Source organism: Somniosus microcephalus, chromosome 8 (genome assembly GCF_052327205.1).
Source record: "Somniosus microcephalus isolate GS21.2 chromosome 8, FLI_Smic_1.0, whole genome shotgun sequence".
NCBI lineage: Eukaryota > Metazoa > Chordata > Chondrichthyes > Squaliformes > Somniosidae > Somniosus > Somniosus microcephalus.
This window is the reverse complement of record NC_140994.1, coordinates 168,148,281-168,220,369: the sequence shown is the minus strand read 5'-3', so window position 1 is coordinate 168,220,369 and position 72,089 is coordinate 168,148,281.

Below are 72,089 nucleotides of genomic sequence, written 5' to 3'. Positions count from 1 at the left end.
ATTGGAGTATAATTTTTAATAGCTTGGAGCTTATTAAGAAGTACCAGAGTTGGTATTAATGAACAGTAATCCAGGGAGCTCAGTCTGTCTTGAGTTCTGTTGCTGTAGATATTGTGAAAGGCAACATGTACATGGAAGCTTGCATTCTATTAAAATGTTAGTCTGTGTAATGGTGAATCAAGCCAAATACATGGAAACCATAACCTACTAATGATTATGCAATTTAACCATTTCTGACAAATGGATATAGGGAAATTAAATGTTGTGTGTGATTTTCTCATATAAAATAATTATAATCTCCTATAATTTGGACAAGTCTTTCTCGACTGAAAATAATTGTGTCACTCTGGCCTCTGTGTCAGCAGGTTGCGGGATCAAGCCCCATTCTAAAGACTTGCACATATCATCTAGTTTGATGCTTTAGCACAGTGCTGAGAGAGTGCTGTAATGTTGGAGGCTCCGTCTTTCAAATGTGATGATAAACCAAGGCCCTGATTGCCCTCTCGGGTGGATGTAAAAGATCCCACGGCAACATTCAAAGAAGAGCAGCGCAGCTCTCCCGGTGTCCTGGCTAACATTTATCCCTCAGTCAACATCACTAAAACAGATTATCTGCTCAGTTGTTCCATTGCTCTGTGTGGGACGTTACTGTGCACTAATTGGCTGCCATGTTTCCCTACATTACAACAGCGACTACACTTCAAAAATAATCCATTAATTATGAAGCACTTTAGGGCATCCTGAGGTCATGAAAGGTGCTATATAAATGCAAGTTAGTTCTTTCTGTTTAAATAGAGGTTGCAGCAAGTTTGTGAATGGAACACAGAAAACATGTTTGACAATCAGCGGGATACAATCAGGGGTTGCTAGGATATCGGTGTTAATACTATAGCAAGACATCACTCCAGGCTGGGATAAAGATTATAATGTTTTGATTTTTGATGTATGTAAACAGTTACTAGCATATTGTCAGATATCAACCTAGAAAATGAGTAAAAACTCACCAATAGTTTGAAAATAAATTGACACAGACCCAAAAGCTGACAAACTAGAGATGCCCTGATTATAAGCCGATACTGTATAACATGTAAACACGTAGTTACTGGATTTTGTAACTTAAGTTGTAAGTAGAAGCAACATTCCTTAATTTGTATTGGAGGAAAATCTATTTCATGAAAGCCTGAAGGGGTGAAATACAATTGTTGAATGTTTAAAGTTGGGTGCTCCATTTCTAGGGGGATCCAGAGGCATGTTGCCCTAGAAAATTTAAAATGTTCATATTAAAGGTTATGGATTCCAGTTCATTTTAAGCACTTTATAACATCACTATTGATGGCTTTTTAATCTTAAAAAAAGGAAAAAACAAAATGACATTTGGATTTTCAATAAACCATCACTTTCGCAAAGGTTACGTCAACGGCCACTCTCTCACAGCAACCAGTCCCCCACTCTAGTTCAGAGAGACACTGTACTCCATCCAACTCCTCATCTTTTCTCATAGACCCTTCTCCTCCTTCAATCCTCCTAGTTCATACTGCCAATCTTCTTCTCCCCACTCACTTCCACCTGGCATTCTCCTACAACCTGACAGCTCTTGTAGTACATTGTAGATCAGGCCAAGATCACACAGGAACTCTCAGCTTGTAAAGCAGACAACCATTCCCTCCTACTTACTTCTTTCATGCGCCTTCTTAATTGTCTCCTTTTAAGATTGCCATGTTATGTTCACTGAGAGGCAGGGTAGGGACAGTGCTACAGTGGCAATTTTAGAAGTAACTGTACATTTTAGGGGCATGCTCCCCCAGCAAAGTTTTCAGTTTTGAATCTACATTTGATGCATTTTGCAGTAGAAGTCACGACATTCTTTAGTGGCAATTTTAGATGTTGATATGCAGTACATTTAGGGAGTTTGAGAGGGGCGGGGTGGGGCGGGACATGTTTCCCCCAAGGTATTTTCATTTGGTGTATTTTACAGAACTTTGCAGTAGAATTTATTCTTCATACAAAATAATACAACCCACTGAGCTGAACAGAAAGCAATAACAGTGACTGCAATTGCAGCACAATACATATTACTTTCTTAACTCTTGTTTTAAGTTGGTTCTTGCTGTAACATGATTTTCTTTTTGGTTTCAGAATGGAACAGGGAACAACTGCTCCCTCATCCATTCTGTGAACCAAACTATATTGCTAAACAAATTTACCCTGTTCTTTTCTGTAAATAACTTATCTATCTTATTTACTGCCAAAATCGGGTTGCGCAAAAAATAACACATGGACAGTGCCACGGTATCTATGATATTCATCCATCATAAAATGGCCACTCACCTTCAAGTTTAGAAATATAATATTAGTTGTTTTTGAGACCAACAATGCTGGTCAGAGAACTGTTACAATATGAGGCTGAAACCTCTGTCACATTTCACTGTGCTGCACAAAAGGATTTTGAAGCAGATCAGGAAAGATTTCAAGTCAGTGGAGTCACTCTGTAGGTTCACCATTAAAGCTTCTATTCTGTTACCACCCCACGACGCCCGACTTACTTGACATCTGGTCCACGATTGCTTTCCCGCCTGACAGACAGCCAGCCTGTCAATCTTGCAGGCTTTCGGGTGGGAAACATGTTGAAAAAATATAAAAGACGTCCTGTGGTTAATCTCTGCTGGATGTGCGGGAAACCCATACTTCTGGGTTTCCAGTCCGGAAATCTTTCCCAACCTGCCACCCGCCCCACTCTCTTCCTGACCTCGAGTAAATATCAGGGCATTAGTTCCCAATTTGGATTGAGCAAAACAAAGCTAACTTCCCCTAAGACTTTGGCTTTCAAAACCTCCTCAACCTTTTTACTGGTGCTCTGCATAGGGCAAAGTCTTGGAACAGGTCGGAAGTTCCAGGACTGCTCCTATACATCTTCTCTTCTTAGGCAGTCTCTCGGAACCGAGGATGACTTGCTTCCACATTAAAAATGAGTTCTCAGGTGACTGATGAGTCCAATGCGGGACCTACAGTCCCTGTCACAGGTGGGGCAGATGGTGGTTGAAGGGGCGGGTGGGTGGGGTGCTTGGGTTGATGTGCGTTCCTTGTGTTCCTTCCGCTTGGCTTCCACTTGCTCCCGGTGAAGAGACTCGAGGTGTTTGGCGCCTTCCCGGGTGCTTCTTCTCCACTTTGTGCGGTCTTGGGCCAGGGATTCCCAGGTGTCGGTGGGGATGTTGCACTTTTCAAGGAGGCTTTGAGGGTGTCCTTGTAGCATTTTCTCTGCCCACCTGGGCTGTCTTGCCGTGTCGGAGCTCCAAGTAGAGCGCTTGTTTTGGGAGCCTCGTATTGGGCATGCGGACGATGTGACACGTCCATCGAAGCTGATCGAGCGTGGTCAAAGCTTCGATGCTGGGGATGTTGGCCTGAGTGAGAACACTGATGTTGGTGTGCCTATCCTGTCAATGGATTTGCAGGATCTTGTGGAGGCAGCGTTAGTGGTACCTCTCCAGTGCCTTGAGGTGCCTGCTGTACATGGTCCATGTCTCTGAGACATACAGGAGGGCGGGTATCACTACTACTCTGTAGACCATGAGCTTGGTGCCGGGTTTGAGGTCCTGGTCTTCAAACACTCTCTTCCTCAGGTGACCGAAGGCTCCACTGGCACACTGAAGGTGGTGTTGGACTTTGTCACCGATGTCTGCCCTTGTTGACAGTAGACTCCTGAGGTATGGAAAGTGGTCCACGTTGTCCAAGGCCTTGTTGTCGATTTTGATAATTGGGAGGCAGTACTGTGGTGCGGGGGCAGGTTGGTAGAGGACCTTTGTCTTATGGATGTTTAGTGCAAGGTCCATGCTCTTGTATGCTTTGGTGAAGGTGTTGACGATGGTTTGGAGTTCGACCTTCGAGTGTACGCAGACGCAAGCATCGTCTGCATACTGTAATTTGACGACAGAGGATGGGACGACCTTGGATCTGGACTGGAGGCGACGAAGGTTGAACAGTTTCCCATTTGTTCTGTAAATTAGCTCCATTTCAGCATGGAGCTTACTGAGGGTGAGATGGAGCATTGCAACAAGGAAGATCGAGAAGAGCATTGGTGCGATGACACAACCTTGCTTGACCCCGGTCCGTACGTGAATTGGGTCTGTGGTGGAACCATTGGTCAGGATCACGACTTGCATGTTGTCATGAAGCAGGCAGAGGATGGTGACAAACTTTTGAGGGCAGATGAATTTGAGGAGGACACTCCATAATCCCTCACAGTTGACAGTGTTGAAGGCCTTTGTGAGGTCAAAGAAGGCCATGTACAGTGGTTGGTGCTGTTCCCTGCGTTTCTCTTGTAGTTGACGTGCGGTGAAGATTATGTACATTGTGCCCCTTAGTGGGCAGAATCCGCATTGCGGCTCTGGGAGGAGCTCTTCAGCCACTGGGAGAAGGCAATTGAGGAGGATTCTTGCGATGCCTTCCCCTGTGTGTGCTATGACGTTCCAAGTGCTCATCTAAATGCTTCTTGAATATTGTGAGGGTTCCTGCCTCTACCATCTTTTCGTCATTGTCTGCTGCATGCTGCACAATTTGACTATCATGAGTGCCTAGCCATTGCCACCAGGCATAGCGGGACCACCTCAGGAGGAGGAATGGGGAGAAGAGGAAGTCAAGGAGGAGGAGGAGGAAGGGGAGGAGGAACAGGAGCGAGGGAGGAGGCAGCCATTCAATCAAACTTTCAGAAGGGCAGTCCGTGACCGCTTCATCAGACTGCGGTTCCAATAAATTATATCCCACATCCCAGTTGCCCACCACATCCCCATCATTCCATCCATTTAGCATGCCATATCACAGCGCAAAGCTGAAATGAGAGAGAGCACAAGTTCTGCAAAATTCTATTAATAAATTTATCAACATTCAGTAAAAACATATATACAACAATGATATTCACTAATCACCCTTGTGGAAACCCTTACTTCCCCTCTTTAACAATGCCTTTTCCTACTCTACTGCTCCTTTGTAGTTTGTCTCCAGTGGCTGCAGCATGGCTGGTGGAAGGCTGCTGAGTGTCGGTGCCAAAGACGACAGATGGCCTTGCAGGACGCCCTCGACCAGCTCTGAGCCTGGAAGGACCAGCTGTAGATTTCACCACTTCAGGATGGGCGGCAGCAGTCTGGCCTCGCTGGATGACAGGCAGCGACAAGGGCAGTGGCGGAGTGGCAGTGATGGGAGCAGGAATGCTGTCATCCCGAGAGAGGACAGCAGGTTCTTGCTCCACTGACCCACTGTCACTTCCCCGGTGTAAAGTCTGTGGGTTATATGGTGAATTAATACACAGACTACAAGAGTAACTTTAACAGGACTTTACTATTCGAAGGTCAGGGCGAATCTGCCCAATAAATCCTTACACAGCACTTATATACCGGTGTGGTCACCACCGGTATTACAGTATACAGTAGCCAAGATAAAGTAGTGCAACCCTTAAAATAGTTCTCTTAAAGGTGGAACGTTACATACACTACAATCCTCCCTTTTTAGGTTAACAATATATACATATTCCCATTAATATAACATCTTAACATATATACAACTTTATGTGAACCAGTTCACAGATTCAGTCTCTCTGGAGGCTTCCGGACTCTGTCCGGATAACGCCTCGGTGGTGTAGTCGTTTTCGGTGGTGTAGTAGGTTCTTCTGGCAAGGTCGATTCGGCTTGAAGGACCGTTTCAGGTTCATCGGATTCCAGTATTACCGGATCGGAGATAGATGCTCTGGGTATCTCTGCTTCAACATTAGACGTATAGAGTTGTGGAGTAGGTTGGGCCTTTGTGGATGATTCTATGATCTGGTCAACATGGCGCCTTATTATGCTTTCACCAATGTCCACGGTATACATCAACGGTCCTAGCCTTTTCCCAATAGTTCCCGGCTGCCATTTCTCGGTACGGTAGTCCCGGGCCAAAACTTGTTGACCTATCTGAAAGGATCTAGTTGGCCTTTCATTCATGCCTTGAAATTGCCGGTTCTCTACGTCCCTTCTGACGTTTGGCTTAATCAAATCCAGCCGGCATCTTATTCTTCTATTGAAAAACATCATGGCGGGAGTTTGGTTTGTGACCGCATGTGTTGCATTCCTGTACGCCAACAAGAAGTTATCTACCTTATGTTGTAGATTTATGTCTTCATTACCCATGGCCTTTATGGCCTTCTTGAAGGTCTGGACAAGCCTTTCAGCTAATCCATTGGTGGCGGGATGGTATGGGGCGGACGTATAGTGCTTGACCCCATTGCTTTTTAAGAACTTCCTGAATTCTTCGGACACAAATTGCGGTCCATTATCAGAACAGATCTGTTCCGGCAGCCCATTCCTGGCAAATATGGTCCTTAATACTGTGATGGTTTTTTCCGTGGTGGTGGAGGACATTTTTATTACCTCCGGCCACTTGGAGTGTGCATCCACCGCGATTAAAAATATTGAGTCCATAAATGGACCAGCAAAGTCGATATGTACCCTTTGCCATGGAGATGAGGGCCACTCCCATGGATGCAGAGGAGCTTGTGGTGGCGCATTTTGGACCTTCTGGCATCCTAGACAGCTCTTGGTTATTTCTTCGATGTCTCCATCAATACCTGGCCACCACACAAACGCTCTGGCTAGGTTCTTCATTTTCACTCCACCCAGATGCCCCTCGTGAAGCTCCTTTAGTACTTTCTGCTGGAGTTTGGGTGGAATCACCACTCTAGATCCACACATCAAGGTTCCTCGGCACACTGACAGCTGTTCTCTTCTGTGCGAAAATGCTGGCAGCATTGGTTCGCCATGTACTGGCCATCCCTCCACCGTTAAATCGTAGACTCGTGAGAGAGTCGGGTCATTTCTTGTTTCCTTTTCGATCATGGAATTTGTTACTGGTAGACATTCCATTATGGTTGAGTGGAACATCTCCACTGGGTCCACTGTAGTCGCCTCTTCTTCCACTGGCAACGGTAGGCGCGATAACCCATCAGCATTTCCATGCTGTTTGGACCTTTTGTATTCGATGTCATATTGGTGTGCCCCTAGTAGAACGGACCACCTCTGTAGCCTTTATGCTGTCATAGTGGAAACGGCCTTGTTAGGGTTGAATATGGACACCAACGGCTGGTGGTCTGTCAGCAATGTAAACTTCTTGCCCTGCAGGTAATGATTGAATTTCTTTACTCCCCACACAAGGCTGAGAGCCTCCCTATCTATCTGAGCATAATTTCGCTCAGCGGAGGTCAATGATCGGGACGCAAATGCGACTGGCCTTTCCGAGCCATTTGGTAACTTGTGTGAGAGTACAGCTCCAATACCATAAGTGGAAGCATCACAAGCTAGACGAAGAGGTAGCGTTGGGTTGAAGTGAGCCAACACTTCCTCAGAGGTAATCAACGCCTTGCTTCTGCGAAAGGCCTTCTTACAGTCCTCGCTCCACTTCCATGGTACTTCTTTCCGCAACAGAGCATTCAGCGGATGCAGCACCGTGGATAGATTTGGCAGAAACTTATGGTAATAATTAATCAACCCCAGAAACGACCTCAACTGTGATACATTTTCCGGAGCGGGGGCCTTCACGACCGCTTCGATCTTGTCAGGTGACTTGTGCAGCCCCTCTTGGTCAATGACATGACCGCAGTACGAGATCCGTTTCTGGAAGAACTCACATTTCTGGCGATTAACTCGAAGGCCATATTCCTTCAACCTGGTGAGCACCAGTTTCAAATTTGTGAGGTGTTCCTCCTCGTCTTCTCCCGTAATCAGGATATCGTCCAAGTAACACTGAGTGCTTGGAATACCCTGTAAGACCTGCTCCATGGCCCTCTGCCAAATTGCTGGAGCCGAAGCTACTCCAAAAACCAGTCTATTATATCGATACAAGCCTCTGTGCGTGTTGATTGTGAGATACTGGCGTGACTCTTCCTGGACCTCCATCTGTAAATATGCTTGTGCCAGGTCTATCTTGGTGAAGTGTTTCCCGCCAGACAATGAAGCAAAGATATCCTCAATCCGCGGAAGCGGGTATTGTACCGTGTGAAGCACCGGATTAACTGTGATCTTGAAGTCTCCACAGATGCGGACCTTCCCCGGTCCCCCTGGCTTGATACTTGATGAAGACTTCATGACGGGAACAATGGGCGTGGCCCACTCACTCCAGTCCACCTTCGACAGTACCCCTGCACGTTCAAGCTCTTCCAGTTCTGCCTCCACAGCAGGTCGTATCGCGTAAGGTACCGATCTGGCTTTGAAAAATTTTGGGCTTGCATGTTCTGCAATCTTGATTTTTGCCTTAATTCCTCTCAGTGTTCCCAGTCCCTGCTGGAATACCTCTTTAGCCTCGTCCAATATTCTGGACAACCGTTCAGGTTTGACATCTTTCTTTCCAAAATCTACCGTCATTGTGTTTAGTGAGTGCCAGTCTATCTTTATTTTCCTGATCCACTCCCGTCCCAGAAGTGGTGGACCTCCCTCGGGTAGTACATATAAGTCCATTCCTTGGTGATCTTTGCCCTTGTGTCTCACCTTGACTTTTATCTTTCCGATGGGGTATACTTTATGCCCCGTGTATGTCTGCAATACTATCTCCGTATCCCGTAGGGGAATATGTTTGAATAACTTTTTGTAATCTTGTTTATTCATGACCGTCAACGCCGATCCGGTGTCCACTTCCATCTTCACTTGGACTTTTGCAATCTGCAGTGTGACCCAGATAGTTTGTCGGTCAGCTTCTTTACTCACATTGTGAATCCTCAGACTACCCAGTTCCTTGCTGTTGGGGTCTGAATCCGAATTCAGTTCATCTGGACTCTTCACAGTCACCTTATGTACCTTTCTGTACTTCTTCTGCGGTGACTTATTGTTGCTGGTCTTCTTTCCTGACCGGCATACTTTAGCTATGTGACCAAGTTTGCCACATTTTCTACATTCCTGGTTTTTAAACCAGCATTGGTTCTGGTCATGTGTTGTCTTCCCACAACGGTAACATTTCGTTGTACCCGAAGTCATTTGATCCACACTGAGTACCGCTGTCTTCAGCTGCATTTCCGCCGTGCCTCTCGCTGCGGCTTCATGCATTGCTGCAATAAGGACAGCCTTATCAAGTGTAAGATCGTTCTCTTCGAGCAGTCGCTTTTGTGTTCCTTCCTTCGACATCCCGCACACGAACTTGTCTCTCAGTGCCTCTGTCAGATTTACCCCAAACTGACAGTATTTTGCTAGCCTACGCAGTTCAGCCAGGTACTCCGCGTTGCTTTCCTCCTTTAGTTGCGTTCTCCCATAAAATTTAGCTCATTCCACTAACATCAGCGGTGTGGGGTTCACATGATGCTTCAGGACAGCAACAATATTAGCGAAAGACTGATCCGCCGGTTTAGCTGGTGATAGAAGATGCTTCAATAACCCGTATGTCTTCGCACCCATTGAGTTTAGTAAGGTTAGAGCTTTATCATAATTTGCTATCTTATTGACCTTACAATATATCTCGATGCGTTCTACATACGTGGTCCAATCTTCCACATCAGAATCGAATTCGTTGATGTTGCCACGCTTAGGCATCTTCACAATCTTCCTGAGAAACAACAACGAAATTTTTCTTTAACTTTTTTTTCCAAAAATGGCGGTTTCCCGCGCTTGTCTTCTTCCCCGCCCACTTTCAAAATGGCGGTTTCCCGCTCCTGTCTTCTTCTCCGCCTACTGGCGGGAGGGGTAAGCTTTTCCCTCGGGCGACGACCGCTGGCTTTCGGGGTTCGCAGCCTGCGCGCCGGCTTCAGTGCGTTCTTTGTTCCCTTTTCTCGGCAGGGCAACCGGCGCTGGGGACAACCCGTTGACGGCGAACAGTTCCAGCCGCTGGCTGAATCTCCTCGGTCTCCCTCGCTCAGCTCTGTCTCTCCCGCTTGCTCGGGCTCTGTCTCTCCCTCAGCGGCTTCCAATCGCGCCTCCCAGCCCTCTCGCAGTCCGGTCCTTTCCTCCCCCGGCTGCGGCTGAGTTCTCCGCGGTTTCTTATTTTTATTTCTTCCCGCGCCTTATGATCCCGGTCGCAGCGCCTCGCGGCCTCGGTAGCTGCCCGGCCTTTCGCCGGTCGCGATCGAGCTGTCTCACGACGCTGTTGCGTCTCCCAGCCCGCTTGTAGCCCGGTCTCTCACACCGGCTGCGTTCCCGCTGGTAGCCCGGTCTCTCACACCGGCTGCATTCCCGCTTGCACCGCGGCTTCCGTGCCCCACGCTGCCCCAGTCTCAGCGCCTCTGGGCCCGACTTCTGTCCGGCTCCTTTCCCCCCCGACCGTGGTCGAGTTCACCGCCCTTCCTCCGTTCTTTTTTTTAATTTTCCCCCTACTCACAGTCAACGTGGCCGACTTGCTTCTCGTGGCTGATCGGCTCACTCACCACCGTGGCAGAAGGGACGATCACTGCCTGTTGCTGATGGAAGGCTTCATGTCTGAATTCTTCCTTCTTCCTTGCTCTGCAGACTCGAGTCTTCTCTCAGCAGAATGACGAGGGCGGGTGCCTCCTCTCGACGCTCGTTAACTGCTTTGGATGTATCGCTGCCGCAGGGTAAGATCGAACTCGTCGCCACTGTAAAATCTGTGGGTTATATGGTGAATTAATACACAGACTACAAGAGTAACTTTAACAGGACTTTACTATTCGAAGGTCAGGGCGAATCTGCCCAATAAATCCTTACACAGCACTTATATACCGGTGTGGTCACCACCGGTATTACAGTATACAGTAGCCAAGATAAAGTAGTGCAACCCTTAAAATAGTTCTCTTAAAGGTGGAACATTACATACACTACACCCGGGGCAGCACCTCAGCATTCCTACCAGTCTGCTGGATCACAGTTTGCTGGCCTGCTGTAACACCGTAAGATCCCCGGTGGACTATGGTGGACCCAGCGATGATGGCAGCATGAGAGCAGTCTGAAACTCGATGGCAGCAACCATTGACTGCATTACAGCACTAAGACGTTGCGTGGCTTCCGACTGTGCTGCAGTGTATGCTGCCACATCGCCCATGACACGCGGTCTCTCAGGGAGACCACCATCCTTTGCAGACTGCCAACGATGGGCTCCATGGTGTGCGCAGAGCTCTGTGCAATATTGGAGGCGGATTCCTCCACGTTCCTTACCATTGCCGACAGGCTCTCGGGGACCTTTGACATTGCACCTATCATCTCGGTGTGCATGCCCAGCACCCTTCTTGTGAACGCCTCCCCATCAAGGTCCTCATCTGAGTCCTGTGCAGCAGAAATTGCATGTGAACTCGCCCTCCGGGGAGCTGGCTCCCGAGCTACCCATTCTCCCGGCCATGCTGCTGTCCGCTCAACCCCGGTACATCACCCAGTGCAGATCCCTCTACTAAACTTGCCTCGCGTAGTCCCAGTATCTGAGGTTGTGTCGGCAGGTGAGACATGCAGTGACGCGATGCTTTTTTCCTCCTACTCTTCTCCCAACTCACTCTCACTGGGAGGCTCAGGGATAGGCTGGTCAGCTGGTTGCTGATTACCTGAAAGCATAAAGGCATAAGACTCACGTTAAGGTGAGGGCAGGGGGGCAGGAAGGGAGCAGGGAATGTAGACAGCATAATGAGCTGGAAAGTGGGAAAGGCTTGTGGTGTGAGGGGGAAGTGGGATTAGAAAAGGAGAGGGGATGAACATACCGTTGTTGCTCCCAAGGGGGTCGATGTCGCCGACGGCCACGGTGCCCACCACCTAGCACCCAATGACTCTCAGCACTTGCTTCTCCAGGTCTGTAAGTTGTTGGATGTCCACTTCACCCCCGCCTGTTCGTTCCTGCTCCCTCCTATTGTGGCCCAGCTTGGCCTGCAAGAGAAAGGATAGTGTGTGACTGAGTGTGCAGCTATGTGTTTGGGAGATGTGCCTGCCATAGTTGAATAGTTGTGATTGCAGGCAAGGCATGGGATGTGGATGTGAGTTTAGTAGGTGGAGATGCTTGGTGGGTGAGTGGTGGGTGTGTGGTGGTTTGTGCAGTATGTACAGACTGAGGTTCAGATGCTGGTATGTAGGACTTGTTGAAGCATGTACTCACCCTGACCACCCGAGTGAGGTCGTTGAATTTTTTGTGGAGCTGTCTGAGGGTCCTGAGGACCACACTGCTGGCTGAGATCTCCTGGGCCACTTCCCTCCACATTGCCCTGAAGACCTGGGGCAATGGCCTCCTGCCAGTGGCCGGGAACAGCACTGCCCTCCTTCCTTCGACTGCCGTGCCCAATGCCTCCAATGCCTGGTCACTGAAATGGTGAGCTCTCTCCCTGGGACTGGGATCAGCCATGAGGATAAGTGGTGCAGCTGTTGAGTTGCTTGGAGGTCATCTTCAGAGCCAGCAATGTTGAGAATAAGGTTGTGCAGAATGATTGAACCTCCCTTTTAAGAACTAGAAGGAGCCAGTGTGAATGATGAGTCCCGATTATCGTGCACCTGAAATTGGTTATCGCTCTGCAGGTAGCGCCTCGCTTTCTGTGTGTAGTGCCCTAAGTTAGGTGTTTAGTGCTTGATTTAGTGCTCCAGTTCTTTCTTGGAACGCTACCAATCAATTTAGCAGGAGGTCAGAAGGATTAGCGCCTGGCGCGTATTTTCCAACTTTTTAAAATTTAGCGCCTCAACCGGGCGATACCGAATTTCTAGCCCTTGATATTCTAACTTATGCTTCCTGGTTCAGACTCTATGCTCTGCATTAATGATTCTTCAATCTGACTGATTAAGGAGATACATAGTTGCTTTCTCTGTTCGCTCAGGTTCCAAATTCCCTGTGGAGAGCGCCACACTAAAACGGCTTTCTAATCACAGCAATTTCCAGTGCCAAATCCCATAGAAAGTCTGTGGGCAAGTTTAATGGTAATGAACGGTGAGTTCATTCGCCGCTGACCGCAAAATCCGGCTCAATATCTTTCGTATAGTGTGGAACCCAATATTGCACACAGTACTCTAATTAAGGTTTTATTAACAATTGATATAGACACATCACCTACATAAGAACATAAGAAATAGGAGCAGGAGTAGGCCAATCGGCCCCTCGAGCCTGCTCCATCATTCAGTAAGATCATGGCTGATCCAATCTTGTCCTCAACACCACTTTCCCGCTCTCTCCCCATACACCTTGACTCTCTTGTAGTTCAAATGTCTGTCAATCTCTGCCTTGAATATATTCAATGACTCAGCCTCCACAGCTCTGTGGGGTAGAGAATTCCAAAGATTCACGACTCTCTGAGAAAAGAAATTCCTTCTCATCTCCGTCTTAAATGGACGACCCCTTATTCTGAAACTCTGCCCCCTAGTTCTGGATACCCCCACTAGGGGAAACATCCTCTCGGCATCCACCCTGTCTATCCCCCTCAGAATCTTATATGTTTCAATAAGTGCAAGGGGTTTTAGACCACAGAGGTTTCTCTCTCTAGAGGCCTCTCTCTCTTGCACAGTAAAACCTTGAGTGGTTCGACCCACTCGCCCCTTAGATTCTGTACTCTGGACTTTGGGGCAGGAACTACAATGTAGAGAAAACTCTTGTAGACCAAGTTTGATGAAACAAAATGAAATTTTATTGCATATGGAAAAATAAATCAAATGCAAGCAGATAAGAAAGTACATGGGAGGGAAAAACACAAACAAATCATAACGACACAATACTAACTAAGACAAATACAGGCATCTTATACTCTACAAAAATCATCATGAAATAAGGAAACACACGGAACATCGAGGGACAACAACTCATGTTACTTGTACCCTTAAATCCACCCCCTTATTAAACCTATCTAGATCTGATTGTGAAGGGCCAGAAACATGCTCACCAATCCAACTAGGAAGTACCAGGTTTTGAAAGCAAGTCTGTGTTTGATCCTTTCAGACGTTCCGTCTCCACGTGGATCGTGGAGCCCCAGCGAGCTGCGCCACACCTCTCTCCTGAGGTGGGGGTTGGGGGCGGCTGGACACTGGCTGGTTCTGGCTGTCGGCGGGGTCGGGGATCGTTGGCTCGACCCCGGTCAGAGGAGCCTTGGGCTGGCTCTCATCGTTTCTTCAGTTTGTTTTTGTCTCTTCTCCCGAGTTGGGTCGATGGCCTCTCGTTTTGGCAATGGCCCGGGGATGGTCGATGATCTCCCGATGTTTGTCCCCGGGGTGGGACGCCGGCTCGAGCAGTCTTCTTGATGTTGGCTTAATTCTTCTTCCTCCTCCGATGGTGGAGAGAAGTTTGCTGATCTTCTCCCGAAGCGACTCCTTTTCACCCACTGCCACTCGGTCGCGTGTCTCTCTCCAAGTGTGTGTCCCCAACTGTCTCCGCAACTGCAACTCTGGTGTGTGTCCTTTGTACAACTCCAACTCCTCCAGTTATACCTTTCTTCAGGAGCCTCCACTTCCCGCCCAAAATCAGGTTAGTCTTTGTTTAACTTTTGGCAGGCTGGGAACACAGCGGGGTAGTTATTATATTTTAAAATGTTTTGGATGGCCGGTAAAGGCCCATCTCTGGTCTGGAATGACCTTCATTGTTTTTAATGTCCTGCTGATCTTGTTATCTAGTCCTTGGTGCTGTTCTCATGAATATGAAATTGTCCCCTTTTGTCTGGGTCAACATTTAGATGGCCTCTGTCTCCAGGCCGATCTTGACTGGATCTGCATCTAATCCATATGTATATGTGGGGGTCTGGTTTCGTTCTCTCAGAAACGGCTTCCAGAACTTACTGTGGGTTGAATCCACAAAGCTGTCTGAGGATTCGCAGGAACCATTTAAAAATGTCCCAATAAGCCGCTCACATGGTATGGTGGCCATTTTGTATGCCCCTTTTTCTGGGCTTCTTTTAAAACAGTCTGTAAAATCATGGCCTCTTCTGCCATTTGACCGTTATTAATGTAAAGTCCAATTTTGCGAATCCTACATAAGATCACCTCTCATTCTTCTAAACTCCAATGAGTATAGGTCCAACCTGCTCAACCTTTCATCATACGTCAACCCCTTCATCCCAGGAATCAACCTAGTGAGCCTTCTCTGTACTGCCTCCAATGAAAGTATATCCTTCCTTAAATATGGAGACCACAACTGTATGCAGTACTCCAGGTGTGGTCTCACCAGTACCCTGTAAAGTTGCATCAAAACTTCCCAACTTTTATACCCCATATCCCTTGCAATAAAGGCCAACATTCCATTAGCCTTCCTAATTACTTGCTGTACCTGCATGCTAAGTTTTTGTGTTTCATGTACAAGGACCCCCAGATTACTTTGTACCACAGCATTTTTTGGCCTCACTCCATTTAAATAATAATTTGCTTTTTCATTCTTCTTCCAAAGTGGATAACCTCACATTTTCCCACATTGTACTCAATCTGCCAAATTTTTGCCCACTCACTTAACCTATCTATATCCCTTTGCAGACTCTTTGGGCTGGATTTTGATACTGGAGGCGTGAGGAGGCAGGACTACAACTTTTGGGGTTGTAGACCCGCCTCCATCGAGTTGTGGCCAACCCACGCGATTTTCACTTGATTGACCTTGTTGAGCCTACCCAGCGGGCTCAGCAGGCCAATTAAGTGCCACCTGGCAACAGGTGACGTCACAGATTGACATTTCATCTGTCAAGAGCTTTTGACAGATGAAATATCAGCATTTCACAGCTCTTTGAAGCTGTCAAACACTGACAATCTGTACACTAAGTTAATTCCTTCCTCTCAGGCTGATTTACAGATCTCTCCAGAAGAGAAAGCTGAATGCTGCAACTTTTGACAGTTCGCGGCCATTCTGCTTTCTGTACCGGTGAGATGAGGGACTCCCGAGACCTGAAGGAAGGAAGGCTGTAAAGGTAAGTAAAGGTAAGTAAAACTTCTTTAAACACTTTACACACACCAAACACACTTACCTCTGCACTCATGCACCCATCACTCACCTGAACACCGGACATCTCAAACCCTCCAAGCCCTTCAGCCCGACGGTCCGCCTCGCTAACTTGGCGTGGTTTGGAGCCGTCGGGAATGCCACACTTCAGGGATAAAAATAGGGATTGGGCTAAAAACTGCCTGTTAACTACCTGTTAACAGGCAGTTAATTGGCACTAATCCCCTTCCCGCCTTGGGGAGGCGGGTCCCAGCTCAGGTCGGGTATCTGCCTCCTTTGAAGCTGGCATGGAGGCGGGTTGGGGGCCGGATGGGTTTGTGCCCCCCAATTTCGCAATTTTAAACCCCCACACGCCTCCAATCCCGCCTCCACGGCCCAATGAAAATCCTGCCCTCTGTGTCCTCCTCACAACTTGCTAACCCTCCTACCTTTGTATCATCAGCAAATTTGGCTACAGTACACTCGGTCCCTTCATCCAAGTCATTAATATAGATTGTAAATAGTTGAGGCCCAAGCACTGATCCCTGTGGCACCCCACCAGTTATTGGTTGCCAACCGGAAAAAGACCCATTTATCCCAGCTCTCTGTTTTCTGTTAGTTAGTCAATCCCTTATCCATGCCAAAATATTACCCCCAACCCCATGCGCTCTTATCTTGTGCAGTAACCTTTTATGTGGCACCTTATTGAATGCCTTCTGGAAATCCAAATACACCACATCCACTGGTTCCCCTTTATCCACCCTGTTTGTTACATACTCAAAGAACTCTAGCAAATTTGGCAAACCTCTTGGCTTTTTATGTTCTATACCTGTTGCAGTAAAATTCTATTAGCCTTTTTTACAGCCGTATCAACCAGAGTTGCAGCCTTTAATCTCCTCTCAACATGTACCACCAAATCTCTCTGATCTGCTACAGCACCAAGTTGACTTCCATTCCAAGTGTAATTACTGCTATCATTTTTTGACTGAAATGCAATACCTCACACTTATGGACATTGAATTCTATCTGCCGCTTTTTAGCCCATTCTACCATCTTATCCATATCCCTTTCCAGCTTCCATTGGTCTTATAAAGACCATATACCTCCTATTTTGGTATCATCTGCAAATTACTGTCACAAAATCACGTACTTGGAATTTTATCAGAATTGTACTCGTTAGCTATTGTCTGTTTTTGAACACACAGACCGAACGTGTAGGTTAGCAGAACTATTCTGCAATGTTGCGGTTTGTTTCCTTTCCCTGAATACAACTGCAATGCTACAGTTTGGAACTGAGGAACATTCTACACTGTGGATAGGACCTGCAAAATGTGGTTTAAAATTTAGGGTCTTCTTAAAGTTTAATCAATAATAAATAATTTTTAACATGGCATTGTAAAAAGACAACGGGGTGCACATGGTTGATATGATTCCATTTCAAAATATCTTAACCATCAAAACCTGCATACCAAGCTTGGTGAAAATATGACCAATATTCCATTCATAGGCTAAACAGATGGCAACACTTATTACTCCTATCCCCTTTGCAAATAAACAGATTGCAGAATGATGCTACCAGTTTTTAAATAGCAATTAGTGCAGCAGGGTTGAAAGACTATTCTCTGATGGTTGCTAAGTAACCTAAGTGAAATTAGTTTGTGTCATTTCAACCCAGCTCCCAGTGGATGTAAATCCCTAGCACTAAACTGCCTGTAATTCAGCTGTAATTGGGACCAATTTGTTGGACTGAAGCAGCTCGGCCATAAGGATGGCTGACTCTTTTTCATGCTGGCAATTGCCGATTTAAAAGTCAACCATGTGCCCCCTTTTTAAAGGGGTACAAACAATAAGGACTGTAACTTAACAAAAAAAGTTCAAAGGAAACTTAACAAATCAAATTAAAATTCCATTTCCAGTGGAGATGATGCACTCCAGTCCCTCTGGTGCCCATAAGGATGGCTGATGTGAAAATGGAATCACACTGATTTAGTTTGGGTTAAAACATATTGAACTTAATTTTCTCCTCCTATGGCATAAACACCATGCTTAGTGAAAAGTCTACAATATTTCCACTGAATTTACATTATGGCACAACATTGTAATTTTCCACCTTGAGTTTGGCACTAATAATTGGTTTTGAGATGCTATTTAACCAGCAAATATGCAAGTCCTGCCTTTGTAAAATAGATATATACTACAGCTGCATCTTATCTTAATGGTCTATTTTGGTTTGCCCTAAAGGGAACACACCAAAATAGCAAGAAAATGTAAGAGAAACAGTGCAAACAAGGTTTTTGTGATCCTGAAGTATACTTGCCAATGAAGAAACCCAACAGCATGAAAAAATGTCCAGGACTGCTTACAATGCACCAGTTCTCAAGGAAAGAAATAAGGCCTGGGAGCTCATTGTCAGTAATCACATAGCAACCTGACTTGCCCAAACGTATTACATAGAATTTACAGCACAGAAACAGGCCATTCAGCCCAACTGGTCTATGCTGGTGTTTATGCTCCAAACGAGACTCCACCCACCATATTTTGTCTCACCCTATCAGCATACCCTTCTATTCCTTTCTCCTTTATGTACATATACATAGCTTCGCCTCAACTTCCACATTCCAACCATTCTCGGGTAAAGAAGTTTCTCCTGAATTCCTTACTGGATTTTATTAGTGACTATCTTAAATTCATGATACCTAGTTTTGGATTCCCCCACAAGCGGAAACATTTTCTCTACATCTACCCTATCAAATCACTTCATAATTTTAAAGACATTACTTAAGGCTGGGTTTCAAAACAATGCTTCTCCAATTAGCCAAAACACGACAACAACTAACCAGTTGAAGATGCAAAAGAGGTGCATACAGCAATATACAGTATGGAGAGGAAGGTCAAAAATCAAATGACATCTACAGGCAGATGAAAAAAGAAGCTGCTATTAAACATCTCATGAAAGTGACTCAAAGAGGATTTTACACTGCAAAATGATTAGCCCCAGCAGAGAGAAGCTCCTAAATGTTAACCTCAGAGTATGTGAAAAGAGCTGAGTGGAAATTCTGAGAGCAATATACAGGTAAATAACAAACAGAAGGAAAATCTGCTTGGAACCGATATCAATTTGGTGGTAGTTTCCATTTTGGGTTGGATCATATGAAACTGTTAATGTATTGAAATTATTTGTCTGTGTGAGATGGAATAGATCATGTTTATTTCATAAGATTCTGATTTGGTTTTAAAATCCACAATGAAACTATTCCACACTATAATATTTGCTAGAAACAGATTGACCTTAAGTATTCATAAAAGCAAACTAAGTATGTAATCAAATCTCTGAATAAGCATTAGGAATGAACTTTTACAGTAAAGGAGGCCATTCAGCCCATCACACCTGTGAAAGAGTTAGCCATTTAGACACCACCCAAGCCCTTTAAAATGAAAATTGTCACAAATGGGGAAAAGAGGTGTTACACATTTCTTTACACAGAGAATTGTTAGAGCATGGAATATAGCTGAGGCGGAGACCATTGGATGCTTTAAAGAAAGACTAGATCATTTGAACCAGAGGAAAATGCAGGGTGATTTACAGAAAGCAGGACAGTAGCATTGGTTTTGGATTTTGTAGAAATTAAAGGGTGGGTATATAACTGGGGTTATTGGCCTAGAAATTGGGTTTTGGCTCAGCCAGGGCTTTAGCGCCGGAAATTAGTGCCGGCGCTAAGTCCCCTGCGCGCGCCAAAAATTCAGTGGCGCCGCGCCCAAACGGCTGCCGGCGCTACTGAAGGGTCTTAGCGCCTGGAAAAGGGCGCTAACTGCCGTTTCGCGCCGCAATTCCGGCGCTGCGGCACCCGATGCGGTGCGGCAGGCTGGGGAAGTGCAGGCCTCCTCCTTCCGTTAAGGAGGAGCTGCCTGCACCCGGCCGCGGCCCGCGCAAATCTGCTTAAAAATGAGCCCGGCACCTCGGACAAGTGCCGGGCTTGCATCTGTTCCGGGGGGGGTGGGGGGAGAGAAGTCCGGGGAGGGAGCTGCGGGCAGGCGGCCGGCGGGAAAGCGGCCGGCTGCCGCGGGGCCTTTAATGCGCCGGCGCTAACTGCAGTAAGGCACCTCTGACAAAACGCTGGTTGCGGCTGCCACGGGCGAGGCGGCCGCAACTCAATTTCGGAGTTCGGGCGGGTTACCACGGCAACCGGGACACTGCGCACAGCGATGACGTCATCGGTGCCGGCGCAGCGCTACCGGAGCAACGCCGATTTAGGGCCCCAGGGAATTTCACTACTGGCCATAACTCCGGCGCAAGGCCCTCTAGCGCCTCAAATGAGGCGCTAAGGCTACTGAATTTTCAGCCGATTGTCTCTGGCCAGTCAGAAGTATCTGAGCTGCTCCAGAGCCCCGTGCGGTTTTGAATCGCTCCCCTTTTCTGGTTCTGACCACCGGACTTATTCAGCAGCGATGTAAACAAAACGAGACACGTGGCTGGGTGCAAAGAAGACCAGTATTTATTGAAATAAAAGGAAATAAATTGAAAATAATCAATACAGCACACCTATGCTTAATAAGGCACTTTTACTTAATACAGTACACTTATGCTTACCACAGCACTCTTTTGCTTAATACAACACTCTTTTACTTAATACAGCACTTTAACCTAGTGCAGCACACTTATGCTTAATACTGCAGACTTTTCTCAGTACAGCACTTTTACTTAATAGGGGAGAGGAAATGGATACATCGAGGGAAAATTAATTAAAATTACAATTTAAACAAAATTCCCCTTAATTCCTGTTGTGTCCGTCAGTAGTAAGACACAAGACTGCAGGAGAACGGTACAACAGGTGTTTACTCAACGTGGCTCACTCTGGAACTGAACTGTACAGATTACTACTCAGTGCTATATACAGGTGTGGTCACTGCCAGTACTATAGTATACATGAGCTGTTATGTGTTGCGTCCGTGTATAATAAGACACAGACTGTGGAGAACGGTACAACAGGTGTTTACTCAACGTGGCTCACACTGCAACTGAACTGTACAGATTACTACTCAGTGCTATATACAGGTGTGGTCACTGCCAGCACTGCAGTATACATGAGCTGTAAAACATAGTTCCCCCCTTAAAGGTATATACATTACAATTCCTCCCCTTTTAGATTAACAGTACCATAACACTCATTTAACAATTAAATATCAAACTAATTACAATTAACACTTTTAACATGCAACATTAGCTGAAAATAGTCTATTTATATATTCAGTCTTTGGGGAGGCTTCCTGATCCTTTCTGGATAGCGCCTTTCCCAAGTGTCTCGCTCTTGATGCGGAGGCGATTCTGGCACCCTGTCGTCGGTTGGGTCATCAGCTTCCGATGCTACTGTTACTGGGGTAGATGCGACCTGTACATCGGGTTCCTCACCAGGTACGTATGGGCGAGGCATGGGGTTGACTTGTTCCTGTGACTCTAGGATCTGGTCAGCATGGCGTCTCACGATGTTCTCCCCAACGTCCACTGTGTACATTAGTGGGCCCTGCCGTGTGCATATCGTTCCTGGCTGCCATTTTTCTGTTCGGTAGTCGCGGGCCAAGACTGGTTGCCCTAGATTGAAGCTCCTTGTTGGCTTCTCATGGATGTGCTGGAATTGCTTACTCTCAACATCTCTTCGTACGTTTGGTCTGAGCAAATCCAGGCGAGATCTTAACCTTCGGTTAAAGAACATCATGGCCGGGGCCTGGTTGGTGACTGCATGTGTCAAATTCTGGTATGCGAAGAGGAAATTGTCCACCTTATGCTGCAGCGGAATGTTGTCATTGTACATAGCCTTTATTGCCTTCTTAAAGGTTTGTACGAACCTCTCAGCCAATCCATTTGTGGCTGGATGATACGGGGCGGATGTGTAATGCCTTACCCCATTCTTCTTCATAAACCTCCGGAACTCTTCGGACACAAACTGTGGTCCGTTATCGAAGCAAATCTGTTCTGGCAAGCCGTTCCTGGCAAAAATGGTCGGTAGGACTGCAATAGTTTTCTCCGTGGTGGTGGAGGATATTTTGATTACCTCATGCCATTTCGAGTGCACATCCACGGCTATTAAAAACATTGAGTCCATGAATGGACCAGCAAAATCAATATGCACCCATTGCCATGGAGATGAGGGCCACTCCCATGGGTGTAGAGGGGCCTGTGGTGGTGCATTTTGGACTTTCTGGCATCCTGAGCAGCTCTTGGTCAGGTCCTCGATTTGTTTATCGATTCCCGGCCACCACACATAAGCCCTGGCAAGGCTTTTCATTTTTACCCCTCCCAGATGACCCTCATGAAACTCATTGAGCACTCTATCCCTTAACTTGGGTGGAATTACCACTCGGGATCCACACATCAAGGTCCCCCGGCACACTGACAGCTGTTCTCTTCTTGTCGAGAATGCTGGCAACAGTGAGTCACCATGTGCTGGCCATCCCTTCACCATCAAATCATATACCCGAGGCAGTGTCGGGCCATTTCGGGTCTCCTTTTCTAAACGAGCGTTAGTTACCGGTAGGTATTCAACTATAGTCGAATGAAATATTTCGACAGGATCCACTGCTGGTGCTTCCTCCGCAGTAGGCAGTGGCAGGCATGATAGCCCATCAGCATTTCCATGCTGTTTCGTGCCCTTATATTCAATCTCATAGTGGTGCGCCCCTAGAAAGAGTGACCATCTTTGTAGCCGTTGTGCAGTCATCACCGGAACGCCCTTCTTCGGATTAAAAATGGAGACAAGAGGCTGGTGGTCAGTCAGCAAGGTGAATTTCTGCCCGTGCAGATAGTGATTGAACTTTTTCACTCCCCACACTAGGCTGAGGGCCTCCCTGTCAATCTGGGCGTAGTTACGCTCAGCTGAGGTTAGTGATCGTGACGCAAAGGCTATTGGCCTCTCTGAGCCGTCCAAGAATTTGTGCAACAGCACCGCTCCAATGCCGTAGCGTGACGCATCGCACGCCAACCGAATTGGTAGTGCTGTGTTGAAATGGGCCAATACCTCTTTCGATGTGATTAGCGTTTTGCTCTTCTGGAAAGCTCGTTTACATTCGTCACTCCACTTCCATGGCACCCCAGTTTGCAGTAGGGTGTTCAGTGGGTGTAGTAGTGTAGACAAATTTGGCAAGAACTTATGGTAGTAGTTTACCAGCCCGAGGAACGACCTCAGTTGTGACACGTTTTCCGGTGCTGGAGCCTTGACTGCTGCCTCAATCTTTTCTGGGGACTTATGTAACCCCTCTTTATCAATAATGTGGCCACAATACGAGATCTGTTTTTTAAAAAGCTCGCATTTGGGGCGGTTAGCTCAGAGCCCATATTCCTTCAATCTAGTGAGCACCTGCTCCAGGTTGGCGAGGTGATCACTGTCATTTTCGCCCGTGACCAGGATGTCGTTCAAATAACACTGGGTCCCTGGGATCCCTTGCAGGACTTGTTCCATTGCCCTTTGCCAAATAGCCGGAGCTGATGCTACCCCGAATACCAGCCGGTTGTATTGGTAGAGACCTTTATGGGTGTTGATTGTGAGGTATTTTTTGATGCTTCTTCTACCTCCATTTGCAGATACGCCCGGGCCAGATCAATCTTAGTGAAGCATTTCCCTCCAGATAGTGAGGCGAAAATATCTTCAATCCGCGGAAGTGGATATTGCACGGTGTGAAGGACTGGGTTCACTGTTACCTTAAAGTCCCCACAGATGCGAACCTTCCTTGGTTCCCCAGGCGTGCTGCTCAATGACTTTTTCATCACAGGGATGATGGGTGTAGCCCACTCGCTCCAGTTTACCTTGGACAGTACTCCTGAATGTTCCAAACTCTCCAGCTCTGCTTCGACGGCTGGGCGGATCGCATAAGGTACCGGTCTGGCCTTAAAAAATTTTGGGCTTGCGTTTTCTTCGATTTTAATTGTTGCTGTCATGCCTTTTAGTGTTCCGAGTCCTTGCTGGAACACTTCTTGCGCGTCGGTTAGGATCTTTGACAGTCAGGTGTGACGTCATCATCCTTTTTGGCAGCCACAGTCAGTGCTTGTATGGAATGCAAATCCAGCTGTATTTTCCGGATCCATTCACGTCCCAGTAATGGTGGTCCTCCATCTTGCATTACAGACAGGTCTAGTTTTGGTGTTTCCTTACCGTTATATATAACGGTCACCCTTATTTTACCTTTGGGGTAGACTTTTTGCCCCGTGTACGTCTTCAAATTAATTTTTGTGTCTCTCAAGGGTATGTGTGAGAATAGCCGCTCATAGTCCCGTCGGTTTATGACTGTTAGGGCTGATCCTGTGTCCAATTCCATTTTTACCTGGACTCCTGCTATCTTGAGAGTGACCCAAATGGTTCGGTGATCCTCCATTTTGATCACATTATGTAGTTTCAGACAACTCAGCTCCCTGCTTTCGGAGTCTGTATCACTCTTTTGTTCATCTGAACTATTCTCCATCACCTTATGTACCTTCTTGTACTTTTCTTTTGGAGATTTCTTATTGCTGGTTTTCTTTCCCGACCTGCAGACTCGTGCTATGTGTCCTACTTTTCCACACTGTCTGCACACTTTGTCTTTGAACCAGCAATCATTCTGGTCGTGTGTCGTTCTGCCGCAGCGATAGCACTTCTCTGTTCTGTATGACATTTCGTTTGTGCCATATTCTTGCGATCTCTGTTGTATCTCTGCAGCGCCCCGTGCTGCTGTTTCATATGATACCGCAATGCTGAAAGCCTTGTCCAGCGTAAGGTCCTTTTCAGATAAAAGCCGTTTCTGGGTTCCTTCACTTTGAAGCCCACACACAAACTTGTCCCTTAAGGTATCTGCCAGTCCTGTTCCAAACTGGCAGTGTTTCGATAGTTTGCGCAGTTCTGTTAAATATTCAGCATTGTTTTCATCCTTATGCTGGTTCCGTTTGTGAAACTTGAATCTTTCTGCTATCAGCAGCGGTGTGGGGTTTAAATGTTCCTGTAGTATCGTCACTATGTCTCCAAAACTCTTTTCCACTGGCTTCGCTGGGGTTACTAGATTTTGTAATAAGCCATATGTCTTTGCACCCATTAAATTTAACAATACCGGCACTTTCTTGTCATCTGACACCTCATTTGCCTTGCAGTATACCTCTATTCGTTCGACATATGTAGTCCAGTCTTCGACTTCATTGTCAAATGCGGTGATACTGCCACTCTTCGGCATTTTGGGTGTGGCTTAATATGGCTTAAAATGGCATCTCCTGCGCTTTCCTTCCTCCCCCGCTGCTGCCAACGCCGCTCTCGGCGGTCCTCTTGGCAATGGCGGCGCCCTGTATGTTTCGTGCGCTTCTCCTGCGTTGCTGCCAACGCCGTTCTCGGTGGTCCTCGTGGCAATGGCGGTGCCCTGCGGGTTTCTGCGCATCTCTCTCCCTCTCCTCGACGCTGCTCGGCCCCTGAACACCGGCTGTGCACTGTGCGCTCTGCCCCCTCTCTCTCTCTCTCCCATCGACGCTGCTCGGCATTTTGCTGTGCCGCTCGGTCGGGCTCTAGCCCGCCGCTGTCCGGGAAGGGTTTGCGCTCTACCTGTTGCCAGCCCGTTTCGCTGGACCACCGCCACTGGAAAGCCCAGCCTGGCACTCAACAGCCTCCCCCGCAATTCTCGAGTCTCTGCTGGATGACTGGGCGGTTGCCCGTGGTCGACGCCCGTGTCTCTGGCCTTGACCTCCAATCTACTGGTCTCCAGGAACGAATCCCTGGGAGGTGATGCAGAGTTGCAGGTAGGATCGAATTTGCCTCATCGCCAATGTTGTGTCCGTCAGCAGCAAGACACAAGACTGCAGGAGAACGGTACAACAGGTGTTTACTCAACATGGCTCACTCTGGAACTGAACTGTACAGATTACTACTCAGTGCTATATACAGGTGTGGTCACTGCCGGTACTACAGTATACATGAGCTGTAAAAAGTAGTTCCCCCCTTAAAGGTATTGAAATAAAGAATAGATTTGCCTTCCAAAGCTAGGCTTTATTAACTTTAAAATCTGCAGCACATCTTCCCACATCCAGTCCCAACCAAAGCTGGAACAGAACTGAATTTAAGGTGGCCACAACACATCATGTGATCATCAACTACCAATGAGATTACAACATATATCCCAAGGCAGTTAACAAACAACCAATCACAATACTTTTACTAAACAAGGAATAATCACCACAGGTATATACATTACAATTCCCACCCCTAATACCTATCTAAGTTGCCTTGTAATGGGCCAGAAAATCTATGCTCACTGGTGAAACGCCTGCTCCGTGCCCCTGCAGTCTTAGATTCTTCACCGCCCCGAAGTAGAGAGTCCTCAGTATTTAAAAGTAACTGCTGGTATTCCACTTCCTTGGGCGGGCTGTAGAGTTGTTCTTCTTGCAGGCAGAGCACGGAGGCGAGGCGGCAGAGAGAGAGAGAGAATGGCTTCCCGAGAGGCTATCTATATACCCCAATTGGGAGCCGAAATCTTTGCGCCCAAATCCGGATGTATCTGGGCTATACAAAAGGGAATCGATCTGTCCCCATTGACTGTGATGGGTTTTAATGTATTACCCCATTCATTGACTGGTTTGAATAAAGCTGTCTTAGTTTGAAAAAAATGTCTGTTTCCTTAAGTGCTGAGTAAACAGCACTTGGATGTTAGTGTAAACAAATCCATTATCCTGCGGTCACCGCCCAACTGCAATTGATTGACAGTCTCAAGTACTTAATCTCTTGAGTCAACATTGTAGAGAGTTCGTGTAAACAAAGTTCTTTGTTCATGTTGCAGCTTGCCAAACCGTATTTGATTGACAGTTTAAATACCTCATTACTTCAGAGGCTGGTTATTTTTTCAAATCCTTTAACAGCCGTCTTTGATTTTCCTTCCACATACACACAGGCTGTGTTGTGTCTTCTGCCACGAGGCCTGACAGCCATTTTTGCTGCCCTGGATTTTTAAGGTATATTCTACCCAGGTTTTCTTTAATCAAAAATATAATCTTCGGGGCTGTATAAATTTTGGAAATTCTTGCGAAACCTTATAGTCCTTCATCGGATACTAAAACTTGCTTGTAGTATCCTGTCCAAAAGTGAGCAATAATTTCTGACCCACCACAAACAACCTTCCCTTATACTTATCTATATCTATCTTTGATCCCCTGACACCTCCATCTCCCCTACCCAGAGAGAATTGAAGTACACGGTAGGCATCTATTGACAGAAAAACAAGATTAGTTACAATAATTCAAACATGGAGGGGGGCCAATGCCCCTGCACCACTGAGTATTCACAATAATTCAAGCATGGAGGGGGTCCAATGCCCCTGCACCACTTGTGACACAGTTTTAACACGATACAACATCTTCAATGGGATTACCACCAAGCCAAAACATATCTGTTTAAAAAACAAATGGAAGAAAATGAGCTTCCCTTTTCCCTTTTTGTTTATATAATGCAATAGCCTAACACTTTAATAAATGGCACCATTCTATAGCCATAAATGTATTTCAAATTTTACAATCTGCAAACACGACAATCCATAGGCATATGCAATTTGTTCAATTAACTCTAAACAAGTAGTACAATCTTACAGTTAGGAACTAAATTCACACATTATTTCCTTTGGAGTTGGGACCAATACATAATACAAAATATAAAATAATTAACAAGCTTTTTGTAAACTCTTAATCTTAATCGGGATCTCCATTAACAGTTTAAAAGCTGTGGGCATCGGCCTCCTGCAGAACCCTCCCATCGTGGGCTAGGGGCACTCCTTTCCTCGAGCATCCAAAGACACGATGGCCCTCTGTACCTTCCGGAACTCTGAAAAAGACTTTAAAAAGAAAACATCTAGCCAGGTCCCCTGGCTCGGGGGAGTGTGATCAGGTCCCACAACCTTGGCTCACATAATACAACTTCTGGAATGGTACCATACTTAAAACTTATACTCTAATAATTAACAGTACCAAAATTGCAATATAAAATTTAAAATTAACATGTTCTACCTTAATCCTTTATACACATTACTTGAACAAAGCTATATACAAGCGCCGCCCGTCTCCGGGCGGCCAGCCTAATCCCTGTTTGGGCTGCCACAGGCTGTTCCCTGTGGCGTGGCTGCATTGATTCCAACTTCAAGTCCCTCGCAGCTTATGGCTGCTGGTTGGGGACTTCTGTCTTTTGGCTTCTCCCTGACTCGGGAGTCCGCCCTATTCCACTGGAAAGCTGGTGACCATACTTTCTTGGGCTGGGGTACCCAAAGAGACCTCCTAGGGAGTGTCACTGGTGGGGCTATCCCGGCGAGCGGACCCTCAGCTCGGGTCACAGAACTTGCTGGCTGGGGACCTCCTCCTTTGGGTCCCTCCCTACCCAAACCTGGGCTGGGGACAGGCAATCCCTTGCCACCAGCTGCCAGTGGCTGAGAGCCTTCCCCGTCAGGTCTAAAACCTGGTTCAGGCTCCTCCCCGGAGTCCCACAAGAGAGGGGGAATCGCTCGGGCCAAGTGCTGGAGGACTTCTCCTCTCACGCAAGCGACTGCGCCTGCGTGTGCAGTCTGTGTGTGCGTACGCGCGACAGGCTGAGGATTTCGAGTCTCAGGTACAATCCCAGCTGCCTGTTTCCCTGCCCTCAGCTCAAGCAGCCTGCATTGATTAATATAACTGGCAGCCTGCCAGTAACTCTGTTCTAACTCCTTTTCCCTTACCAGGGCGGTCTTAAAGGTGGAATCTTGGGCTTGGACCTGCTTTTGGTCCGGGGCCAAAGCTATCCCCTGTGTGCCTCCCCTGTCCCAGATTGCAGCAATGGACCTGCTCTACAGGGGTCCCAGAACTCTCCTTCCCTGTCCCCCTGCTTAAACAACTTACACTGGTCATGAATGGCTCCTCCCCTAGCACAAACCACAACGCCTGCCTGTGCAGCCTGTGAGCTTGTACCTGCTGTGGGCTGAGGATTTCTGACCTCAGGTTCACTCCCAGCTGCCTGTTATCCTGTGGGTCCCATTAAGCTAAATGGGACCTTGTTAGACCAGGGTGAATTGGTCAGGTCTTCTGAGTGGACCACTGTGCTGGAAGCTCCAGTGTCCACCGAATATCTCCCCTGCCCCGCCTTCACCCCCATCTTAACATAGGGCCTGCTCCCCTCAGCATTTTTGCATGGACACAGGTCAACAGGCTGCGCTGGCTCTAGTCATAGTGGGGCGGCAGAGGGGGTCAAAGCACCGGTGGTGGCTGCTACTCTCCCCTGGCCAGTCAGAAGAGACCGCACTGCCTCCAATAGTGACTTGACCGAGGCAGGGGGAATTCCTGTCTCTACCCTTTGGACTGGGGCTGTGGGATTCTTTCCCTTGTCCTTCCAAGGATTTTTAGTCTTTTCTCCAGTGACCGTCTTTCCCGCACCCATAACAATTTAACCTAGCCTGGGAGGGACGGTTCCCCTCCTGGTGCCACTCTTTCTTGCTCTGGCTCCCAGGTTTAACCTCATGGACTTTTCCCTTGGGTTGGGGCACCTCAATACACCTCATGTTTCTAAAGGCTACTGTGAGCCGACGGATCACCGCTTCTTCGGTGGTCTGGGGGTTTCGGGGGTCAAACCAAGCCGCGACCTAGGCTTGGATCTGGGGTAGGCTGTTTGTCATAAGACAACAGAGCCAGTGAGTCAATTGGACTGGGTTCAGTGCTGCCCGCCCTGGCATTCCCGGGCATGCGCTCTGGTAGACTGGCAACAGCCTGTCCGCGAACGCCTGCGGGGACTCCCCTGGGAGCTGCACCGTTCTTTCTACCCGGGCGAACGGACTACCGTCATTGAGTCCCATGGCCTCCAATATCTCATTCTTCAGACCCTCATAATCCTTCTGCCCCCTTTTGCACTCACCAGATAGAGCCTGGAGGAGATCACCTGCCAGGGAAAACAGCAGCATTTTTGCTTGCTCTGCGTCATCGCAGTCATTAACACAAGCTGTCTGCTCTATCTCCCTGAAGTGTAGAGAGCGGTCTCCCTTTTTAGTGAGCTTGGGGATGCGGTTAACCATGTCCCTGAGCTGGTGGGTGCCATATGGCACCACAAACTGATTCTGGATGGCCCCTGGGTCATCTTCATCAATGGGCAGACCGTACCTCCGTTGTCGGAGGGGGTACACTGGTCCTGGTCCTGGCCTACCTAGCAGGGCCTGCTGTGCTTCCTCTACCACCTCATCCTCCACCCCCCTTTGCTGCCAGAGCTCCTGAAAGCTCAGAGCCGTGGGTGGCGGTCGTGGGACCTCTGATTCCCTGACCAACCTTTTCCTGGGTGTTGCCTGTGGGACGGTTTTATTTGGGTTGCCGGTAAAATCCGACTGACCTGCCTTCCGGCTGATCAGACATATCATCCCCTTTGTCCTCTTTAAAGCCATATTGAAGCTTTCTATCTCTTCCCTACAGGGACCATGATCTGCTTCCTCAAACCCTTGCTCGCAGGCCAGCTTATATGCTGCCTTTACCTCCCTAACATTTTCCTCCTGCTCTTTTACTTCTTGTATGAGGCGGGCGTTCTCCTCCCGCACCCTCATCTCATTGCTCTTGGCCTCTGCAATTAGGCACTTCAGGTACTCTGACTCATGCCTCGTGTGGCTTTTGCCCTCACTGAACTGGACCACCAGGCGCTCTATCTTGGCCTGGTATTCTTCAACCTCCCTTTCCCTATCCCAACTCTCTGCTCTAGATTCCCTAAGCCTGCGGGTGACTTCCCCAAGCCTGTGGGCACCTAACCACAAACAGACCAGTGGGATAAAAAGAAATCCAATAACTGCTGCTCTCTCCAGACCCAAACCACCGTCTGCTACATCACATATCGTTGCCGATGGTCCTGCCACGGTCGCCATTTTGTAGAAATTAAAGGTGGGGCTATATAACTGGGGTTATTGCCTCTGGCCAGTCAGAAGTATCTGAGCTGCTCCAGAGCCCCGTGCGGTTTCGAATCCCTCCCCTTTTCTGGTTCTGACTGCCGGACTTATTCAGTAGCGATGTAGAAAAAATGAGACTTGTGTTTGGGTGCAAAGAAGACCAGTATTTATTGAGATAAAAGAAATAAATTGGAAATGATCAATACAGCACACCTATGCTTAATACAGCACTTTTACTTAATACAGTACACTTATGCTTACTACAGAACTCTTTTGCTTAATACAACACTCTTTTACTTAATACAGCAATTTTACCTAGTGCAGCACACTTTTGCTTAATACTGCAGACTTTTCTTAGTACAGCACTTTTACTTAATAGGGGAGAGGAAACAGACACATCGAGGGAAAATTGACTAAAATTACAATTTTAACAAAATTCCCCTTAATTCCCACCCCTAATACCAGAAAATCTATGCTCACCAGTGAAACGCCTGCTCCGTGTCCCTGCGGTCTTAGATTCTTCACCGCCTCGAAGTAGAGATACCCCAGTATTTAAAAGTAACAGCTAGTATTCCACTTCCTTGGGCGGGCTGTAGAGTTGTTCTTCTTGCATGCAGAGCACGGAAGCGAGGCAGCAGAGAGAGGGAGAATGGCTTCCTGAGAGGTTATCTATATACCCCAATTGGGAGCCGAAATCTTTGTGCCCAAATCCGGATGTATCTGGGCTATACAAAAGGGAATCGATCTGTCCCCATTGACTGTGATGGGTTTTAATGTATTACCCCATTCATTGACTGGTTTGAATAAAGCTGTCTTAGTTTGAAAAAAACATGTCTGTTTCCTTAAGTGCTGAGTAAACAGCCCTTGGATGTTAGTGTAAACAAATCCATTGTCCTGTGGTCACCGCCCAACCGCAATTGATTGACAGTCTCAAGTGCTTAATCTCTTGAGCCAACATTGTAGAGAGTTCGTGTAAACAAAGTTCTTTGTTCATGTTGCAGCTTCCCAAACCATATTTGATTGACAGTTTAAATACCTCATTACTTCAGAGGCTGGGTTTTTTTTCAAATCCTTTAACAGCCATCTTTGATTTCCCTTCCACATACACACAGGCTGTGTTGTGTCTTTTGCCATGAGGCCGGGCAGCCATCTTTGATTTTCCTTTTCACATACACACAGGCTGCCTTTTTTTCCCCTTCTGCCACGAGGCCTGACAGCCATTTTTGCTGCCCTGCATTTTTGAGGTATATTCTACCCAGGTTTTCTTTAATCACAAATATAATCTTCGGGGCTGTAGAAATTTTGGAAATTCTTGCGAAACCTTACAATTTCTCCAGCAAAAGTGTTGGCACAGATACAATGGCCTAAATGATCTCCTTCTGTGTTGTGAACTTCAACTGGTTCTAAACAAACTTTAATACAGAATTTGCAATATAAACTCATCTACACTAGACTTTCAATAAGCCTTCTATTCATCTATAATAAGCTAAATAGGCAGAACCAGCAGCATTGTAGCTCCAAATAAGGAAGATCAAAAGATAGAGAATGACTGCTGTATAAGGACCACTTACTGGATAGTGTCTGACACTTTATATAATGCCAGACCAATACTATTTCACCAGAATGGAGTTACTTCTCCATATTTTTCTTTGGTTTCTCTCTTCTTTATATTGGTAGATTAATTTTGTGAGTAATTGAATAATCTGTCAATGTTATAAATTAAGAGATTGTAACCCAATTTAATTTACATATATCAACAAGAACATAAAAGAAAGCAGGCATTGCCAGTCTCTAATGAAGCATGAATATCTGTTGACCTGATGAGGTTGGAGGGCATTCCTTGTTAACCGTTAGCACCTTTCCCCACCCCACATTTACAATGTGAATTGAAAATGGGCTTGCATAACATTATTTGATTTGCAAAGAATTACTTATTGTAACACTTAAAATGTGAGCAGGGCTGCTGTCAGGAGCATGGCCAGGGCTGAGGTGGAAGAGGAGCCTGGGTAGTTGCCAAATATGGAGCCATGAGAATTAAGTTTTTTTTAGAAGAAGGACATGAGCACATTTAAAACGTGAGCTAGGCAAATCTGCCACAAGTGCGGCAAATGCACGGGGTTTGAAGGATTATTTTAGCATTTTTCAAAATCAGAATCCTCTGAAAATTGAATATCATTTATTTTTCATCTAACACTAGCATACTTTATCAGGACGAATGCCATTAAAATACACTGTGAATAAACTCAGTGAGTGACATGCAAAAGGAACAAATTGTGGCCCGTATTTTCTGATGCCTACGGGTGGGTACACGCTATGTACACACCCGTAGGGACGTCAGAAATGCAGGTTTCAGGCATGTGAAGCGCATGCGCTGAAAATCGGCATTTCCGATCTGTCAAGAATGCTCTTGACAGATCGGATGCCTGCCCTGGAGAAGGGCCTCTGCGGGGGGAAAGTTCCGCTTTCTGTAGAACCTCCGCCCGCTGAAAACCCTTAGAAATCTTACGCCTGGCAAAAGCTGCCTGACCTGCTGAGTGTTTCCAGCATTTTCTGCTGTTGTTTCAGATTTCCAGCATCTGCCGTATTTTGCTATTGTAACCTTATTCAAATACTGCTCAGTCAATAAAATCTCAGCAAAGTCATAAAATCACACACAAAACAAAATGGCCCAAAAATTGCTGTCAAAATAATCACCGTTATTTATGTGCAAATGCCACAGCAACTTCAGCTGAAGGCAAATGCACAATTAAACTCGGAAATTGAAAAGTTGCTGTCGGAGATGTGCTGCTTCACGAAAATGGCAACTCACTGTTTGGCTCCCCATTCAAATGCATTGAGAGGCGTGAAGTTCCTGTACATGCACGATAGATATGAAGTAAAGTGAAATCAAGTCATTTCAAGTCTAAGTACCATTTTAAGAGCATGATAAGTGTTCATTACTGCCATCCAACCTCTCTGGAGGTGAAAATTAACTATTACAAGTGCGGAGTCTCATTCCTTCACGGTTTTAATTGTTGTAGATTTAAAGTAAAAGATTTTTTTATTTTTTTTTATTTGTTTCTTTTACTCTCTCTCTTAATCCCATCTTGCCCTCTCTTTGGCCAACATTTTCCTTACATCAGCGGGTCCGGGCGGGTGATGTCGGTGACGGGTCGCGGCCCCGCTGCTGGTTCGATCCTGCTCTGGAAAATGAACTTGCCGCAATGGGTCTTTTTAAGCCCACCCAGCATGTTTCCCAGCCCAATTGGAAGGAACGGGCCTGGTAACGTCATTCATGATGCGTTTTGAGCCAGTATCCTTAAAGGGACCATATCCACCTTACATTTGATGTTTGTGCTGTCAGTGTTCCACAGCAAACACTGACAATCATTGCACAGAAGTGCAGTGCTGCACCCAGGTTCTCCCATGACTCCCTCCATATGCATATGGAGGGAATCACAGCACGCAGGAGGTCCTCTTCCCTTCTGATGGGCGGAAGACACCTCCCCAGGAGATCAACGCAGCCTGGTTGCACATTGCACAGGAGGGCACAAGCAGGGATGTCATCAAGAGGACCTGGGTGCAGTGGCGCAAACCTTTCAATTATCTCATTAGATCATGAAACGTTAGTACAAAGCCACGCTCACCTTCATCCTCCTGTGCCTCTCATCACATCCCCATCACTCTGCCTTCCCTACCCTACTCCTGCACATCCTTACTCACACCAACTTACCTTGGACCTCCACCCATCCCTCTCTCTCTCTATCGACATTATCACATCCCCATCTCACTAGCCACCCCGCACACTCACCCGCATCCTAGTGTAATCATACCAACTAACAACACACAAGGGTAGGCAGTTGGGTGTTTTATCCAATGTTCATGTAAAGTTTCTGTTGATATGCTGTCAAACATTGAAACCTTTATTTTCAACACTTTGCATTCTGGGACAGATTTGTGTGCACCTTTGGAAGTGGCTTAGTGAGTTGCAGTGAATGGTAAGACATAACGGTACCCCCCGCAATGGTCCTAAGTGTGAAAGGAATGCTTTGGACATTGTAGGGATGCTTTATGGTGTTGGTGTGGGGTGGTGTCAACCTGGCGCATCATGTGGCAGCCATGGTGTGCAGCATCAAGTGAAGTAAATGTGGCCATGGTGAGGCCATCCCTGGCATCCCGGGCAGCAATGTGGTCAGGTGCTGATGCTGCACAGGACAGAGGGCATCAGTTGATTGCAGAGAAGTTTGGTGTTGTTGTTGGTGCTGCTTGTGTGCCTGGTGCTGCTGGTGTTGGGGCTGATCGTGGCAGGATTCTGAGGACCAAGGTGAGAGAGTATAAAGGGCATCCATGTTGATGGAATAGATGGCAGGTGAAGTAGAGATGACAGAAGCATTCTGTCAATGATGAGAGAGTTTTTCCAATGAGGTGAGAGTGGATGGAGAGTGGAAAGTGGAAAGCCTGCAGAATCTGTGCTGGAAATGGACTGAGAAACAGCTTGTGGCTGTGAAAAGTGATGATCTATCAGGTGGGAGCTTTTACTGTACATTTGAAGCTATCATCTAATCAGCTGGAGCAATGGCTACTTAACTCATGCCTCAGGTTGACAGCCATTGTCCCCGAACAGCGTGGTTCCCGTGGCCATGCAGTTAAAATCAAAAGGTAAGTTAAAAAAGCCTGTTAAGCATCTGTCAACAAGATGCTAGTGATTTAAATTAGATCCTGTGCCGCTGCCCATCGGATCTGCTCAGCGTTGACTGACCCGACATTGGGAAAGGTTCCCGACCCACTGTCAAAAAAAAACATTTTCCCACCCGACCTACCACTGATCCCACCCGCTAACCCCCTACAAAATCTCGGCCTTTATTTCTCCTTCTGTACCTGATTTGACATTGAATTCACCATTTTAAATTGCACTTCCTTCTCAGTCTTTACGCCATTTAATCTCAGAATCCTTCAATATGATTGGTTAAGGAGATACTCAGTTGCTTGCCCTGTTCACTCAGGTCCCAGTTGCCCCGGAGAGGGTACCACGCTGTTTCCATCTCTCATTTCTAGCAACTTGTGGGCAAAATATCATCAACATTAAACTGACAAGGGCAAGTTGAAGGAACAGCGGGTGCTGTTCAATGGCCTGCCACACCAATATTTGAGCCAATGTTGTTTGTTTTAAAAACATGTTATTGCCCATGTTCTGGACGCTTGCACAAAATTGTTACTTGCCTTTACATATGTGAAATTCTATACGTGAATAGAATTTCAGTACGAATTGATATGGAAATCCACATTTAATTCTGTATGAAATGAGAGATGAACAAAGGTGGGATAATTGGGGAAGTACAGTTCAAAGGTAGAGAGGTGGATTTGTCCATTGTTGGATCATTGAAAGGAGAATGCTTGGCGCAAAAGCGAGACACACCCCAAGCAAAAGTGATGTCTAGCATAGGAAAAGATGCCTACATGGTTCATGCTGCACTTGGAGCACTGAGGTGATTCAAATTTCCAGAGACAACTAACGCCCTTGGAGAAGGTAGCTGCCTAGACTATTTGAACATGTGCTTCATTTAAACTTGTTAAAGATAATATCAACTTTGTGCAAAACCTCAGTTTTTTTTAATGTAGTAGAATTTCCTTGCATGAGAGTCTAATGAATATGCACCCATTCTTGCTAATTATAAATTACAAATCCCCATTTGTGTAATTGTCATTTTAAAAATCATGTAAAGTGGCACAATCTCCATACACACAGTTAATGTACCCTGTCTTTCAAATCCCACAGGAAGGTTATGATCTGTGGCTCAAAATAAAGTTCCCCCACAGAAAATAAACTGGAGTGAAGTGTAGTATTGGGGGGTATTGAGAATATAGTGGAGGAGGATATTTCCCTCGACTGAGGTACAAACATGGTCGGTACACCCACCAAAGAAGTGTATTCTGCAATGTCATGACATGGGAAAATGCATCCAACAGAACTAATAATAAATGATGAGGTCGATGTTTTAATATTCCCAACCCTCAGATGCATTAGCCTGATTATTTTTAATGGGTTAATGCCTCTGTTAAAATAGTAGATGCAAATGCAATAAGCATTTTGTACAATAACATCACTCACAATAATTTGTAGATTTTAATTTGGTAAGTATTCAGCAGGCAGACATGGATCAATTAAGTGGAAAGATAGATTATAGCACAGATCTCAGCTACTCTGGTATTTGTGTGCATGCGCCTTAAACGTCTAGACAGACAAAGTTCAATTCAACAGAAACCTTAGCATTTGCATTAATTTTAATAAATTCTGGAATTAATGTTATGCAAACAATTTGGTTAAAACATTTCAAAAATATCTACTTTTTGCATTGCAAAGATAAAACTACACTTAAGCATTTGATTGTTAATTTTAACATTAGGTGCTTTAGAGCATGCAGTCTGCCATGTTGTTTACAACCAACTTGTCAAGTCATTGTGGTCTATCAGGTCTGTAAATTTAATGAGTGAGGGATTCTGCCATCAGATGAAGGAATCTTTAAAAATGGCCATGATAGTGGGAGATGTCCAAATAGGCACAAAAATATTGCAGTGGCAGCACTTATATAGGTCAGTAGTTGATGTGAAAAAAACCAATTATAAACAGAGGTGAATGAAGTTACATGAGCTTATGTTCAGACTCATCAGGATGATTTTTGAAAGCTTTCCTGAACCATCAAAATGAACTGGTAAAGTTGAAAAAATATTGCACTCGAGCTCATAATAAGTTAAAATGTTCGTAAGTGTTCAGTCAGTACTAGCTCTCAGGCTGGTAATGAGTGCCTGAGGACAAATAATGACCATAATTTCCCTCAAAACTGATGTACAAATAAAGCAATTATACATGGGCAAGTTATTTGGTCCTAAAAGTAATGCATAATTTCAATGGTGATAATGGCCATTCAGTTAATTAAGCTCCTGGTGTTGAAAAGATTGTCCAGTCAATCACATGACATAATTATGCATCTATCAAGAAGTTATCAGGAAACCCTTATGTTTTTAATGTCAGTGGCAGGTACCTATCTCCCTAGTTGGAGTACCGTGTCAAGAGGCCTTCTGTGCTACTACAATTATGGCCGTTTTTCATCAGGCATTAGAACATTATAGTGGCGCTTCAGAGGATCTTTTTGTGAAACAGTGGCCTAGTAGTTATGTTTCTTTAACTCTGGGTAGAAGGTTAAATATCTAAATAATTGCAGGTGCCACATTCTCCTAAAGGTTCCTCACACTTGCACACACATAAGTGGCCATAGAAATGTTATAGTTCAGATAACCTGAACATAAAGATGGCAAGTATGGTATATTTCAAAAGATTGTGTGTTCAGAAGTTGTTAAGAAAAGGAATCACAGAATAAATTGTTAAATATGGCACTTTATGCCCCTGTTATATCTGATGTAATTATTAAGCGGGGACAAGTCCAGATCCTCATTTATCTTGACACCAAGAATGTCCTGGAAATGATTTGCTTCTCCTGTGGGTAACCATAGTGACGGGCCTTCACCAAGGCAGCAGAGGCAGAAGTGCAAACTATTGCTATTGCCTGCTCCAGATAAAAACTGGTAGACTAAGTGAGAATTTCAAAAGACGTTTGATAAAATGCCACATAATAGACTTGCCAGCAAAATTGAAGGCCATGGGATTAAAGGGGCAGTGGCAGCATGGATACAAAATTGGCTAAGTGACAGGAAACAGAGAGTAGTGGTTAACTATTGTTTTCAAATTGGAGGAAAGTATACAGTGGCTTCCCCACATGTGACTACTGTTCTTTTTGATGTATATTAATGACCTAGACTTGGGTATAAAGGCCATAATTTCAAAGCTTGCAGATGACACAAAACTTGGAAATGTAGCAAATAGTGCAAAATACATCAGCTTATTATTTCATATCCGGCTTTATCTTGCCAAGTGTTTGCTCCGGCTGCATTTGGGGAAAGTGAAGAAGCATTCATGTGAAAGACACAAATATCAAAGTCACCCAAGGAGTTCCACTTGCTCCCATTGCAAATGGATACACAAGGTTAAAAAAACAAATAAGCCTGGTAAAAATACTATAGAACTGCACTGGATATTAATTTAAGGCATTTTTGCATCAATTCTAGAGCTTTTATGAGTCCGAGTCAAAAACAAAAACAACAACAACTTGCATTTATATAGCGCCTTTAACGTAGTAAAACGTCCCAAGGCGCTGCACAGGAGTATTATAAGACAAAAAATTTGACACCGATCCACATAAGGAGAAATTAGGGCAGGTGACCAAAAGTTTGGTCAAAGAGGTAGGTTTTAAGGAGCATCTTACAGGAAGAAAGAGAGGTAGCGAGGTGGACAGGTTTAGGCAGGGAATTCCAGAGCTTAGGGCCTAGGCAACAGAAGGCACGGCCACCAAAGGTTGAACGATTATAATCAGGAATTCTCAAGAGGGCAGAATTAGAGGAGCGCAGATATCTCAGGGGGTTGTGGGGCTGAAGGAGATTACAGAGATATGGAGGGGCGAGGCCATGGAGGGATTTGAAAACAAGGATGAGAATTTTGAAATCGAGGCGCTGCTTAACCGGGAGCCAATGTAGGTCAGCAAGCACAGGGGTGATGGGCGAATGGGGCTTGGTACGAGTTAGGACATGGGCAGCCGAGTTTTGGATCACCTCAAGTTTATGTAGGGTTGAATGTAGGAGGCCAGCCAGGAATGCGTTGGAATAGTCAAGTTGAGAGGTAACAAAGGCATGGATGAGGGTTTCAGCAGCAAATGGGCTGAGGCAAGGGTGGAGGCGGGTGATGTTACGGAGGTGGAAGTAGGTGGTCTTTGTTATGCTGCGGATATGTGGTCAGAAGCTCATTTCAGGGTCAAATATGACACCAAGGTTGCGAACAGTGTGGTTCAGCCTCAGACATATGTTAGGGAGAGGGATGGAGTCAGTGGCTAGGGAACAGAGTTTGTGGCGGGGACCGAAAACAATGACTTCAGTTTTCCCAATATTTAATTGGAGAAAATTTTTGCTCATCCAGAACTGTATGTCGGACAAGCAGTCTGATAATTTAGACACCGTGGAGGGTTTGAGAGAAGAAGTGGTGAGGTAGAGCTGGGTGTCATCAGCGTACATGTGGAAACTGATGCTGTGTTTTCGGATGATGTCTCCAAGGGGCAACATGTAGATGAGAAATAGGAGGGGGCCAAGCATAGATTCTTGGGGGACTGTAAGGTTCGCAAAATTCTGCAAAACCCCAAAACAGAAGAATAACCTTATTTAGAACGATTTTGGAACATCACAGAAGGAATCTATAAAAAGGATAAATTGTATGGTTGGGCCTAACAGAAGAATTCAAAGAGTTAACTTACACATTTTCCCTAAATGTAAGGAAGGAAGAGATTTTGGACTGTTTTAAGGAATTATTGGGCCAAAGGGATTTAAAATAAAATCCCAGGAAGATTTGGCTGGTTTAAAAGACATGTTCAGGCTTGCAAAAGGCTGTGACACAGGGGAGGTGGGGTGGGCCCCCGAGTTTGGATATTGGACAGTCTGGGAATGTTCTAGGCCACCTCAGCCTTTCACATAAAGACAATAAAACCTGTTCCCGCCAGAATTCGCAGAGCCAAGTACATGAATAAAACAGTACATGTCCCCAGCAACACAAAAGAAAGAATATAGTCCAACGGGAACCAACATTAAAACAGCAGTCCAAAACCAATCAAAGAGATTTACAAACATTTTGCATTTTTAAACTAGTTTCAAGGCAATCCCGAAACCAGTTAAAAGTCAATTAAGAGTTAGATGGACCATCCCCGAAACTCGTTAAGTTCAGATGGGCCATCCCCGAAGCTCGCTAAAGTTTTAAAACCTATTAAAAATAACGAGCCCACCAAATTTAACAAAGAAACGTGAGATTTGGCGGTCAGATAAGCCAGGCCTCAAACTAATATAATTGAGGCCTGCTTTTTCAGAGTTCAGTTCAGCTCATCATCGGAGAAGAAGTTCAAATTCAGCATAGCCAACGAGAGCACAGTACAGCTCAACAGATCACCAACATCGGAGACTCGAAGGAACAAGAAGGAGAACGAAAGTTGCGGCAACCAAAGGCCTAAAGAAACCAACAACCACCCATATTACCACCAACCAGGTAATATTGGGCCACCGTGACCAACAAGAAACCAACCGCTGAAAAACGCACAAATCAAAGACTTGCTTCCACTCTACAGGCTAGTCTGACTTACGCCTGGGTAAGATTTGGACACAAAAGACCCTAAAACTAGCCCTAACCAAAGAAAATTGGGTACTCACCCGATACATCCAACAGCGCGACTTTAGGGAAAATGTGTAATTTAACTCTTTGAATTCTTCTGTTAGGCCCAACCATACATTTTATCCTTTTTACAGATTTCTTCTGCGATGTTCCAAAATCATTTTAAATAAGGCTTTCCTTCTGTTCTGGGGTTTTGCAGAATTTTGCGAACCTTACAGGGACGCCAGAGGTAACGATGCAGGGGCGGGGAGAGAAGCCATTACAGATGATTCTCTGGTTACGCTTAGATAGATAAGAATGGAACCAGGTGCAGACCCACCCAGCTGGACGATGGTGAAGAGGCGTTGGAGAAGGATGGAGTGGTCAACCGTGTCAAAGGCTGCGGACAAGTCAAGAAGGATGAGGAGGGATAGTTTACCTTTGTCACAGTCACAAAGGATGTAATTTGTGACTGGTGGTGGGGGCACTTCAGCTCAATAAATATGCAAGATCACTAAATTGTAGCCCAGTATGAAACTAGTGCAAAGCCTGCTCTCCCAATTCTGTCATTCCTCTCTACTGGTTGCATACTTGGTGCAGGGGACTGCTGAATCTGCCCTTTTGATTGTTGTGTGCTTATTCTTTGCAGTGGCTCTATTTTACATCAAAAACTATTCAGCAGTGTATAAACAAGAATGTTTTCTCCACATAAACAGAGTAAAGTCATTCTGATCAGTATGTACCATAATAAAATTCCTTCCCTTGAACAACAATTACTCTTTGTTATGTCAATTCTTATTCTTCTTAGTTTGCATCCTTCAACCATAAACAAAAAAAAATGCTGTTAAAAGTCTGCATTAATATTTTTTTTATGGAGCTAGGATTTTTGTTTATTTCCACAGTACTGTACCTCCTAATGTTAGAACTTTCTGCTTTCTCATTACCCTTATTTGCTTGGCACCACCAAACCGTTTTTTTCCCCTATTGATTCTTTTGAAGCTTTGTTGAAAGTTTACTGCACTGCTTAGATTTGGGATATATGCCCTGAATTTATGGTCAGAGTATTTCCGTATGTACCAAATCCCGAACTTGCGATCTGTCAAGTTCCGACTGCGCATCGGCTACGCTGCACGTTTCACCGACCCATTCAAATCAACGTGCTGGAGAAAAGTTGGGCTAATTGCCCACCTATTGCATATTAATTACCCTGAATTTTTTTACCTCTGGTGCAAACAGGCACAGGAGCCTGTTGTTCAGCGTAAGGGGAAGGCGGGATAAGAAAATTGTATTGAGAAATTGAGAAAATTGTATTCGTTTATGCTACAGCCCATAACAATGAGGCACTGGTTCATATCTGAGCAGATACAAACTTTGAAAGAAACTTTCATTTGTTCGAGTTTGCAAACAGAGCCTTTTTGTGTCACCACCTTTGCTGCCCAAAAGTCTTTTGTAGTTTCGATTTCATTATTTTCCAATTTCAATTTAGATAGGATTTAATTCACTTTCATGATTTCCTCATGTTATCAGACATTTAAACTCTCGATTTTAGATTATTTAAATTAATCAAAAGTTAGTTAGTCTAATAGGGGAGAAACAGATTTGATAGGACTATAAGACTGTAATTATAGTTTTATGTATTATAATCTTGGTTTGTGTATTAAATACTATTGCAATGATCATAATTTATTAATAAAATAGCATTTCTGGCTGCTAAATTATTCAAAATGAGTTGTGGGCAAATCAGCAATCTCCTGTGTTTCCTGATTGGCTAAGAGTCAGGAAATGAACGGAGCACCGCCCCATGTGATCCCAGGTTCGCATACGCACAACGATGCGCTCCTGGGATCTGTGAGCCACTATGCTACACATAACTCTGCAACGTTTCGAAGGGGGGTTCACACGAGATTTCGCTCGCACTCCTTAGCTACGCCGCCGACTGCAAATTCAGGGCTGAAATAGTTACTAAAGCATTGACAAAATGGGGACTTTAAAGAAATTTACATTTAATTTTTAATTGCATACTGTTACTGTCTGATCGCAAGCAAAAGTTGTGTGCTGTGGTCTGCGAAGGTAGAATCTCTGTGGAAACAAGTTGAAAGTAATAATTGTTTATGGAAAAAACACATGCAGGCTAAATAGAATTAGCGCTGTACCTAATGCATTCTGGTCCTTCATGATGATGAGATAACCCCAATAATTAACTTTTACCAGGGTAATTTTTTGTATATTAAAGTGCAGTTTAGGTATTACTTAAAAGAAAAATAGATGATTATAATTGGGAGGAAGAATATTGGTTAATTTTGTTGCATGCTGTACCTTCGTATAACCTGTTTCCAATTATCTGATTTGTGTGCTATTAGTGTGTTGAGAGGACATGCCATTCCTCCATTTTAACTTTAATGAGGAGCCAACCTGCTACAGAGCCAATTAGCTTCAGAGTGGACATGCTCCTGCACAGGCAGCATAACACAACTAAAAGGATTGATCGCTAGAGAATGTAATAAAGCTGGAATAGTACCACAATGCAATGACTCTTTCGAGAACTCAGTCTGAGTCTTATCATAAGTAAATATATACTCCTCTCCAGTGAAAATTAACTTACTTCAAACATTATTCAGTTTACTGCTGCTCCTGAGAATACAAATGATCTATTTCCAGTTGAGGCTTTTCTGACCAATGCTTTATTTCATTTTATTTTCAAACTTTCTTATTGGTCATTCTGTTTGTTCTTTCTTCAGTTTATGAATATGTTTTTATAATTGAATGTCTTTTTGAGGTTGATTTAGATGAACTTGTGAACTCCCACATCAGCTTAGGATACAAAGTTCATTAGCTTTGCCATATCTTGTCCACAGTTCTTGATAATTGGCCAGTTTTTTCTTTTTAACATTTTGCATGCTCAGATTTTGGGTATGCCACTCCAAAGAAAAGTTGTTTTGTTTTGTGTACATCAACCAGATTTAAAAAAAAATCTTGTTAACAAACAGAAAACAAAAGGTTGTGGCGACACGCCACCACTGGACATAATCCGCTCACGGCGGCACAGACAGTCTAAGCAGAAGCCCCCAGCCGGGGGCCCTTTCCTCCAGCAACTTGTTTCCCGCAGGGACAGGCTGCCGGGAGCACTTCCTGTCTGGGAAGTATTTAAGTGGATGCGCGGGCTTTTCTAGTTCCTGTTTGTCATGTGGTTGGAATAAAGCAGCTGTGTTTTCAATAGCTCTGGTCTCGACTCCCACGTTTGCCGCGGTATCTCAACACTGGTGACCCCGACGCTCAGGACGAATCCTAAGCTAGCATGGCGGATACAAATGCAGTCACGGTTAAATTACCAGACTTTTGGGAGAACCTCGCCGAAGCCTGGTTCGTTCAAGCTGAGTCCAGATTCCGGCTGAAAGGCATTACAGTCGACGCCACGAAGTATGACTACCTCGTCGCCTCGCTCACCTACGCTACAGTCCCCAAGGTTTGGGCAGCGCTGCAGAATCCACCAACAGAGGGCAAGTACGAACATCTGAAGGCTGCGCTACTTAAAAAATTTCAAACGTCCTCTTACCAGCGCCACTGCCAACTCCTGGACCTCCCCGGCCTTGGTGACGCTTCACCATCAGACCTGCTTTCCCACATGCTGTCCCTCTCAGACGACAAAAATCCCGGCGCCCTTTTTCGCACGCTTTTCATTCGGCAGCTCCCCGCCAGCATCCGCCCGCTCATTGTGGAGTCTGACTCCACGGACCTGAATGATATAGCCGAAAAGGCCGACCGGCTGCTCTCTGCACAGGCCGCTCGCGACGTCGCGCCCGACCTCACGGCAACGACCACGCGGTCTTCCCGGGCCGCTAGGCCCAACCGCCCTACCACTCCGGGTCACTGCTACTACCACACCCGTTTTGGCACTAGGGCTCAACGCTGCACGCCACCGTGTTCCTTCAAACCCCCCCCGCACCGGCCCCCGCGATGGCTGCGGGGCAGAAGGAGCCCCTACTGTACGTCACTGACGACAGAACCAACCGCCAATTTCTGTGCGACACAGGGGCCCAGCACAGCATCACCCCCGCCTCCGCCCTCGAGATCCAACGCGGCACACGGGGTATCACACTGGCTGCATCCAACGGCTCTGAAATCCGCACATATGGCACCCGCATGGTCACGCTCGACCTCGCGGGCCGCCGCTACCGCTGGGAGTTCCTCACAGCCAAGGTCCTCTGCCCACTCATCGGCGCCGACTTCCTACGCGCCCACGGCCTCCTTGTCGACATTCCGAGGCACCGCCTCGTCGACATCAACACTATGGCCCCCATCCCCGGCGCCTTTACCCCGGCCCATTCGGCCGGCCTGACGACCTACTGCCTCGCCAGAGCCACGGACGACTACTCGGCACTTCTAGCTGAGTTTCCCGCCCTCACTAACCCGACCTTTTCGGCCAAAGCCGCCAAGCACGGTGTGGAACACTATATCCCCACCACCGGCCCCCCAGTTTCTGCCCACGCCCGCAGACTCAACCCGGCCAAGCTGGAAATCGCGCGGGCCGAGTTCACCAACATGGAGCAACTCGGCATCATCCGCCGCTCCAGCAACCCTTGGGCCTCGCCCCTCCACATCGCCCCCAAGCCCGGCGGAGGCTGGCGCCCTTGCGGGGACTACCGCCGCCTCAACGATGCCACCACCCCCGATCGATACCCGGTGCCACACATCCAGGACTTCTCGGCCCGACTGGCCGGACGAACCGTCTTTTCCAAAGTCGACCTGGTGCGCGGTTACCACCAAGTCCCCGTACACCCCGCGGACATCCCCAAAACGGCCGTCATCACCCCATTCGGCCTGTTCGAGTTCCTGAGGATGCCCTTCGGCCTCAAGAATGCAGCACAGGCTTTCCAGCGCCTTATGGACTCAGTCCTCCGGGACCTGAACTTCCTATTCGTCTATCTAGAAGACATTCTCGTGGCCAGCTCCTCCAAACAGGAACACCTCGAACACCTTCGCATCCTGTTCGGGCGCCTAGCCCAACACGGGCTCATCCTCAGCCCGGCGAAGTGCCAATTCGGCCTAACCGAGATCGATTTTCTCGGTCACCACATCACCCCTGCTGGGGCCGTCCCCCTGCCCAACAAGGTGCAGGCCGTCCAGCAATTCCCCCGCCCCACAACCATCAAGGTCCTCCAGGAGTTCCTCGGGATGGTGAACTTCTACAACAGGTTCATCCCCAGAGCCGCAGCCCTCATGAAGCCCCTATACGACTCCCTCCGAGGAAAATCCGGCAAGATGGACGTAGCCTGGACCACTGACACGGCAGCCGCCTTCGACGCCACCAAAAACGCGCTCGCCGACGCCACTCTGCTCACGCACCCGAGGGCCGATGCCCGGGTCGCGCTCACCACCGACGCCTCCAACCACGCGGTCGGGGCCGTGTTCGAGCAGTGGGTCAATGGCGCGTGGCAGCCACTTGCCTTCTACAGCCGCCAACTGCGCCCCCCGGAGGTCAAATACTCCACTTTCGACCGCGAGCTTCTCGCACTCCACCTGTCGGTCCGCCATTTCAGGTTCCTCCTGGAAGGCCGCCCCTTCACCGCGTATGTGGACCACAAGCCACTCACATACGCGATGGCCAAGCACACCGAACCCTGGTCCGCTAGGCAGCAACGCCAGCTCGCGGCCGTCTCCGAGTTTACTACGGACATTCAGCACGTCTCCGGTAGAGACAACGTGGTCGCCGACTGCCTTTCCCGTCCCGCCGTCTGTGCGAATCACCTCGCGGTCGACTACGCACAACTAGCAGCGGCCCAGCTCACGGACCCAGACCTCCTCTCGGCGGCTACCAGCCTGCCAGGGCTACGCCTAGCCAAGGTCGCGCACGGGCCCGAAGCCACGGCAGTCACGTGCGACATCTCACTCGGCCAACCCAGGCCGGTCGTCCCTGAGACCTGGCGCCGCCGCGTCTTCGACGCGCTCCACGGGCTCTCTCACCCGGGTTCCCGCGCATCCGTCAAACTCCTCTCCAAGCGCTTCGTCTGGCGCGGCCTCAGCAGAGATGTTCGGACTTGGGCCACCTCCTGCCTCGCCTGCCAACGGGCTAAGGTACAGCTGCACACCAAAGCACCCCTGGGAGACTTCGAGGTACCCAGCCGCCACTTCGACCACGTACACGTCGACATCGTCAGTCCCCTGCCGCCATCGCAAGGCCAAACTTATCTCCTCACGATGGTCGACCGCTACACACGCTGGCCTGAGGCAGTGCCGCTGACCTCCACCACCACAGCCGACATCGCCAGGGCGTTCGTTAACACCTGGGTTGCGAGGTTCGGCGTACCGGCCGACATAACCTCCGACAGAGGCGCCCAGTTCACCTCCGAACTCTGGACGGCCACAGCACACAACCTCGGGGTGACGCTCCACCACACCACGGCGTACCACCCGCAGGCCAACGGACTTTGTGAACGCTTCCACAGGTCACTCAAGGCCTCACTCCGCGCCGGCCTGCAGGACAGTACCTGGACTGACCGCCTACCGTGGGTGCTACTCGGCCTACGCACCGCGGTCAAGGAAGACCTCCAGTCCTCGACAGCGGAGTTAGTCTACGGACAACCGCTGCGCGTCCCAGGCGAATTCCTTCCGGAGCCTACCAAGCCTTGGTCGGCCGAACAGCAGCGGCTCGACTCTTTCTCTTCCGCTCAGCAGTTCGCCCCACTTCCGGTCAACCGACATGGCGAACTCGCACCTCACGTCCCGCCAAATTTACAGCAGGCGCGCTTCGTCTTCGTGCGACACGACGCGCACCGCGGGCCCCTGCGACCCCCGTACGACGGTCCGTACGAGGTACTACAAACCGGGGACAAGGTCTTCAAGCTGCGACTCGGCGACAGGGTCGAGACAGTCTCCATCGACCGGCTCAAACCAGCACACACAGAACCAGGGGAACAGGTCCCCGTGGCCCAGCCTCCAACTAGAGGCCGTCCCCCCGGCAAGCCAGCACAGCCGGCGGTGAACCGCCCGACCCAACCAACCAGACTGGCGACCACTCAGAGCCGCTGCGGCAGAACCATTAGACCACCGTCACGACTCGTCCACTCCTCCTAAGCGGATTCTGGGGGGAGCTCTGTGGTGACACGCCACCACTGGACATAATCCGCTCACGGCGGCACAGACAGTCTAAGCAGAAGCCCCCAGCCGGGGGCCCTTTCCTCCAGCAACTTGTTTCCCGCAGGGACAGGCTGCCGGGAGCACTTCCTGTCTGGGAAGTATTTAAGTGGATGTGCGGGCTTTTCTAGTTCCTGTTTGTCATGTGGTTGGAATAAAGCAGCTGTGTTTTCAATAGCTCTGGTCTCGACTCCCACGTTTGCCGCGGTATCTCAACAAGGTACTTGTTCAACATGTTGTTGTACTTGATATTGCCAGAAAAAGAAATATGTACTTTTTATATTTGTGCTCATGAAGATGAGAGATGGGGACACCAGAAGTAACGATGTGGGAGCGGAGAGAGAAACCATTGCAGGTGATTCTCTGGCTACGATTAGATAGATAAGAATGGAACCAGGTGAGTGCAGTCCCACCAAGCTTGACGACAGTGGAGAGGTGTTGGAGAAGGATGGAATGGTCAACCATGTCAAAGGCTGCATTCAGTGACTCCAGGGCCAAATTGAGAGCTGAGGTGAAATGTTGCAGCTTAAACGTTTCTATATGGCTGGTTTTATAGTAAAAATAGAAGTGCCTTTTCCCCCTTGTTATTGGCTATAGAAGCTTGATAAAGCCCCCAGGTATTGTGTGCCATGGGGCACATTCAACACTACTCTGCTCATAGTTTTACATAGAATCATTACCAGCAGAGTGCTGAGATTGAATGTGATCATGTCTGCTGATGCCAGACCTTAGCCCACTGTTATCCACCATTTCAGGTCCCCAGCCATCTATATTTTCACATTAGATTTGACAACACCCTGGAAGGTCATTTTTTTGCAATGTGATGCACTCTTCTATTAAGAAAATTATCATTTGGCTTCAACTTACGTATGCATCCCAGTAGCACAGTAAATTTAGTTCATTCATGGCCAGTTACCACTGAGATGGGCTTTCCCCTCATTGGGCCATTGTATTTTCCAGTGGTCAAAGCTCTCAAGGACTTCATTTGTGTTTCAATGTTGTAGCAGATATTAACAACTTCCATTCACCTTCACATCAAGTTCCAGAGTTTATTTATCTTCTGATAATGTTTGGGTGGCAGTAGAGGGATGGCAATGCTCAGTCCGCTGTTGGATTGATGTGTACACTCAGCACATGCCACGTTGGGCTGCCCTTAAAAACTTTCATGTTCACCAATGTGGCAGTCTTGACAATGCTGACTGTTCTTCCCAGTGCTCTTGTTATGTGAAGCACCTTTTATGATATGGGCAGATTTTCTTTACTCGTCAATGGGTAGGTAAATATTTAGTCCTTCTTTTACTAATTCAACATACAGGACTTGTTTGTGTTGAATGCATATGGTGTGACTTTGATCTTCACCTTAAAGACAGCAGTGATGATCCTTTTTGGATCATTTTTAGCTGAATCAAATGTCAAGAAAAAAATAAATACCTCCATTATGAAATCTTAAGGTATCAGACTGCTTTCAACTGCTTCCATATCTCTTTCCATTATGCTGCAATGAGGAGCTTGATGTGCCATGATTGCTTTCATAAGTTACAATGAGAACAGCTGTGAAAACGCCTTCAAGGTCTAGGTTCATAAAAATGTTTGTGTATAATGTGCAACTGGATTTCAGAAGCCATTTTATCAAGCTGCATGATGCATCTTGCATGCAAAATATTATAGAAGTGGCTTTAACATAATCCATTTGCTCTGTGAGCTGTGTGGGAATAATCAGTTTTGTTTGGAAAGATATCCCAACTGTCCAAGATCTTGTATGAAATGCATTTACAAATGTTCCCAGACTTCAGCTTTCAACACAAGTGACAGGCTCTTTCAATCAAACAGAGCCAGAACAGATTGGTGAGAGCTAAATTTCCTGTGTACAATACAGTCTCAAGATGGATGTAGGTTTACTCAAGACTTCATACAGCCTACTTTTGAGACAAACCAGATACAATAGAAGTTTATCTTTGTCCCAGAGTTCTGAACTTCCACTCTCCTATGTTAGTGTATGGAAGATAAACACAAAGGGTTATCTGAAGTGCACTTCACACCATGCGTTTCATCTGTTTCAGTGTTTAGAATTCACAAGGTCTTCCAACAAATAGTAATTAATTGTGTAAATGGAACATTTTCTATCCCATTTCTCTTAATTGTTTTGGAAGAGAAAATTATCTCCCTTTCAAGTTGTTTGAAATGCGGAAATAATTTTTTGGAGAGAATGTAATTATGAGATCACAGACTTGCAGTTAAAATGCAAGTTAGTATTGCTTAAACTGCTTCCAACTGTACGTTGTTCATCTGCCAACTATGTGGAGGTACCACCAACACTGCCTCCGCAAGATCCTGCAAATCCATTGGCAGGATAGGCACACCAACATCAGTGTTCTCGTTCATGCCAACATCCCCAGCATCGAAGCTTTGACCACGCTCAATCAGCTCCGATGGACGGGTCACATCGTCTGCATGCCCGATATGAGACTCCCAAAACAAGCGCTCTATTCGGAGCTCCAACATGGCAAGAGAGCCCCAGGTGGGCAGAGGAAACGCTTCAAGGACACCCTCAAAGCCTCCATGAAAAAGTGCAACATCCCCACTGACATCTGGGAATCCCTGGCACAAGACCGCACAAAGTGAAGGAGAAGCATCCGGGAAGGCGTCGAACTCTTTGAGACTCTTCATCGGGAGCAAGCGGAAGCCAAGCGCCAACAGCAGAAGGAGTGCACAAACCCAAGCACCCACCCACCCGCCCCTTCAACCACCATCTGCCCCACCTGTGACAGACACTGTAGGTCCCGCATTGGACTCATCAGTCACCTGAGAACTCATTTTTTGTGTGGAAGCAATTCATCCTCGATTCCGAGGGACTGCCTAAGAAGAAGATGAACTATGTGGAGAAATGTGAAGTTATCCACTTTGGTAGGAAAAATAGAAAAGCGGAGTATTTTTTAATTGGGAAATGTTGGTGTCCAGAGGGACCTGGGTGTCCTTGTACATGAATCACTGAAAGTCAACATGCAGGTACAGCAAGCAATTAGGAAAGCAAATGGTATGTTGGCCTTTATTACAAGAGGATTTGAGTATAAGAGTAAAGATGTCTTACTGCAATTATATAAGGCCCTGGTGAGACCACACCTGGAGTATTGTGTACAGTTTTGGTCTCCTTACCTAAGGAAGGATATACTTGCCATAGAGGGAGTGCAACGAAGGTTCACCAAACTGGTTCCTGGAATGGGGGGATTGTCCTATGAGGAGAAATTGAGTAGACTAGGTCTATATTCTCTAGAGCTTAGAAGAATGAGAGGTGATCTCATTGAAACATACAACATTTTTACAGGGCTTGACAGCGTAGATACAGGGAGGATGTTTCTCCTGGCTGGGGAGTCGAGAACCAGGGGTCACAGTCTCAGAATAAGGGGTCGGCCATTTAGGACTGAGATGAGGAGAAATTTCTTCACTCAGAGGGTGATGAATCTTTGGAATCCTCTACTCCATTGGAGGCTCAATGGTTGAGTATATTCAAGACGGAGATCAATCGATTTTTGAATATTAAGAGAATCATGGGATATGGGGATAGTGCAGGAAAGTGGAGATGAGGTAGAAGATCAGCCATGATCTCATTGAATGGCAAAACAGGCTCGAAGGGCCAAATGAACTACTCCTGCTCCTATTTCTTATGTTCTTATGTTAAAGCTCCAAGGAGAGTTTTGGGAGTTCCTTTTCTGTGATCAAGCAGAAAATGGAACAAACTCAAAATGGCAGCTTCTTTGGAAAGTTGTTCTGCTACTGTTCTGCATTCCTGTCATTTCTTTTAATAGCAAAACCACACACACACTTTTCTTAAATTTGTCTATTCTTTATCTCTCTCCCTTTTTGCACTATGTAAGAAGTACAAGCTCTAGTCTGTAATACAGGCCACGGTTTTCGCAGGGCTCAGAGAGCGGGTTCGGAGGCGGGTCAGTTGTTAAATTTGCAATGATTGATGGTGGGTTGGAAACCCGCCACGATCCTGGCTCTGTGTGAGTTTTTAAAGTGTCGGGTCTGCGAATTCAGAACAGACCCAACACCAAGCGGCGGGCGTGGGATTAAAGATACTTAAACCCTTGTTATGTGCTTGTTAATTGCTATTTGGACAGCCTTTTCCTATTTTCCTACATTTTCAACGGGTTTCACGACGTTCGGAGATCACGTCAGGTAAGTATGTCGGGAGTAGTAGCGAGCTGCGTAGTTCACAGCTGCAACTGCAGTATAAAAGCTGAACTCTCACATCTGTACACTTTCAAATGTCAGAGGTTGTTGATTTCAAGATTTGGAAGTCACATTTGATCTGTCTTGAGGCTGTAAGTGTACGGTATTAACTCTATATGCACTGTCACTACCATTGCTGGACATAAAAGGCGTCCTCACCCTTCAATGTGCCACTTCAAATCGAGCCCACATATATGGCAACCAATCTCAAGCATTCATACAACATTAAATTATTCCAACAGAGTAAAAGAACAGAAACTTAACATTGATTTCTAGCAGAACACCCATGTGAGTACCCTTGTGATTATTTACGTGGCAGCTTTCTCTTACACGTGCTTCTACGTGGTGCTACCTCTGTGGTTTCGGCAGATGTAGAGGCAGCCTGCCCACTTCCCTGCTGCGCCTGCTTAGACGCCTTTGGCAGTCATCCTCTGGGTTTTGGAGCCTGTGAAGGCCCTGCCAAAGTCTGCTTCTCCTGCGGCTGTGCAGGGGCAGACTCAGCCATCACTGTTCGGGGAGTCATCTGGGGCTCTGACCGAGGGGTTGGCAAGGGGATGGCAGTATGAGCGCTTGGAGATGAGCCCCCACTTGCATGTCCCCGCCCACCATCATCCCTCTCATGGGCCACCCACACTTCTCTGCTAGCAAAAGCTGGACAGCACCTTGCTGCATATCAGTGGGGCCATGAGGACCCGTCTCTGTACTGACATTCCTCATAACGGGGACGTCCATGAACCTTTTGTTTCCCTCCACGATAGATGCCCATCTATCCTCCATAGCTGACCATCTATTTAGAAGAGTTACCATGTTGTTTTGTGTCTGGCCATTTATGTCCTCCATGGAGGTTGCCATCCTTTCCATGGCGGTACCTACATTTGCATTGCTCATATTTGAGATGGACTCCTCCATTCTTTGCACACTCGCAGTCACCATGGTTGCAAACCCTGTCAGAGCCTCCTACATTTGTTCCTGAAGCTCCAGCACTGCTCTCTTTCTGGGTGGCCCCCGAGGCTCAGCGTCTACATGCAGCTGAGCAGAGCTGGGAGCGTCCTGTGACCGCCGACGAGGAGTCTCCACTGCTGTCCCTGTCTCCACCATCTGCTCTTGCTCACTCGTGTGTTGTGAGACACCAGGTGACAACATTACTCTATCTTACAAATGACCCATTGAGATGTGCGTCTCTGCGCTGGTACTGGGTGCGCTCATTTATGCTGACCCTGCTCCTTCAGAGGCTGGAGGTTCCTCTGGGGAGTGCTCTTGCTCTTCCTCCTGGACAGTAGGGAGGGGTCTCTTGATGGTCCTGTGGGAGAGTAAAGACATGAGTTAGACATGTGTTATGTAGATTGCACACACATCCCATTGTGCACATGATGAACATTCAATTTCTATTGACATCAGATCCCATATGTGTCACTCATGAAAGCCAAATAAAATGGATGGAGAAGCATTCTGTCACCAGGTCATTCTACTGAGCCCCTCTCTCCAACCCCCACTTCGAGCTGATCCTACTATGTTGAGAGCAGCCTCCACAGCATCAGTGAGCTGTGAGAAGAATTGTGGTCCTCCTCCTGTTCCCTCCCTCTCCCTCTTATTGTGGGCTCTCTTTTCCTGTAATGAGGGAAAGAAGTGGAGTTTCAGTGAGAGTGATGGAATGAGTGTAAAGAACGGATAGGATAGATGTTTAGAGGGAGACTATGATGGAGTGGGTTCCCATTACCAAGTTCCCTCCTTGTGAATTGTTAGTTGTTGCCATAACATAACCTTGAGGGTGGGTGGGAGGGGTGCATAGTTAGATGGGGAAGTGACTCTGTACATAGGGAGAGAAGGATGGGGGATGTGCAAGGGATGTTGCGGTGAGAGAGGATGTGCAGGAGTAGGGTTGGCAATGCAGAGTGATGGGGATCTGATGACAGGCACAGCAGAATTAAGGTCAGTGTGCTTTTATACTCACTTTTCCAGAGCGCATGAGATCATTGAACCTTTTCCTACATTGGAACCAGGTGCGTCTGAACACTGACCTGGCATTGACCTCCTCAGCTATTTGCAGCCAGGCTGCCTTTGTCTGCTGAGGAGATCTCCTCTTTCCATCACCTGGGTGTAGGATCTACCGACGTCCTCTGACTCCCTCCACAAGAGCATGGAGGGAGTCATCGTTGAAGCGGGGAGCAGCCTTTGGTCCCTCTGCAGGCATCCTGGAGACTACCAGCATTCTGGAGCATCAAAAATGACGTGAGATCTAATACACCGGCTACAAACACATCAGCAGAGCAGCTCAGCAGACCCACACCTTGTGATCAGGACAGGTAAAGCGCATGGGGGGCTTAACGAGTCCAATTAACTGGAAATTGTGTCAGCAGACCGGCTGGAGCCGGGGGCGGAACCGAAACCCGCCGACTAACATTCCCGACGCCAACCCACCTCAGCTAGGAAAACCCAGCCCACAGTATTCTTTTTTTCAGCAGTATTTTCCAAATGAAAAAGTTTTTTTTTCCAAGATTAGATCTTCGCAAGTTATAAGATGGCACTAGTGATGGTGAATTATGACTGTTGATTACCCATATTTTCATATTTTGCTGGTATAACTTCTATTTTACCATACCATTGTAGGCTAAGTGGAGAAGTATTAATATTTGTGAATACATTGAACTACATAGAACATACAGCACAGAAACAGGCCATTCGGCCCAACCAGTCCATGCCAGCGTTTATGCTCCACTCGAGCCTCCTCCCATCCGTCATCATCTAACTCTATCAGCATAACCCTCTATTCCCTTCTCCCTCATATGCTTATCTAGCTGCCCCTTAAATGCATCTATATATTCGTGAATACCACTTTAATGACCTGCATGTGAATCTACAGAATTTTTAACAGAACAGAAACATCTCTTTCTTGTGTTGCCCTAAAGGCTGCAATTAAAAACCTGGCACAGAAATTGTTTTCTAAAATATGATGCGGCTGGATTTCTGGATTTATCCAGTTTGTAACTGCACAAGCATCAAAGTAATCATTGAGAGCTTAATCAAAAATTGCAGCTAAATTTCTGAATGCTGCAGTCGAATTCATAAGGCATCTAGTAATATCAAACAGACTAAGCACATTTATATTTTCCCAGTCACCATTGAAAAGTCATGCTCTCACTCTTACTCTCACTCACTCTCACTCACTCACTCTCTCTCACACACACTCGCTCTCTCTCACACTCGCTCTCTCTCTCACTCGCTCTCTCTCACACTCACTCTCTCTCACACTCTCTCTCTCTCACACACACTCGCTCTATCTCACACTCGCTCTCTCTCACACTCACTCTCTCTCACACTCACTCTCTCTCACACACACTCGCTCTATCTCACACTCGCTCTCTCTCACACTCACTCTCTCTCACACTCACTCTCTCTCTCACACACTCGCTCTATCTCACACTCGCTCTCTCTCACACTCACTCTCTCTCACACTCACACTCGCTCTCTCTCACACTCTCTCACACTCACACTCGCTCTCTCTCACACTCACTCTCACTCTCGCTCTCGCTCTCTCTCACACTCACTCTCTCTCTCTCACACTCGCTCTCTCTCACACTCGCTCTCTCTCACACTCGCTCTCTCTCACACTCACTCTCTCTCACACTCACTCTCTCTCACACTCACTCACTCTCTCTCGCTCTCTCTCTCACTCACTCTCTCTCACACACACTCGCTCTATCTCACTCACTCTCTCTCACACTCACTCTCTCACACTCACTCTCTCTCACACTCACACTCGCTCTCTCTCACACTCTCTCACACTCACACTCGCTCTCTCTCACACTCTCTCTCTCACTCACTCTCTCTCACACTCACTCACTCACTCACTCTCACTCACTCACTCTCTCTCACACTCACTCACTCACTCTCTCTCACACACACTCGCTCTATCTCACACTCGCGCTCTCTCTCACACTCACACTCGTTCTCTCTCACACTCTCTCACATTCACACTCGCTCTCTCTCACACTCTCTCACACTCACACTCGCTCTCTCTCACACTCACTCTCTCACACTCACACTCGCTCTCTCTCACACTCACTCTCACTCTCACTCTCACTCTCGCTCTCTCTCACACTCACTCTCTCGCTCACACACTCGCTCTCGCTCTCTCACATTCACTCTCTCTCACCCGTTCTCGCTTGCTGTATTTTATGGAAAGTTTACAAATGTTATTCCATAATGTAGTGACATAATTTTAATTATCATCGAATCGTTATCTTGTGAATCTGGATTTGGAATAGGAACCTGATGGTTAAAGTTAAATATAAACTTGAGTGCACAAGAAAAAAAACAATTCTCAAATTGTATGATTTACGGCTGAAAGCACACAACTTTGCCAAATACAGTGAATAATTATGTGATATCTCCTAGCAATATTTAAGCACGTTGTGATGAATTAGGTGGAAAATTGAACAAAATGTATTTGTGACTCATTTTCCTTTGTTAGTAGTTTCATTGGTCATGCAGTCAACGGCGAATGAACGCCGCTCGCCGTTCATTGCACTTAAATTGCCCACAGACAATGGGGTGATTTTGCCAATTGGGACGTGACGGAGGCGGGACTCCCACTTGTCGGGTTTTAGTCCCGCCTCCATCAACATCCGGCCAACCCACGCTATTTTCCCTTGATTGACCTTGTTAAGCCCGCCCAGCGGGCTTAGCAGGCCAATTAGAGTCATAGAGTCATAGTCATTGGCCTATAAATTCGGTGACGCCCCGCCAGCACGTTTGCGCCGGAAATTTAGCGCCCGCCGCCAAGCCAGTTGTGCCCGCCCCAAATTCACTTTCAGCGCCCCAAAGCGGAAGCGGGCGCTGGTACAGGGTGTGCCCGCCCCGCTTGGGGCGCTGAAAGTGAATTTCAGCGCTGCCGGTCCCGCTGCGCCACCCGATGCGGAGCGGCAGGCTGCTGTACTGCAGGCCTCCCCCTTCTCTTAAGGGGGAGGTGCCTGCAACGGCCGGAGCCCCATTGAAAGTGCCGGTAAAAGAGCCCGGCACAACGGCGAAGTGCCGGGCTCCACGGAAACCAGCCGGCAATGCCGCGGGGGGGGGGTGGAGGAGGCCGGGGAAGGAGGTGCGGGCAGGCGGCCGCCGAAAAAGCGGCCGGCCGCACCTCTGCTTTAAATAGCGCCTCTAAGGCTGCAGCACGGCCAGGTTTTCAAAACATTGTTAGCGGCCGCCAGGGAAGAGGCGGCCGCTACTGAAGATGGGGATCGGCGTGGTTTCGGGCGGTACCGGGGCGCTGCGCACACCAATGACGTCATCGGTGCCGGCGCAGCGCTACCGGCTTACGCCGATTTAAAGGCCCACCTAATTTCAGCGGCGACGCCACTTCCGGCGCAGCCCACTCTTGCGCCCCTAAATGGGCGCAAACCCAAGGGAATTTCTAGGCCATAGAGTTATACAGCACAGAAAGAGGCCCTTCGGCCCATCGTGTCTGCGCCGACCATCAATCCCTGTCCAGTCTAATCCCATTTTCCAGCATTTGGTCCATAGCCTTGTATGCAATGGCATTTCAAGTGCTCATCCAAATGCTTCTTGAATGTTATGAGGGTTCCTGCCTCTACCACCCTTTCAGGCAGTGAGTTCCAGATTCCAACCACCCTCTGGGTGAAAAAGTTCCTCCTCAAATCCCCTCTAAACCTCCTGCCCCTTACCTTGAATCTATGCCCCCTTGTTATTGACCCCCCTATGAAGGGGAAAAGTTCCTCTTTATCTACCCTATCTATGCCCCTCATCATTTTGTACACCTCAATCAGGTCCCCCCTCAGCCTTCTTTGCTCCAAGGAAAACAACCCCAGTCTGTTTAGTCTTTCTTCATAGCTGAGGTGCTCCATCCCAGGTAACATCCTGGTGAATCTTCTCTGCACCCTCTCCAAAGCAATCACATCCTTCCTATAGTGAGGTGACCAGAACTGCACACAGTACTCCAGCTGTGGCCTCACCAGCGTTTTGTACAGCTCCGTCATAACCTCCCTGCTCTTATATTCTATGCCTCGGCTAATGAAGGCAAGTATCCCATATGCCTTTTTAACCACCTTATCTACCTGTTCCGCTGCCTTCAGGGATCTATGTACATGTACACCAAGGTCCCTCTGACCCTCTGTACTTCCTAGGGTCCTACCACTCTTTGTTTATTCCCTTGCCTTATTTGTCCGTCCAAAATGCATCATGTTAAGTCTGTGTGTTATAATGAGAATTACTACACAGACCACAAGAGTAACTTTTAACAGGTCTTTACTAGTCGAAGGTCAGGGCGGAACTGCAAAATAAATCATTACACAGCACTTATATACCGGTGTAGTCACCACCGGTATTACAGTATACAGCAGCCAAGATAAAGTAGTGCAACCCTTAAAATAGTTCTCTTAAAGGTGGAACGGTTACATACACTACAATCCTCCCTTTTTAGCTTAACCGTATATATTCCCCATTAAACATAACATCATAACATATATACACAACTTCATGTAAAACAGTTCACAGATTCAGTCTCTGAGGCGGCGCCTCCTGTGCCTCCTGACTCGGTCCGGATAACGCCTCGGTGGTGTAGTAGTTTTCGGTGGTGTAGTAGGTTCTTGTTGCTGGGGTGACTCATCTAATAGTCCTTCACTGGACTTAACAGCTTGAACTTTCGTAACTGCAGAACCAGCATTGCTGACTTCTAAAGGCTCGAGTACCTTGGGAAGTTTTTCTACTTCCAGACTGATTTGGCTCAGTTCGGAGGGACCACGTGCGTGACCTGGTAGGGGTGATAATGGTTCAGATGAGTCATCATCTTCTGCTTCTTCTCTATTGTCTTCTATTTCCTCCATCACTTCAGCTTTTGCCTCTGTCACCAATTCCCTGAGTGGCTTATTACTGCTGACACTGCTCACAAAAGGGTGCTCTTTCTTCTTAGCTTTCAACTGATCGATGAATTTGACATATTCCCTTTCTTGCTCAGCTTTGATTCGTTTGGCCTCATCACGCAGACGGTTTGTGTGTTCCTGCTCCATTTTCTCAATCAGCTGCTTCTGCTGTCTTTCCAGAATCTCCCACTCTGTGTCAAAGAACTTTTTTGTTGCATTCATCTCTTGCTCAAACCGGCGAATCATTTGATCTAATTGCTGTTGTAGTTTGAGATTGAGTTGAGTTCGAGCCCGGTGTTCCTCAGAAATGTGCATGTCTGTAGACTGGACAGACTCAGAATTCTCTGTCAAACTATGTTGTTGTTGTTCAGTGGAATTCTGTTCTGATACTTTGTTCTCTTCTGAAGCATTTATGCACTCCTTCGTTTTTCCATCATTAGTCTGCAAGTCCATTTTAGACTTGTCTTTGGCACATGGGCTGGTCTTACCATCATCAGTTCCAGAGTCTGAGCTGATTGTCTTCACCGAGTTCTCACTCTCTGCTTTGTCACTGTCACTGCTGTATATGCCCTCATCCAATATTCTGGACAATCGTGCAGGTTTGACATTTTTTTTCTTTCCGGAATCTACCGTTATTGCATTTAGGGGGTGCCAGTCCATATTTATTTTCCTGATCCACTCCCGTCCCAGAAGTGGTGGACCTCCCTCAGGTAGTACATATATGTCCATTCCTTGGTGTGCTTTGCCCTTGTGTACCACCTTGACTTTTATCTTTCCGATGGGGTATACTCTTTGCCCCGTGTATGTCTGCAATACTATCTCCGTATCCCGTAGGGGAATATGTGTGAATAACTTTTTGTAATCTTGCTTATTCATGACCGTCAACGCCGATCCGGTGTCCAATTCCATCTTCACGTGGACTCCTGCTATCTGCAGTGTGGCCCAGATAGTTTGTCGGTCAGCTTCCTTACTCACATTGTGAATTCTCAGACTACCCAGTTCCTTGCTGTTGGAGTCTGAATCCGAATTCTGTTCATCCAAACTCTTCTCAGCCACCTTATGTACCTTTCTGCACTTTTCCTGCGGTGACTTTTTGTTGCTGGTCTTCTTTCCTGACCGGCATACTTTAGCTATGTGACCAAGCTTGCCACATTTTCTACATTCCTGGTTTTTAAACCAGCATTGGTTCTGATTGTGTGTTGTCTTTCCACAACGATAACATTTCATTGTACCCAAAGCCATTTGATCTACGCTGAGTACCGCTGCCTTCAGCTGCATTTCCGCAGTGCCTCTCGCTGCGGCTTCGTGCGATGCTGCAATAGTGACAGCCTTATCAAGTGTAAGATCATTCTCTTCAAGCAACCGCTTTTGTGTTCCTTCTTTCGACAATCCACACACGAATTTGTCTCTCAGTGCCTCTGTCAGTCTTTCCCCAAACTGACAGTATTTCGCTAGCTTACGCAGTTCAATTAAATACTCCGCGTTGCTTTCCTCTTTCAGTTGCGTTCTCGCATAAAATTTAAATCATTCCGCTAACATCAGCGGTGTGGGGTTCAAATGATTCTTCAGGACAGCAACAATATTAGCAAAAGTCTGATCCGCCGGTTTAGCTGGTAATAGAAGATGCTTCAATAGCCCGTATGTCTTCGCACCCATTGAGTTTAGTAAGGTTAGTGCTTTATCTTCATTTGATATTTTATTTGCCTTACAATATATCTCTATGCGTTCTACATACGTGGCCCAATCTTCAACATCGGGATCGAAATCGTTGATGTTACCACGCTTAGGCATCCTCGCAATCTTCTTGAGAGACAAAAAGAAATTTTTCTTTTATTTTTTTTCCAAAATGGCGGTTTCCCGCGCTCGTCTTCTTCCCCCGCCTACGAAAATGGCGGCTTCCCGCGCTCGTCTTCTTCCCTTGCTGGCTGTAATGGCGATTGCCGTATTGCTGCATTCGCCCTCCCCAGCGGTTTTCAAATTGTGCCTCCCAGCCCCTCTTGCAGTCCGGTCCTTTCCCCCCCCCGGCTGCGGCTGAGTTCTCCGCGGTCTTTTTTAAAAATTTTCTCCCGCGCTTACGCTGTCCCGGTCGCTGCGCCTCGCGGCCTCGGTAGCTGCCCGGCCTTTTTCACCGGTCGCGGTCGAGCTCTCTCTCGACGCTGTTGCGTCTCCCAGCACGCTATTTTCTCCCGCGCCTTACGCTGTCCCGGTCGCTGCGCCTCGCGGCCTCGGTAGCTGCCCGGCCTTTTTCACCAGTCGCGGTCGAGCTCTCTCTCGACGCTGTTGCGTCTCCCAGCCCGCTTGTAGCCCGGTCTCTCACACCGGCTGCGTTTGCATTCACCGCGGCTTCCGTGCCTTACGCTGCCCCAGTCTCAGCGCCTCTGGCCCCGACTTCTGTCCGGCTCTTTTCCCCGGCCGTGGTCGAGTTCTCCGCCCTTATATCCTCCGTTTTTCCCTCCCCTACTTCACAGCTAACGTGGCCGACTTGCTGCTCGTCGCTGATCAGCTTACCCACCACCGTGATAGAAGGGATGATCACTGCCTGTTGCTGATGGAAGGCTTCGTGTCAGAATTCTTCCTTTGCTCTGCAGACCCGAGTCCTCTCTCAGCAGAATGATGAGGGCGGATGCCTCTTCTCGACGCCCGTGAAACTGCCTTGGATGTATCTCTGCCGCAGGGTAAGATCGTACTCGTCGCCACTGTTAAGTCTGTGTGTTATAATGAGAATTACTACACAGACCACAAGAGTAACTTTTAACAGGTCTGTACTAGTCGAAGGTCAGGGCGGAACTGCAAAATAAATCATTACACAGCACTTATATACTGGTGTGGTCACCACCGGTATTACGGTATACAGCAGCCAAGATAAAGTAGTGCAACCCTTAAAATAGTTCTCTTAAAGGTGGAACGGTTACATACACTACACATCACCTCGCACTTTTCAGGGTTAAATTCCATTTGCCACTTTTCCGCCCATCTGACCAACACGTTTATATCGTCCTGTAGCCTGAGGCTTTCCTCCTCGCAATTTACCACCCCACCAATTTTCGTGTCATCTGCGAACTTACTGATCATACCTTTTACATTCCCATCCAAATCATTTATGTAGATCACAAACAGCAAGGGTCCCAGCACCGATCCCTGAGGTACCCCACTGGACACAGGCTTCCAGTCACAAAAGCAACCTTCGACCATCACCCTCTGCCTCCTGCCACTCAGCCAGTTTAGGATCCAACGCGCCAAGGCACCCTGGATCCCATGGGCTCTTACCTTCTTGACCAGTCTCCTATGCGGGACTTTGTCAAAAGCTTTACTGAAATCCATGTAAACCACATCCACAGCATTTCCCTCATGCACACACCCAGTCACCCCCTCGAAAAATTCAATCAGATTGGTCAGACATGATTTACCCTTGACAAAGCCATGCTGACTATCCCCGATTAATCCTTGCCTCTCCAAGTGGAGACTAATTTTGTCCCTCAGAATTTTTTCCAATAATTTCCCTACCACAGATGTTAGGCTCACTGGCCTGTAATTCCCTGGTTTATCCCTGCTACCCTTCTTGAATAATGGTACTACATTAGCTGTTCTCCAGTCCTCTGGCACATCCCCTGTGGCCAGAGAGGTTCTGCAAATTTGTGTCAGAGCCCCTGCAATCTTCAGTTTCCTAAGAATCCTAGAATGAATTCTATCCAGCCCAGTGACAATCTCTGCAGTTTGATGAGGTCTTGCATACAAGACCTCATCAATCTTCTTTCTTTTACAGAATTGAGATGTTTGTTACATCTGAGAATGCAATGGGCATCTCTCATCTGCAACACAGAGGTGCGAGACTCTCCATATAGAAGCTGACTGAAGCCTGCAGGAAGAAACAAAGGTAAGTACACTTTTAAAAACACTTAGCACTTACTCAGATACTCACCTCTACAATCTTGCACCCATCACTTAACTTCACACCACACTTTTGCACCCCCCTCCGACCCCCTACTCACCTCGCCTCACTGGCGGGTTTTGGAGCCTTCGGGAAGCCTGCACTTGTGAGGGCAAAAAGGGGATAATCCTATTTTCTACCTGTTAAATACCTGTTAACAGGCAGTTAATAGGCTTTAATCCCTTCCCACATTCAAGGAGACGGGACAGCTACCTGCCTCCAGGGAAGATAGCATGGAGGCGGGTTGGGGGCAGGTTTGCCACCCGCCCCCAAATTCTGCCATTTTCCCGGCAGTCCTGCCTCCATACCTGCCTCCCCAGGGCTTGCAAAATTGCCCCCTAAGATTTACCACAACGTTAAAATTTCACTTTCACGTGTCTGGACAAGCCCTAACTTTTTCTGCCATGTTTAATGGTTATCTAGTGGGTAAGTACCCCAACTTCACACCGTTACATGTATGTGAATGCCGAGTCTCTCGGCAAGGTACCGGTGTAGCGAAGCTTGTGGAGGAGCAGGGCAAATCGGACAGCAAATCCTTGTTTTCTGCAATTAACTGTGCATGTGCAGACACCGGAAGTTACTGTCCAATTTACTCCTTAATAACGGTGAGCACTGATAGCCTCACCGTTATTCTTACAGAAAAATCCGGGCCATCATTTTCATTAGAAGTTGAAACTTGCAAGTTAAGTGAGATCAATACATCCTGATTCTTATATTTGCTGTAAATAAGACAATAAGCCAGAATTTGCTGGAAACATGCACCATAGTAATGACTCATCAATGGCGTGCGCCATTATTCAAACATAAAAGTGCCCAGAATTAATCGAGTGAGTGAGTTATGACATTAGTTACACTGTGCCATAATTTCTACATAGAGTTCATAGTCATAGTTCCGCCCACCAATTACAGTCAATAGCGTTTGCAAATTTCCTGGAATTATGGCTGTTTTCTTGCCACAGTCACTTAGATTGAAAAATAATGACACAAGTGACCTGGTATTGATGTGACTTATGGCACTCCAACTGGGAGGCCAACAAGTGGACCATTAATAACAACAGAAAATGCTGGAAAAACTCAGCAAGTCAGGCAACATCCGTGGAGAGAAATTTGAGTTGACGTTTCGGGTTTGACCCTTCTTCAAAACTGGAGAGAAAAGGAACTAGATCGAAGGCAGGGCTGCGATCGGACAAAAGAATAAAAGAACCAAAAGAAGTAAAAGAGATTAGAAGCTAGACGAGATGGTAATAGGCTGTGATTAGGTGTAAAGTGTACTGGCAGGGCAAAAGATAGCTGCCAGGTGTGAGAGAGAAACAAAAGGAAAGGGGGGGGGGGGGGGGGGAAAGGAAAGGAGTGGAAAAATATAAGTGAAAATGAAATAGGGGCCGAGGTTATGATCTGAAATTGTTGAACTCGATATTGAGACCGGAAGGCTGCAGAGTGCCTAATCGGAAGATGAGGTGCTGTTCCTCGAGTTTACGTTGAGCTTCCGTGGAACAGTACAAGAGGCCAAGGACGGTGAGGTCCGAGTGGGAATGGAGCCGTGAATTGAAATGACAGGCGACCGGAAGCTCGGGGTCACCCTTACGGACTGAACGGAGGTGTTCCGCAAAGCGGTCACCCAATCTGCGTTTGGTCACCCCAATGTAGAGGAGACCGCATCGTGAGCAGCGAATACAGTATACTAGATTGCGAGAAGTACAAGTAAATCGCTGTTTCACCTGGAAGGGGTGTTTGGGGCCCTGGACAGTGGGGAGGGGGGAGGTATAGGGGCAGGTGTTACATCTCCTCCGCTTGCACGGGAAGGTGCCAGGCGAAGGGGAAGGGCTGTTTGGGGTGATAGAGGAGTGGACTAGGGTGTCTCGGAGAGAGCGGTCCCTGCGGAATGCTGAAAGGGGAGGGGAGGGGAAGATACGTTTGGTGGTGGGATCACTTTGGAGGTAGCGGAAATGCCGGAGGATGATCCGTTGAATGTGGAGGCTGGTGGGGTGAAAGGTGAGGACAAGGGGAACCCTATCGTGGTTCCGGGAGGGAGGGGCAGGGGTGAGGGCAGAGGTGCGGGAGATAGAACTGACACGGTCGAGGGCAGTGTCAACCACGGTAGAGGGGAATCCTCGGTTGCGGAAAAAGGAAGACATGTCTGAAGCACTGGTGTGGAAGGTGGCATCGTCGGAGCAGATACGGCGGAGGCGGAGAAACTGGGAGAATGGAATAGAGTCCTTACAGGAAGCGGGGTGGGAGGAAGTGTAGTCCAGGTAGCTGTGGGAGTCAGTGGGCTTGTAGTGAATATTGGTCGATAACCTATCCCCAGAGATGGAGACGGAGAAGTCGAGGAAGGGAAGGGAAGAGTCAGAGATGGACCATGTGAAGGTGAGGGAAGGGTGGAAATTGGAGGCAAAGTGAATGAAATTGTCAAGTTCGGGGCGAGAGCAGGAAACGGCACCGATACAGTCATCAATGTATCGGAAAAAGAGGTGAGGGAGGGGACCCGAGTAGGACTGGAACAAAGATTGTTCCACATAGCCCACGAAAAGGCAGGCATAGCTAGGACCCATGCGGGTACCCATGGCAACACCTTTGATTTGGAGGAAATGAGTGGAGTTAAAGGAGAAGTTGTTCAATGTGAGAACAAGTTCAGCCAGGCGGAGGAGGGTCGTGGTGGATGGGGACTGGCCGGGCCTCTGTTCGAGGAAGAAGCGGAGTGCCCTCAGGCCATCCGGGTGGGGGATGGAGGTGTAGAGGGATTGTACGTCCATGGTGAAAAGGAAGCGGTTGGGGCCAGGAAACTGGAAACTGTTAAAGTGGCGGAGGGCGTCCGAAGAGTCGCGGATGTAGGTGGGAAGAGACTGGACAAGGGGAGAAAAGATAGAGTCAAGATAGGAAGAGATAAGTTCCGTAGGGCAAGAACAGGCTGAAACGATGGGTCTACCAGGGCAGTCCTGTTTGTGGATCTTGGGAAGGAGGTAGAAGCGGGCTGTGCGGGGTTGGGGAACTATGAGGTTGGTGGCAGCGGGGGGAAGATCTCCAGAGGAGATGAGGTCAGTGACAGTCTTGGAAACGGTGGTTTGATGTTCGGTAGTGGGGTCATGGTCCAGGTGGAGGTAGGAGCAGGTGTCGGAGAGTTGGCGTTCAGCTTCCGCTAGGTAGAGGTCAGTGCGCCAAACAACAACAGCACCACCCTTGTCAGCGGGTTTAATGACAATGTCAGGGTTGGATCTAAGAGAATGGAGTGCTGCAAGTTCAGAGGGAGGTAGGTTGGAGTGAGTGAGGGGAGCAGAGAAATGGAGACGGCCGATGTCACGGCGGCAGTTAGCGATGAAAAGATCTAGAGAGGGTGCTGTTGTTGTTTGGCGCACTGACCTCTACCTAGCGGAAGCTGAACGCCAACTCTCCGACACCTGCTCCTACCTCCACCTGGGCCATGACCCCACTACCGAACATCAAACCACCGTTTCCAAGACTGTCACTGACCTCATCTCCTCTGGAGATCTTCCCCCCGCTGCCACCAACCTCATAGTTCCCCAACCCCGCACAGCCCGCTTCTACCTCCTTCCCAAGATCCACAAACAGGACTGCCCTGGTAGACCCATCGTTTCAGCCTGTTCTTGCCCTACGGAACTTATCTCTTCCTATCTTGACTCTATCTTTTCTCCCCTTGTCCAGTCTCTTCCCACCTACATCCGCGACTCTTTGGACGCCCTCCGCCACTTTAACAGTTTCCAGTTTCCTGGCCCCAACCGCTTCCTTTTCACCATGGACGTACAATCCCTCTACACCTCCATCCCCCACCTGGATGGCCTGAGGGCACTCCGCTTCTTCCTCGAACAGAGGCCCGACCAGTCCCCATCCACCACGACCCTCCTCCGCCTGGCTGAACTTGTTCTCACATTGAACAACTTCTCCTTTAACTCCACTCATTTCCTCCAAATCAAAGGTGTTGCCATGGGTACCCGCATGGGTCCTAGCTATGCCTGCCTTTTCGTGGGCTATGTGGAACAATCTTTGTTCCAGTCCTACTCGGGTCCCCTCCCTCACCTCTTTTTCCGATACATTGATGACTGTATCGGTGCCGTTTCCTGCTCTCGCCCCGAACTTGACAATTTCATTCACTTTGCCTCCAATTTCCACCCTTCCCTCACCTTCACATGGTCCATCTCTGACTCTTCCCTTCCCTTCCTCGACTTCTCCGTCTCCATCTCTGGGGATAGGTTATCGACCAATATTCACTACAAGCCCACTGACTCCCACAGCTACCTGGACTACACTTCCTCCCACCCCGCTTCCTGTAAGGACTCTATTCCATTCTCCCAGTTTCTCCGCCTCCGCCGTATCTGCTCCGACGATGCCACCTTCCACACCAGTGCTTCAGACATGTCTTCCTTTTTCCGCAACCGAGGATTCCCCTCTACCGTGGTTGACACTGCCCTCGACCGTGTCAGTTCTATCTCCCGCACCTCTGCCCTCACCCCTGCCCCTCCCTCCCGGAACCACGATAGGGTTCCCCTTGTCCTCACCTTTCACCCCACCAGCCTCCACATTCAACGGATCATCCTCCGGCATTTCCGCTACCTCCAAAGTGATCCCACCACCAAACGTATCTTCCCCTCCCCTCCCCTTTCAGCATTCCGCAGGGACCGCTCTCTCCGAGACACCCTAGTCCACTCCTCTATCACCCCAAACAGCCCTTCCCCTTCGCCTGGCACCTTCCCGTGCAAGCGGAGGAGATGTAACACCTGCCCCTATACCTCCCCCCTCCCCACTGTCCAGGGCCCCAAACACCCCTTCCAGGTGAAACAGCGATTTACTTGTACTTCTCGCAATCTAGTATACTGTATTCGCTGCTCACGATGCGGTCTCCTCTACATTGGGGTGACCAAACGCAGATTGGGTGACCGCTTTGCGGAACACCTCCGTTCAGTCCGTAAGGGTGACCCCGAGCTTCCGGTCGCCTGTCATTTCAATTCACGGCTCCATTCCCACTCGGACCTCACCGTCCTTGGCCTCTTGTACTGTTCCACGGAAGCTCAACGTAAACTCGAGGAACAGCACCTCATCTTCCGATTAGGCAGTCTGCAGCCTTCCGGTCTCAATATCGAGTTCAACAATTTCAGATCATAACCTCGGCCCCTATTTCATTTTCACTTATATTTTTCCACTCCTTTCCTTTCCCCCCCCCCCCCCCCCTTTCCTTTTGTTTCTCTCTCACACCTGGCAGCTATCTTTTGCCCTGCCAGTACACTTTACACCTAATCACAGCCTATTACCATCTCGTCTAGCTTCTAATCTCTTTTACTTCTTTTGGTTCTTTTATTCTTTTGTCCGATCGCAGCCCTGCCTTCGATCTAGTTCCTTTTCTCTCCAGTTTTGAAGAAGGGTCAAACCCGAAACGTCAACTCAAATTTCTCTCCACGGATGTTGCCTGACTTGCTGAGTTTTTCCAGCATTTTCTGTTGTTATTTCGGATTTCCAACATCTGCAGTATTTTGCTATCGTACAAGTGGACCATTAATGCTGTGTAGCCTCATTCCTGCTGTCTGGAAATTGTGCTCAGATTTATTTTTCTCATTCTCTCAGTTTTGGCAGTCCTTTCTTGCCAGTTTTGCCATCCAGAGTCCTGTTCGTGTCTGAAGGCAATTACTTTCAGGACCACTCCTACTCTCTGTACATGTTAAGCAGGTAAAAGGAATGCAGTGGGCTATCTACTAGGTATTCTTCTGTTTTTGATTATTATGGATAACCTGGAGGTGGAGGTACATTACTTGAGGCACCATAAACGGAGACTGCAGCAAACTCACTACTACCCCGGGAGAGTGTACAAGGAGCGAATGTCATTTGAGGCACTGCTGGAGGAGATCTAAGGAAGCAAATAGCCACCTCTTTGAAATGCTGCATGATCTAAAGCCGTGGTCCACCTCCTGCAAGGCCGTAACAGTGGAATAAAGGTGACAATGGTGTAGTGTATGTACCTTTAAGAGGAGAACTACTTTTACAGCTCCTGTATACTGTAGTACCGGCAGTGACCACACCTGTATATAAACCCTGTGTAGGGATCTGTACTGTTAGTTTTTAGAATACCCTCATCCAGTAAACACCTGTTGATTTTGATCTGCAGTCGCCGTCTATTTATTGAAGAACACCTTAAGATTCACGGATTTAACAGTGGCGACGAGGTCGATTCGAACCTACCTGCAACTCTGCATTTCCTCCCAGGACAGTGGAAGAAAGTCGAGGCCAGAAGCACGGGCGTCGACCACGAGCAACCGCCCAGTCATCCAGCAGAGAGCGAGCATCGCAGGTGAGGCTGTTGAGAGCTGGGCTTGGTTCTCTAGCCACGACGATCCAGCAACAGGCTGGCAACAGGTACAGCACAGACCCTTCCCGGACAACGGCGGCTGGAGCCGACCGACGGCACAGAAAAGGCCGAGCAGCGTCGACGGGGTAAGAGAGAGGGTAAAGCGCATAGGGTGCAGCCGGGGGTTGAAGACCGAGCGGCGTCGACGGAAAACAAAAAGAGAGAGAGGGTAAAGCACAGCCGGGGTTCAGGACCGAGCAGCGGCAATGAGAGAGGCGCACAGGAGAATGTGCAGAGCGAAGCCAGGGCTCAAGGGCTGAGCAGCGTCCGCTGGGGAAGAAAGGAAGCACGGGAGACGCCATTTGAGCCGCGGAGAAGAAGGGAGAGTGCGGGAGATGCCATTTTTGAAGCCGCAGCGGAGAAGGGCGAGCGCGGGAAGAAAGGGAAGCGCGGGAGACGCCATTTTGGGCCAGCGGAGAAGAAGGGAGAGCGCGGGAGATGCCATCTTAGCCAGTCTAACCACACCCAGGGATGCCGAAGAGTGGCAGTGTCACAGCGTTCGACAATGAAGTCGAAGATTGGGCGACATATGTGGAACGCATGGACGTGTACTGCAAGGCGAATGAAGTGCCAGATGCCAAGAAAGCACTGGTTTTGTTGAATTCCATGGGTGCAAAAACGTATGGCTTACTGCAAAACCTAGTAACCCCAGAGAAGCCAGTGGATAAGGATTTCGAAATCAAAGTGGAAATCCTACAGGACCACTTAAACCCCACACCGCTGCTGATAGCAGAAAGATTTAAGTTTCACAAAAGGAACCAGCATAAAGACGAAAGTAATGCTGAGTATTTAACGGTACTGCGCAAGCTATCGAAACACTGCCAGTTTGGAATGGGACTAGCAGATATGTTAAGGGACAAGTTTGTGTGTGGGCTTCAAAGTGAAGGAACCGAGAAACGGCTTCTATCAGAAAAGGATCTTACGCTGGACAAGGCTTTCAGCATGGCAGTATCACACGAAGCAGCCGCACGGGGCACTGCAGAGATACAATGGAGACCGCAAGAATATGGCACCAATGAAATGTCATATGGAGCAGGGAAGTGTTATCGCTGCGGCAGAACAACACATGACCAGAAGGATTGTTGGTTCAAGGACCAAGTGTGCAGACAGTGTGGAAAAGCAGGACACATAGCAAGAGTCTGCAGGTCGGGGAAGAAAACCAGCAGCAAGAAATCTCTACAGGAGAAGTACAACAAGGTACATAAGGTGATGGAGAGTAGTTCAGATGAACAGAAAAGTGATACAGACTCCGGAAGCAAGGAGCTGGGTTGTCTGAAACTACATAATGTAATCAAAATGGAGGATCACCAAACTATCTGGGTCACGCTCAAGATAGACGGAGTCCAAGTGAAAATGGAATTGGACACAGGATCAGCCCTAACAGTCATAAACCGAAGGGACTACAAGCGGCTATTCTCACATATACCCTTGAGAGATATAGAGATTGTCTTGAAGATGTACACGGGGCAAAAAGTCTACCCCAAAGGAAAAATAAGGGTGAACGTGATATACAACGGTCAGGAAACACCAAAAATGGACCTATATGTATTGCCAGATGGAGGACCACCACTACTAGGACGTGAATGGATCCGGAAGATACAGTTAGATTGGCATTCCATACAGGCACTGACAGTAAAGGCCAAAAAGGATGACGACGTCACACCTGGATGACTGTCAAAAATGCTAACTGACGCACAAGAAGTGTTCCAGGAGGGACTCGGAACACTAAAAGGCATAACAGCGACGATTAAAATAGAGGAAAATGCAAGCCCAAAGTTTTTTAAGGCCAGACCGGTGCCTTATACGATCTGCCCAGCCATCGAAGCAGAGCTGGAAGGTTTGGAACATTCAGGAGTACTGTCCAAAGTGGACTGGAGCGAGTGGGCTGCACCCATCATTCCTGTAATGAAGAGGTCGTTGAGTAATACGCCTGGGGAACCAAAGAAGGTTCGCATCTGTGGGGACTTTAAGGTGGCAGTGAACCCAGTCCTTCACACGGTACAATATCCGCTTCCGCGGATTGAAGTTATTTTCGCCTCGCTATCTGGAGGAAAACGCTTCACTAAGATTGATCTGGCCCAGGTGTACCTGAAAATGGAGGTAGAAGAAGCTTCGAAACAATACCTCACGATCAACACTCACAAAGGTCTCTACCAATACAACCGGCTGGTGTTCGGGGTAGCATCAGCTCCGGCTATTTGGCAAAGGGCAATGGATCAAGTCCTGCAAGGGATTCCAGGGACCCAGTGTTATTTGGACGACATCCTGGTCACGGGCGAAAATGACAGTGATCACCTCGCCAACCTGGAGCAGGTGCTCACTAGATTGAAGGAATATGGGCTACGAGCTAATCGCCACAAATGCGAGTTTTTCCAGAAGCAGATCTCGTATTCTGGCCATGTTATTGATGAAGAGGGGTTACATAAGTCCCCTGAAAAGATTGAGGCAGTAGTCAAGGCTCCAGCACCGGAAAATGTGTCACAACTGAGGTCGTTCCTCGGGCTGGTGAACTACTACCATAAGTTCTTACCAAATTTGTCTACAGTATTACACCCACTGAACACCCTACTGCAAACGGGGGTACCATGGAAGTGGAATGACGAATGTAAACGAGCTTTCCAGAAGTGCAAAAAATTGATCACATCAAAAGAGGTGTTGGCTCATTTCAACCCAGCACTACCAATTCGGTTGGCGTGTGATGCATCACCC